Below are 72089 nucleotides of genomic sequence, written 5' to 3' on the forward strand. Positions count from 1 at the left end.
GCGATCCCCCTTACATTCCGGGTCACCGGGTCACTATAGACCCGTAATGACCCGGAATCACGCAAATCGCAAGTGTGAATTCACTTGCGATTTGTCGCGATCGCCGACATGGGGGGGTCTAATGACCCCCCTGGGCATTTGCACGGGATGCCTGCTGAATGATTTCAGCAGCCATCCCGCTCCGATCCCCGACCGGCGCACGGCGGGGACCGGAACTGCCCATGACGTAGCTGTACGTCATGGGTCCTTAAGACCCAGGGTGTCGGGACGTACCGTTACGTCATGGGTCCTGAAGGGGTTAAAAGTTCCCATCATATCCTATCTGTCTTGTCTTTCTTTCAAGCTATACATGCTAAAGTCCTAACCTTTTCTGTTAAGTTTTATCCTGTAATTCATGTACTGGTTTAGTAGCTCTTAACTTTCTCATATGTATCTATATCCTTCTGGAAATACTGCCTGCAGTACTGTGCACAATACTCCAAATGAGGTCTCACCGGTGCTCTGTACAGCGGTACCCAAGTGTTAGTTGCTAGTTCTGACCATTCCTCTATTTTACCTAAATCCTTTTCCATTTGGTGTATCCCTCCAGGAACATCTGGGGAAATTCATCATTGCAGGTAAAGTTTTTTTGTACACCTATTTTTGTGTGCTGCTAATGTGTAGATGCACTAAAGTTATTAAATGGTTGCAGGGCAATTGATACTTTTTGTGCAGGTACACATTTTCTGAAATTTTAATCTTCAGATACACCAAAAAGCTAAGCTAAGTATGGGCTTGTGTATTTTTGTGACTTTTTGGAGGTTCTTGCACAAAAATTAGCAACTTTTTCAAAAAGTTGTAGTTGATAAATTTATTACCACTGCATAATACTAACCTCAACAGCTGGCCTGCACATGCGTAAAAAAATAAGTGTAAACCAAAAAGTCCCAAAAAATGGTCAGAGGTGCAGTGCTATGTCAAATTTGTGACAAATATCGAGACAAAACCAGCTCTAAAGACAATGAAAAATGCCTCCATCAACCCTGTTATACATTTTTGTGTAATCAGCAAAAAGACCAATACCTTACCATCGAGACCTTCTGCAATATCAATTATAGAGATGTTAAACATAGAAACATCGTTCATAAGGTCGAAAAAAGACCAGTGTCCATCAAGTTCAACCTATAACCTTAATGAGTCCCTATTGAGTTGATCCAGAGGAAGGCAAAAAACCCTCATACTAGAGATAAAAATTCCTTCCTGACTCCAAATATGGCATCAGAATAAATCTCTGGATCAACCGTCTGTCCATATAGATCTAGAATCCATAATCTGTAATATTATTATTTTCCAAAAATGCATCCAGACCCCTTTTGAACTCTTTTACAGAGTTCACCATGACCACCTCCTCTGGCAGAGAATTCCACAGTCTCACTGCTCTTACAGTAAAGAACCCCCGTCTGTGCCGGTGTAGAAACCTACATAGAGGATGTCCCCTTGTTATAGACACAGTCCTGGGTATGAATAGATCATGGGAGAGATCACTGTACTGCCCCCTGATACATTTATCAGGGACTGATTACAAACGGGGTGCTGCGTGCAAGATCACGGGGGTCCCCAGCGGCGGGACTCCCACGGTCAGGCATCTTATCCCCTATCCTTTGGATAGGGGATAAGATGTCTAAGCACCGGAGTACCCCTTTAATAGAAGTAATTTACAAATCTGTTTAACTTTCTGGAGCCAGTTGATATATATATATATATATATATATATATACATATATATATAAAGTTTTTTTCCTGGATAACCCCTTTAAACAGAAAAGCTTTTTTACAGCAGCATTTCACCACCTTGTCATGTCAGCGTTCTGGTGGACAGAGAGCAGTGCTTTTTTTCACTGAAAATTATTTTTATTGCAGCCATTAACCTCCCAGTCACTTTCTAAAGCATTATATTACAGAGAGGGGCAGAGAGCTGTGTGTTGCCTTATACATTTGAACAAGCTGGCTCAGCTTGAGAAACCTTAGCAGAGGATGGAGAAATTATTTTTCAGTGCATCTGCTCTGCGCTGCGACAAGGAAGGCTGAGCCATGTGCCCTGCATGGAACACATGTTCAATCTGGTTGTCAAGCAGTTTCGGAAGTGTTTCCCCCTTTTGCAAGACATCCTAACAATGGGAAGGAAACTTTGCATGCACTTCAGTCACTCGTACACCGCAAAGCACACCCTCCTTGAGCTGCAGTGTCAGAACGGTATCCCCCAACATAGTCTGATTTGCGACGTTGCCACTCGTTGGAATTCCACCCTCTACATGTTGGTCTGACTATACGAACAGAGAAAAGCAATCACCGATTTCTTAATTATCCAAGCGGATAGGCGTACTCCCTTGTGTAACTTCAATGTTAACCAGTGGCATCTCATACGTGACACCTGCCGTTTGCTCAGGCCCTTTGAGGAAGTCACATTATTAGTCAGTTGTCAGGTTTACGGGATGAACAACATCATTCCACTGTTTCATTTCCTACAACACATGTTGGAAACGATGGCTGGTTAGGGCACTGGAGACCTACATGTCATGGCCCCATGAGCCCTGTGGGGGCTGAACTGGAGGAGGAGGAGAAGGAGAAGGAGGGGGAGGGGCACAGTGGAGCACAGTTTAGGTGTCATGAAATTGGTGTTTTTTCTAGTCATCTGACAGGAGAGGAGGAGCCAGAGCAGCCAGAGGAGCTAGAGGGTTATGAGGAAGGCGGAACAGAGGACCCAGACACCCCGTGGCAGTATGCAGTGGAGATGGAGGCAGGGAGTCCCTCCGAGTCACAAATGGCACGATGCATGCTCACTTGCTGTCACGAATTGTCACCATTCGGCAGCGGGATGACTTCTGGCTTTCCATCTATTGGACCCTTGCTACCGCCACAAATTGGGGGCCTTTTTTACACCCACTGACAGGGAGGACAAACTGACCTACTACAGAGACATCCTATGTAGTCAGTTGGCTGATGCCTATCGGCGCCATTGTCCATCCTCTCGCAGGTCTGACTCGGGGGGGCCCTCTGTGCTCACCTTCCACTGCCATGTCTGCTGGAGAGGGGTGGGGTGGCAGGAGCAGTACCAGCTCAATCAGCAGCAGCCTGAGTCTACAGTCGCTGATGAGTACCTTTCTTCACCCATATAGTGAAGCAACTCATCAGCAGCAGACAGACCTGGAGAAGGACCTGAACCAGCAGGTGTTGGCATACCTTGACATGCCCATGCCAACACACCTTGAAGATCCGCTGGACTTCTGGGCAGGAAAACTTGATTTGTGGCCACAATTAGCAGAATTTGCCCTTGAAACGCTGTCCTGCCTGGCCAGTAGTGTGCTATCAGAGCGGGTGCTTAGTGCGGAGGGGGCCATAGTCACCCCAAGGTGAACTTGTCTATCCACGAAAAATGTGGAGAGACTGACCTTTGTGAAGATGAATCAGGCATGAATCAGCCAGGATATCCACCCACCAATGCATTAAAGTAGATTGACCATGCTGCCACATTAACACTTCAAAAATAAGGATAGTGCCAAACAGATTTAGGGTGCTGCTCCCCAGTTACAAACATTCCTCCGCATCAGACCTTTTTTCACCCACCTTCGTCATCGGGTACTGGTATTGCCACCCACCGCACCACTCTGTCATTTGGTCACTTTCAGAACTCCTGATGCTGCTGCCACCTCTAGGCTATCTCATTCAGCCACCATATGGTCTCCTCATGCTTCCGCTACCTCCAGGCTGTGTCATTCATCCACTATATAGTCTCCTCATGCTGCCGCCACCTCCATACTGTGTCATTCAGCCACTATATGTTCTACTCATGCTGCTGTCAACTCCAGGCTTTGCCATTCAGCCACTATTTGGTCTCCTCATGTTGCCGCCACCTCCACGCTGTGTCATTCAGCCACTATATGTTCTACTCATGCTGCCACCAACTACAGGCTGTGTCATTCAGCAACTATATGGTCTCCTCATGCTGCCACCACCTCCACGTTGTGTCCTTCAGCCACTATATGTTCTACTGATGCTGCTGGGCCTGGGACATTACCTAAAAAAATTATGGTAGCACTAGCAACCATAAATCTTCAATTTACATTTTAAAATGTGTCTTTTAATCTTAGGGATTGTGACGCCCTATGGTCTCCTCATTCTTCCGCCAACTCCAGGCTGTGTCATTCAACCACTATATGCTGCCAACAAGTCTAGGCTGTGTCATCCAACCACTGTATGGTCTACTCATGCTGACAACACCTCCACGCTGTGTCATTAAACCACTATATGGTCTCCCCATGCTGACAACACCTCCACCCTGTGTCGTTCAGCCACTATATGGTCTCCCCATGTTACCAACACCTTCATGGTGTGTTATTCACCCACTATATGGTCTCCTCATGCTGCTGCCAACTCCACGCTGTGTCATTCAGCCACTGTATGGTTTCCTCATACTGAGGCGACCTCCAGGCTCTGTCATTGTGTCTCTCTGCTGCAGTGAGTCTAATAGCGATGCCTGTAATCTGCATGTCATACTGAATACCAGTATTATTTCACTAGCACAGCACACTCCCTATGAGTGTTAGGACATGGCAAAGTGTTCTACTCCCCTATTGAGCCTCTTTGTAGGCCAGAAATAGCCATTTTTAAAAGTGATTCGCTGCGAAATAATTCGGACCGAACCAAATTTTTTCAAGAGTACCTTCTTGGTTATCTTGAGGCGTTAGTTGCACTCATGTAACAGGAGGCGTGGCAACAGCCGAGTTTCTACTTTCCAAAGCTTCCACCCTGGTCTGCATGTCAGACATGTTAGAAGAAATATTGTTGATAAGGGCATGAAGTTGAGTAAGAGAGGTATGTAAAGTGTTTATGGACACTTCCTCACTAGAGTGACCAGTGGTATCTGCCATAAGTAACCTATAGAGTTCCTCCTTCCTCACTGTTTTCTTGGGAATGGTCAAGCTCCTTAAAGAAGGAACACTAGCTTGTTCCGATGACCTGGCCACATTCTCCATAATTGAGGCAGAATCCTCTATGTCTTATGCATGAGACATTCTGGAAAAAAAACAATAACCTCAAAACAAAACGAATGAGCCTGAGACCTGAACACTAACTATGAACATTGTGTCAAAACAAGGAAATACGTAACAGTCACAAAACTACAGCCTACCTGCACTTACGCACCTGACAAACACACCTGTAAAGAGGTTAAACAATCTGAAGAATTGTCGGATTTAGTAACAAGCAATCATGAAATGACCTGTAGACATAACAGGCCCTGTGTACTAACAAGTGAAACAAGAGCAAATAACTAAACATGATCACATACCGTAACCTCAACCTGTACCTCAGACAAGGTATGTGTTAATTTCCGTGAGTATTAGTGCACTGTAATCCATGAAGTAATCGCAACCCAAAGACGTGTTGGGTTCATGAGGCAATTACCAAGGACCAGAACAATAAGTATACCTTACCCGCAAGAAGAGAAGATGCTGCTCCATCTGAAACTACAACAGTAACATAACCAATATTAACATTACCGGATCCACTAATTTATCTAACTATTACTAAATTACTATGACTCCCCACCTACCCTTGATGTTTAGAATTTAATGTCATAAGCACAAAAGGATTCTTGAAGAGAAGAACAGATCCAGAGATCCTGCAACTGAAAAACAAGATTTTTTATTTTAATTTTTTTTACTAACTCAACAAGAAGATAAAGAAAAACACATACCAACCAGTGGCGTAGCGGGGGCCCCCGCAGCCCCCGCAGTGCGGGGGGGGGGGGCCGTCTAGGCTGGGGCCCATTAGCCCCGGCCCCATGAAAGAATTGTGTGCCCAGGCCCGTCTTTAATGCGGGGCAAAAGGGGCAGCTGCCCCGGCCCTGTAATTCCTGGGAGCCCAAAAGCAGCTTGCCCCTTTTGACCCTTTTGCTACCTTCTATGTTCGCTGCCACCGTCACTCATCCCCAGGCAGCCAGTACTGCAATGGCTGTCTGGGAGATGGTCACGTGACGTGACGTGCGACGTAACGTGCGGCATCATAGAGAGGAGCAGAGCAAAGAGAGTCTCCCGCTCCTCCTCTCAGTCCCCACACGGCCGCTTCCAGGATCCAGGCCGCCGGATATGTGAGTATGAATAATGTGTGTGTGTGTGTGTGTGGGGGGGGGTATTTATTATATAGTGTGTGTATGTGTGTGTGTGTGTGTGGTGGGGGGGATTTATTATATAGTGTGTGTGTGTGTGTGTGGTGGGAGGGATTTATTATATAGTGTGCGTGTGTGTGTTGGGGGGATTTATTATATAGTGTGTGTATCTGTGTGTGTGGTGGGGGGGATTTATTATATAGTGTGCGTGTGTGTGTTGGGGGGGATTTATTATATAGTGTGTGTATGTGTGTGTGTGTGGTGGGGATTTATTATATAGTGTGCGTGTGTGTGTTGGGGGGGGATTCATTATATAGTGTGTGTGTGTGTGGTGGTGGGGATTTATTATGTAGTGTGTGTGTGTGTGTGTGTGTGTGTGTGTTGGGGGGGATTTATTATATAGTGTGTGTGTGTGTATGTGTTGGGGGTATTTATTATATAGTGTGTGTGTGTGTTGGGGGGATTTATTATATAGTGTGTGTGTTGGGGGGGATTTATTATATAGTGTGTGTGTGTGTGTGTGTGTGTGTGTTGGGGGGATTTATTATATAGTGTGTGTGTGTGTGTGTTGGGGGGATTTATTTTATAGTGTGTGTGTTGGGGGGGGATTTATTATATAGTGTGTGTGTGTGTGTTGGGGGGATTTATTATATAGTGTGTGTGTGTGTGTGTGTGTGTGTGTTGGGGGGATTTATTATATAGTGTGTGTGTTGGGGGTATTTATTATATAGTGTGTGTGTGTGTGTGTGTTGGGGGTATTTATTATATAGTGTGTGTGTGTTTGTGTTGGGGGTATTTATTATATAGTGTGTGTGTTGGGGGGGGGTTTATTATATAGTGTGTGTGTGTGTGTGTGTGTGTTGGGGGGATTTATTATATAGTGTGTGTGTGTGTTGGGGGGATTTATTATATAGTGTGTGTGTTGGGGGTATTTATTATATAGTGTGTGTATGGGGGGTGGGTTTATTATATAGTGTGGGGGTGGGGGGATTTATTATATAATGTGAGGGGGAATTTATTATATAATGTGGGGGGGGGTTATTATATAATGTAAGAAGGGAGGAAATGATGCATGTGAGGGGAGGATAATAATGATTATTATAATCCTCCCCTCACATATATGTAACATCTCCCCCTCACATGTATAATTTGATAATCCCCTCCTCACATTGATTATCCCTTCACATATAATCTGATTATGATATTATATATGTGAGGGGATTATCAATGTGAGGAGGGGGTTATCAGATTATACATGTGAGGGGGAGATGTTACATATATGTGAGGGGAGGATTATAATAATCATTATTATCCTCCCCTCACATGTATAATCTGATAATCCCCTCCCCCCGTACGTATCCTGTACTGATGCTGAGTTATATCCTGTATTATACTCCAGAGCTGCACTCATTATTCTGCTGGTGAGGTCACTGTGTACATACATTACATTACTTATCCTGTACTGATCCTGAGTTATATCCTGTATTATACTACAGAGCTGTACTCACTGTTCTGCTGATGGGGTCACTGTGTACATACATTACATTACTTATCCTGTACTGATCCTGAGTTATATCCTGTATTATACTACAGAGCTGTACTCACTATTCTGCTGATGGGGTCACTGTGTACATAGATTACATTACTTATCCTGTACTGATCCTGAGTTATATCCTGTAGATCTTTTATTAAAATTTCAAACATAACAATAAAAAAAAAAAAATTACAAAACATAAACATATCATATCCGACAGAACATATCAATATAACGATCATAAAACCAACACCATAGCATAAAATACAACACCGGTCCACCCCACACTCATTCCTGCACACAAACAAATATATACAATATTTACAAAAGACAGATTCCTATAATACCCTTAATACCCATACCATACTAATAAACTATGTACACTAATACTAAATGTGAATTTCCTGGCCCAGTTGCAATACCAAAAACCCAATACCAGTAATATACCAAAAAGAATAACAACAACAACAATAATAATATATACAAAATAATAAAAACCAACACAAACAAAATAACACCACTTTTTTTTTTTTTTTTTTTTTTTTTTTTTTTTGGCCCTGAGCTGGTCCCGCATCCCATGCCCCCAGTACATGTTACCAGACGTCCATGAACCAGTCCAGGATTTTCTGTATATATAAAAGTCCCATACAAACCCCCTCCCCCCTTTTTAACCCACCACCCAACCTAAACTAAACCCAAACCCCAGGTGGCATCACACAATATATACAATATATACATTACATAAAATATACACAGACTAACAATATATACAATACATAAGTATACAAATAGACTACAACAATAAATACAATAACAAATACATATAACACTATAAGCCAAACAACAAACCCCTAAAGCTCAAGTTCAGTGCCTGCAAGCCCTATATTACCATAAACCAACTGCTCAAAACAAAAAGACTAATGTGCCAGCATCAGCCCACCACCAGGGGGGGACAACAGGCTAAGGCACTTTAAAGGCAGAGCCCCTCCATAGACGAGAGGCCCTGCCAGCACCCAGCCTCTCGTACTCCAGAGAACGCACCTTCACCAGGTCACCGAGAATGTTCCTAACCACCACATCCACAGGGAGGATTTTACGCTGCGTCGACACTAAACACCGTGCGTTCCACGTGTAGTACCTAACCACTGAGCTGACTAGGAATAAAGTGCACCGGTCCCAGCCTCCAAGGTTTCTGAATGCCCCATAGGCCCATTCCGCATAGGAGAGACTGGCCAGCCGAGGCCAACCAATGGAAGCGCCCACCCTGTTGTAAACCTCTGTGTTAAAGGGACAATGAAGCAGAAAATGCTCCATGCTTTCCAGCATGCCTCCACACTCTTCGCGGGGACATCCCCGGTCATCAGAGCTCCTGCACTTCAGATTGTCCCTCACACACAGTTTCCCATGGAAGCAGCGCCAAGTCAAGTCCCAAAACTTCAAGGGGATCCTGATAGAATTCAAAAGCTCTAAACCCACCTCCAGATCCCGACTTGGGCAGTCCTTGAGCGCCAATGGCCTCTGGAAATGAGAAGACAGGACCCTCTTGTCAAGGAATTTCCTCGACAGAGTCCTAATCTCCCACATCCCCAGACCCCACCGACGAATAACCTTCAGAACCGGGGTAGCATAAGCCGGGAGATGCCCGTGTGGTGTGCGAAGATCCTTCACTTGCCCTCCTGTCTCCCATTCCTGGAAGAAAGGCTGAAACCATCCCCTACAGGAGGATACCCACGGAGGAGCCCTCTCTGACCAGAGGTTTGCTATATTGGTCTTAAGAAAGGTATTCACTAGGAATACCACGGGGTTGACCATACACAACCCCCCTAGTCTCCTTGTACGGTAAGTAACCTCCCTCTTCACTAGGTTCAGTCTGTTCCCCCATAACATCTGGAAGAACACACTGTAGACCCGGGTCCAAAGAGGTTCTGGCAACATGCATACACTGCCCAGGTATATCAGTAAAGGGAGCAGGAATGTTTTGATCAGGTTAACCCTTTCCCGGAGGGTCAAAGACCAACCCTTCCACTGATCCACCTTCTGAGCGGCGATCTTAAGCCTGCTGTCCCAGTTTTGTTTGGGGTAATCCCCTTGGCCAAATTCGATGCCGAGAACTTTTGCAGATTCCTGGGGCCCTGGAAGGGCGTCCGGGAGATCAAAACTAGGATCTCCCCCTCCCAGCCAGAGACTCTCGCACTTATCCCGGTTGATCTTGGACCCGGATGCCTCCGAGTAGCGGTCCACCTCTGACATCACCCATTGGCCTTCCTCTTGTGAGGAGACAAACACGGTGACATCATCAGCATACGCTACCGCCCTCAGAGCCAAATCCGGCACCGCCAGGTCCATTCTCACCCCCGCCAACGGTCCACAATCAATCCTCCTAAGGAAAGGATCAATTGCAAACACGTACAGCAACGGGCTCAAAGGACAACCCTGACGGACGCCAGACCCAACCTCAAAAGAGCGGCCAATCCAACCATTCACAAGCGGGAAACTCTCTGCCCCTGCGTACAAGATCTTAAGCCAATCAACAAACCCCCCCGGCAGGCCATATCTCAGAAGAACAGACCAGAGGTACTCATGGTTAACCCGATCAAACGCTTTTGCCTGATCCAAGGACAGCAAGTACCCCTTCCAGTGGCCAGCCCTACCCTGCTCCACAGCCTCTCGGACACTGAGCACAGCACTAAATGTACTGCGGCCCGGAACAGAGCAATTCTGAGCCCCCGAAAGGAGCCGGGGTGCAAACTCCACCAGCCGGTTAAACAGCACTTTTGCCAGAATCTTTCGGTCCACATTGAGAAGCGCTATGGGACGCCAATTCTCAATGTGGAACGGGTCTTTACCCTTTGACAGGATGATCAGCGCTGACCTCCTCATTGACTTTGGCAGAGTGCCCGAGGATAGACACTCATTAAAAACCGCAGTCAAGAGGGGAACCAAAGTGTCCTTAAAGGTCTTATAGAACTCAGATGTTAAGCCATCTGGACCGGGTGACTTCTTGAGGGCAAGCCCATCAATAGCCATCCTGACTTCCTCTTCCCGGATCATCTCTGTCAAAACGTCAAGAGAGGGGTCTACTCCTGGTTCAGGGACGGTTTCAGCCAAGAAAGCTGATACCTTATCTCGATCTAGATCCTTCCTTCCCAAGAGGTGCGAGTAGAAGGATCTGACGACCTCCAAGATCCCTGATCTGGACCTTTTCAAGGATCCCGTACTATCAATCAGTCCTGAGACTATTTTACTATTCACTGACATCTTGCAGTTTCTGTAAGGGTCAGGCGAGCGGTACTTCCCGTAATCCCTCTCAAAAACCAAAGATGCGTGTCTGTCGTACTGGCACTTCATCAACAAGGACTTCACTCTGGAGATATCGTCACGACTACCTCCAGTCGAGACAAGGTGCTCAAGTTTCTTCCTCAGGCCCTGGTACAAACGGTACCTGTTTAGGCTTCTGAGGCCCGAGAGCTGGCGGAAGAATCTCGCAACCCTTTCCTTGAAGATCTCCCACCACTCTGACTTACTGCTACAAAGGCCCAGCAATGGTACCTGGCTCTGAAGAAAATCCTCAAAGGACTGTCTTATCTCCGCTTCTTCCAAGAGAGACGAATTCAGCTTCCAATAGCCTCTGCCCATCCGGGGGGTCTCTGCGACATTCAGAGAAAACAAAATTAAACAGTGATCGGAAAACTCCACCTCAACAACAGATACTGCTGAAGAGACGGCTTCCTCCTTCAAATAAAACCTGTCTATCCTAGACCTACAACTACCCCTATGATAGGTGAATCCCACGTGGCCTGGGGTGTGCCGGATGTGGACATCCACCAGGCGAGCCTCACTCGCTATGCTATTAAGGGCGGCGCTATCATAAGTCAGCTTGTCTCTGGCACCTCCCCTGTCTTGGGGCCTCGTGACAGCATTAAAGTCCCCTCCAAAGACCACCTGCCGACTTGTAAAAAGATAGGGCTTGATCCTCATAAAGAGACACTTCCGGTCCCACTTAGACTGTGGGCCGTAGATGTTAATAAGGCGAAGTTCTTGTCCCTTCATGAGGACATCTAAGATCAGGCACCTCCCCATTTCTAACTCGATAACCCGTCGGCATTCTACCGCTGCGGTAAAAAGGACCGCCACTCCGCTATACGGCTCGGCCCCAAGAGACCAGTAGGAGGGCCCATTCCTCCACTCTCTTTTAGCCTTGTAGATAGATGACATATCTGTTAGCCTGGTCTCCTGCAAAAATAAAATATCAGCATTAATATGGGCAAAAAAATCATAGGCCGCAAATCGAGCCGTATCTGACTTTATGCTGGCAACATTAATGGATGCCAGAGTCAACGGAGAGGGTGCCGCCATCAAGGGTGATTGAGTTAGACAGCTTTCTTTTTCCCACCATCCTTCCCATCCACCCCACCACCCTCCTCATCAGATGATGGTTTACCCCTTTTAAGTGAAATAGATGTGTCCATTTTCCCTTTATATACATTTTCCTCGTCCCCTGACTCTGGGCCTGTCTCCCCCCCTGAAGACATAGATTCCCCAGGGAGAGAGGACTCAGCGTCTCCTGTGAGCCCCACCGCAACATCCGGAACCTCACCCCCAGCCACCCCCTCCTCCGAAGAGGAAATGTCGCGGAGGGCTCGGAACCGGTTGGAGAGACCAATCAGAGGGAGATCAGTTGTACCTTCCTTTGGCATCTGGCAGGTGGGAGAAGATCTTACATCTCTCCTTTTCTTATTCTTCCGAGTACCCCGCTTTGTTTCTGCCCATCCCCCACTGTCCTCATCCGCGCTCCCACCATGGGAGGACAGTGAGGAGACGGCATCCCCCTCTTTGTGGATCCTTCCAGTCTCCTCATCCAGTTCACTATCCCCCAGGGCCTCAGCAGTAAGACTGGCCGCAGGGACAGGATCAGGAGTCACCCCAGTTGGTTGATGCTCCTGTGAGTCCTGAATCTCCCTGTCCCTTTGACGCTTCTCGAGACGCCTCAGTTGGGCAGGCGTCTTCTGCTTACTTTTCTTCCCTGGCCCCTGCACCCCTTCATCCCCGACAGCCATCCCCCCAGCAGAATCCACCTCACGGCTTACTCCCACCGGGGCAACAACCGCGTTGACAAAGGAACGAGGGCAGCGACTGAATGGGTGACCTAAGTCACCACACAGGTGACACCTAATCTCTGCACAAGATGTAGCGAGATGGCCTATTTCCCCACACAGAGTGCACTTCTGCACAGTGCAATTGGCACTAAAATGTGTGGGGTCACCACATCTGTGACAGAGCTTCGGCTGACCCTGGTAGAAGATCTGGATACGATCCCTTCCGAGGAAGGTCGCAGATGGTATATGGGTAACAGTGTTTCCTGAACGCCTAAGCTTGACCATAAACGTCCAGGCCCCTGACCAGATGCCATATTCATCCCTGTTCTTTTTTGGGACCTCCACCACCTCTCCATACCGACCTAGCCACGTCATGATGTCAATACAAGAAAGCGATTCATTACGGGTTAAAACGGTCACCTTCTTGACATTATTTTGGCGAGACACTGCCTGAATGGCAAAGTCTCGCCAGCCGGGTTCGTTCTTTACCAGCTCATAATTCGACCAGAAGAGCTCAAGCCCCTCCGGCCGAACAAAGCTGATATCGAACTCAGGGGTACCATAAGGATGTATCAAGGCATAGATGTCAGCTGCCTTAAAGCCCAACTTCAGCAGAAGCTCAACAACTTTAGATCTTGGAGGACATGTATCACTGCCTCTCCACCTCAGCCGGACCACATTCCTACGGAGACCACCTGGCCCGGCTGTAGGGAGGGACCACACATTATCCCCCCCTCTTTCCTCTCGGAAGGCTGAAAGACCATGTCTCTCTATCCAGAAGGATAGATCAACCTCCCTACCCTCTACATTGATCGATCTCTCCCCTCTCCTTAAGGCCCCCAGGAGACGCTGCTGCAAACTGTTCTCCCCAGAGCCAGAGGACGAGGAAGCTGCCCCCCTTCCCCCAGCGGTGACATTCGCGTAGCTGCGGATGGGTGCTGCCACCGCTGGGGGTGCAACTGGACCAGGCCCTACATTCCCACCACTAATCTGTGCCCCTTCACCACCCTCCTCCACATAATCCATACCCAAACCATTGACCCCTATTTTAGCTGATGTGCCCCCCATACCTCCACCCGTGCTACAGCCCAAACCACTATTCAAAGCCCCAGACAGATTTTTAGTAACAGATGAATTATTCCCCTCATTCACACCCTCAGTCACTCCAACATTAACCTCCACATTCATACTGGCTGGACCGGTGCGTTCTGGTGCAGATTTTGTACTGTCAGCATCACTGGGTACCAGGGCTGGAGCCATCACCACAGGACAGGTCACCGGTCCCTTACACAAGGACCGGGAAGCCTGCCTAGCCTGTTTATTAGCGGCCCCAGCCCTGTTTTTACCGGTACCCTCCGCCTCATCCGTACTAGAATGTCCAGCTCCTGGGCGCCGCTGATCTGGATCAGCGGCGCCAATGCAAAACAAAAGTTTTTTTCTACTTTTGGGAGAATCTATTTTTCCCTTAGCCACCACGACTACCTCCGGCACTGAGTCACCCCCCTCTCCCACAGGGGAGCGAACTACAGCACCGGAGTCTGCCTCTATGCCCACCGCTGGGCCGCCCTCACTGTACGGCCTTGTGGCCGATGCCTTCTCTGCTCCATCCCTGCTACTGCAAACAGGCATGGAGCTCTGCGCCCTTTTAGTATCTGTACTCTCCCCGCACCTTTGCACCGAGTCCACCACAGAACACGGGCTGGGCTGGGTAACGGGGCTTGCACAATGAGCTGACCCTGCGGCCGACTCAGGGTTTACAGGGAGGGGGGTGTAGATGTAACTCACCACTTCTTGCTGCTTTGGCTTGGTCTTCTTTTTCTTCTTACCCCCAGGTGCCTCATTTGGGAGCTCATCTCCAAACACCAGGTTCTGAGGACACACTGGGGATTCCAGCATACGAATCTGGGCCATTAGCGCCCCTCCCTGGTAGCTGCTGTCACTGTCCTCCCCTGAGTCGGCAGGTGATACTGCTGGCTGCTGTGCAGGGGGCCCACTGTACGGGGCCTGCTGCTGTTGCCGCAGGCCACCAGGTGGATCTGGCTGTTGTTCTTCCTCCATCTCCTCCACATCATCCACCTGGCTCTCAGGTTGCAGCCCCATCAACCTTTTATTTTTTTCTTCTTCTGTCACCCTGAAGCGCTCCTCATTTTCCAATTTTTCTTTAAATGGCCCACTCTTCTCCAGTAATGCTGCTCTCCTCTCCTCCAAAACTTGCATGTCAGCCATAAGTCTTTTTATCTCTGACTGGATCTCAGTTTTTTTCCGTTTAGGACTAACCTTGGCTCTGGCACGGGCACAGCGCAGTTCCTCTCGGAGCCTCCTGATGGCCTTACAGGCGTCTTCATACTCACGGAGGTGACTTTTTACCCGGGAGGTATAGGTGGAAATAGACTCCCGGGTCCTCAGCACTCCCCAGCCTTCCTCACTGAGGTCGGCTTCACCTCCGTGAGTACTCTGCCTTCTTCCGGACGAACTCAGCTTTCCACTGGCAGCACCCAGCTTTCCCAAGGAGGATCCCACCTTGGAGTTTTTCGCCTCTGTGGGGGGAGTTGGAGCAGCATTGCTGCGACTCCTGGTGGAACGCCTCACCCCCAAATCCTCCGATGTTCCGGCCGCTTGCTGGCTTCTACTGCTCCCCTGCGGCCTATTCCGAGGAGCAGAAGCCTGGGCCTCGCCTCCCTCACTCATGCCTGGAAACCCACTCCCTCCCTGGGGAGGAGGAAGCAGGCCCCAGGTGGAACAGGTGGAAATCCCTGGAGCTCAGGAGACACAGCAGACACACAGCACAGCTGAAGCACGACCACACTCGCAACTAATTGGTCAGCACTCCAGAGCTGTACTCACTATTCTGCTGGTGAGGTCACTGTGTACATACATTACTGATCCTGTACTGATCCCGAGTGTGTGTGAGTTGCGGGTGGGGGACCGGGGGGCCCCAAAAAAATTGCTTGCCCAGGGTCCAATCAAAATTAAAGACGTCCCTGTGTGTGCCGTTGGTGCTGCACTGCGCTGCCGCTCGTGGGCCCCTTACCGAGAATTGTGTGCCGCTTCGCTGCTGCTCGGGGGCAAAAACAAATGTAAGAATTACCTACAGATGCTCTTCATAAGTCCATAGAAAATGCCTATAGCAGTACATATTAGTATGGGCGAAGTAATATGTGATGGGTGGGGTATATTGGTGTGGGCGTGGCATACCTTGTGGTGGGAGGAGCTTATGGGCCTCCTCAAAAAAATTTATTGTTACCCCACTGATACCAACCACTAGCTACTAGTACCGAATGTACATGGATAAATAATCAATGATGTTTGAACCTGATGCCACAGACCACCACACTTCAACAAATCTGTAATTGAAAACGTTTATCAAAATGCATCCATCAAGCTATATAAACAAAACTTGATTTAACCTACCTACCAGAAAATGATTGACGACAATGACTAATGCAACTAGATGATAATAGAACGACACTTGATCCTGAAGCAACCAACAGAGCCAACTGCATGAATCTGTAAGGTGAAGACAAGATAAAGATAACCTGCTCCAGACGAAGGCATATATCTAGATTCGTACCAGAAAGAATGGAACACGCTGTGCTGTAGCAATACTAAACTTGTGGTAACCACGAACGTGCGTAGATAAATGATCAAATACCTGACTCATGCACTGCCTTAAATCTGTAACTGAAAAACGTGCATAAAAAAGTGCAACCGACAAGCAAGCAGAGGAACTCTAAATCAAAACTACGTACAAAGAAATTACTAGAAGTCACACATTATTGAGAATGAAAATTGTAGATGTAAACTTGATCCCAACAATCCCCAGGCTCGACTGTACGGAACTGAAAAGTAGTAATATCATAACAATAACCTGTGCAAAGTGGAGGCCTTAATGCAAATATGTACCAAGATGACAGGAACCAGCTACACTTCACCAGAAGATGTGGGAAATAAACATAAAATAAACATACTAATGAAGCCAACTAACTAATCAATGTACTATATATTACATAATATAACCTAATCATACCTTTATTTATCCGCTGCTGAACCGCAACAAGACTGTACAAACCTAAAATTGTAACCATATAACATATAATTATTGCTTAAAGACACTGCAAGCCCACCAAACCATATAATAACAGCAAATGCTAACTGTGGAATGACCAAGCACTATCACTACGTGAAAATAAGTATTGACAGGAAGACTATATACAGACCCAATACTCACTAACAGAAATACAATTTTATATATCAAAACAACCGAAAACAGATTAAGGGGTTAAAGGGGTATTCCAGGAAAAAAAACTTTTTTTTTATATATCAACTGGCTCCAGAAAGTTAAACAGATTTGTAGATTACTTCTATTAAAAAATCTTAATCCTTCCAATAATTATCAGCTGCTGAAGTTGACTTGTCCTTTTCTGTCTGGCCATAGTGCTCTCTGCTGACATCTCTGCTTGTCTCGGGAACTACACAGAGTAGAATAGGTTTGCTATGGGGATTTGCTTCTACTCTGGACAGTTCCCGAGACACGTGTCATTAGAGAACACTTAGACAGAAAAGAACAACTCAACTTCAGCAACTAAAAAGTACTGAAAGGATTAAGATTTTTTAATAGAAGTAATTTACAAATCTATGTAGAAGATGTTCGGCACTGCTAACTTCTGTACCTGGGAGCTGATGGACACTAAGTCGCTGTTGCGGGGGGAGGATTCGTTGGTGCTCAGACTCACGTAGAATATGACATCAGTGCATAAGAAGAAAAATGAAAGGTCGGCACTCACCGGATTTCCAATTCAGCAGGTTTTATTGCACAATACTCACAGCCATAGTACATTGCCTCTCTGTGGTACCCCCCTTTGTTACCATCCGTCGTCTCCCCTAGAACTGTACTATGGCTGTGAGTATTGTGCAATAAAACCTGCTGAATTGGAAATCCGGTGAGTGCCGACCTTTCATTTTTCTTCTTATGCACTAATTTACAAATCTGTTTAACTTTCTGGAGCCAGTTGATATATAAAAAAAGTTTTTTCCTGAATAACCCCTTTAATAACTAATCAGAAGACTCCATATTACAATACCCTCCATGCAATTACAAGTAATCGAAATGTGTGAATGTTTGAGCCGTCATGATAAAATCTAACCATGAAGTGTGATTGAACATATAGAATAAACGGAAATTGCCAAATATGAGATATAAGGCCAAGAATAATGTGGTGTCCCGGTACCGTATCTTATCCGGTACCTGCGTGTGTGGGTCCCCTTAGCCAGAGTCCCTAGGACGTTGGGGTCCCCATTGTCTAGTTCACCCCTGGTCACCTCTCATTCAGATAGTTATTGCGCTAATAGTTTATTTAGGAAACATGTAAATATGATATCAATGTATATAAATAGTTAATTACCTGTCTATAGCATTACAGGACCTGCGGGTCACGTGGACAGGTGAACTCTATGGTATTTCTGCTTAAGGACCTTTGTAGGTCCCTGTGACGTAGTCAATCCCATCACACTGTGTAACATGAGTGACAGATGTTCGGACCAATCAGATTCACCCCGCCCCTGCCCATATAAGGGAGCGGCGGCCATTGTTCTCTCTCTTGTTCCCGAGCTGTCAAACGAGCAGGATCTGCGCAGCTGTCTATCGCAGTGAGTTAGGCCTGAACCTTGCGGCAACGGCTGATATATTCAAGATCGCGAGTGCATCAATCCCTAAGCACTCTGCAATATTGATGCACTCGAATCTGCACGCGATATCTATCCCCTAAATCCGGACGGATCTGCAATAATTACCCTAAATTCAGAGACTTTAATTTCATTCAAGGTCCACAACAATTGTCAGTCATTGAGATATATAGAGACTGTTTGCCTGAGACTGTTATTGTTCATTGGATGTATCGCAAGCATCTAAGTAAAGTTCTTCAAGTTAAAGTTCAACTACTTTGTGGATCTTCAGTCATTTTCTTACATGCACCTATCGTTACTGGGAAGGGCGGCGATAGGCCGGAGAATTACCTCAGCATACTAGCCCTCAGCCTGGCGTCACGAATTATAGGGTTAACATTAACCCTTCATTTACCGAAACAATACCCCCACTACCAACACCCCCCAAGGGCTACCACAATAACGTGTAAGGTACACCGCGTATGTGACAGATAACGTAATGCTTAAAACTAAAGCAACCACCGTACTTAAAATATGGGCAGTACTGTTGAATATTATACTACCCTTGAGCCAAAAGAATATCTAGCTTAAAACCTGGCTCAAGGAACTCTTAACTCCGTCCACAATGAGACCTAGAAGCGCCAACTGGCCACAAATCTCCACTTATGTAATTGCCGAAAGAAACTGCGCTGACTTATGATACAGTAACACCATAATCACAATATGAAAACACCCCCAGGTTTTTGTCTGACCCGCATCGTGAACTGATCAGCCCGTATGTACCGATCAGCTGATTCGTGTAATCACGTATGTACCAATCAGATGATTTGTGTAATTAGCTGATCTGACGCAACACTGAGAATAATAACCAGGCCTGGGCTGAATAGAGGTTTCCCAAAGCTCAGGCTTACCTCCGGAGCTAGGGAGTGCCAAGTACATTATTCACATAATGCACTACAATATTTTATTACCTATACTATTGCCTCTCATTGATTGGCAAGCAACCTATAAGGCCCTGCCTAGTAGGTAAATACATATTGCAGATATATATTGTTTGTGCCCTGTCGGGTTGTACTTGGGGCCCTCAAGAGTGGCCCCTTCCAGTGCAACCACTCAGAGCTCGACGTTCACAAGCTAGCAGAGGAGCCAAAGTTGCAGATGTTTTCTTAAAAAGATGCTTGGTGTGCCAGTTCGGGCCTAGATGGCGAGTTCAGGCCTGGATATGATTGGCCTTTAAAGGGGTACTCTGCTCCTAGACATCTCATACCCTATCCAAAGGATAGGGGATAAGATGTCTGATCGCAGGGGGCCCACCACTGGGGACCCCTGTGATCCCCCATGCAGCAGCCTTGAGCTAAGTTTTCTCCGAGGCTGATGACGGGCGGTGCAGGAGACGGGGCATAGTGACGTCACGTCCCGCCCCCTCGTGACGTCACGCCCGGCATCACACCCCCTCCCATAGACTAGTATTGAGGGGGTGGGGGATGACGTCACTAGTGTATTTTTCACTATTACTATGAGTATTATTATTAGAAGGGTTACTATAGTATTTTCAAATTGTATAACGTTTTTACTGAAACGTAATCAATTTAGAAATTATTTGCATATTATTACAAGTACAATGAGACCAAAAGCAAACATAAACTGATTACAATGAAATACACCATTTTGCTAAATATTGACAGTATCTACATCCTCGTATTAAAATAATGGCATAAGACAATATTATACATTGTACCAATCAACAAATAAGGAAAAAGGACAACATTGCCCTCAAGCCTCGTCCTGGATGTATATAAGGAGAGCCCATTATACTTAAATTTCAAAACAGCTTTTGACTTTATATTTAAGCTACCAGCAGAACAGCTACAATTGCATCATGAAACTTGCCATCATCTTCCTTTGTCTGGGCATCGCCAGTTGTTTTGGTAAGTTTTTATACTTGTCACATTATTGCATTATATATTTAATTTATAATATATATATATATATATATATATATATATATATATATATATATATGATTTTTTTACTAATTAAAACTACATTTTTTTTCTAATTTGTTTTTATTTGCTGTTTGTAGAATTTTAGTTAAATTTTTAAACATGTAATGGTTGCCATGTAATTGTAATTGTTGCCATGATTTCTTAATGCTGACAAAAACATTCAGTGATATAATGGTCCTCTGAGACCAGAACAGGGCAGTCTGGAGATATCTTGGAGACTAGAGGGGACTCATTTACTTCTATAGGATAGTGTTCTAGGCATGCTTTGCGACCTGTATAGATGTAACTGTGCAGGAAGGGTGGGGATTTAAGCCGCCATCATACTACTGTGAATGGTGTGATTTTGTGTTATCTATATATAGGTGTTAGATTTTAGTGTAATCCTGTCCATGATGAGTAAATGTAAATGACTATTACAAAGTAATACCTTTAAGGCAGGAAGTGTCAGTCTATTAACAGGTACAGTGACCAGAGTGAAATACCAAATATTTCAGTATTTTTTTAAGTAGAAGGTGATGTGGAAAATCACTAACATTAAAAAAAAAAAAAAAAAAATTACATCTTAACCCCTATCCAAAGGATAGGGGATAAGATGTCTGATTGTGGGAGTCCAGCCGCTGGGGTGGGGCCGTGATGTCACGATACCCCTTCCCCTGTATCGCCAGTCATCAGCTGTGGAGCAAACATAGCTCAAGGCTGCTGATGTACGGGGGTTAGGGGGATAAGATGTCTAGGGGCGGAGTACCCCTTTAATGATTAGAAAAGTGACCGATCGGTTTGATAAAATTTTTATGCCATTTGTAAACAATTTTTGGTGTTTTTTATTTTTTTTCATTTTTTTTTTACAGTTTTTCATTTTACCATCTACAGAATATCTTCCAAAAATGTTGAAATCATGTCGTTTGTAATATGAATACTATGCCGACTAATAGTTGACACTCCTTATTTTGAGGTCACTTTTCAACCGTCTCTTCTTTATCATTGCAGACAAGATGGCAATAAAAGATAACAAATATCAAAATATTCCCAATAATTAAAAGTTGCATCTCACCTCTTCAGCACACTTACCACTGCACAGTTCACAGAGTATGCTTAGAAAACTCCCCCATAGAAGTCAGTTTGAGAATAAATAAAGGTTTTTTTCTGATGAAAACTAATGCACTTCACAATGAATTCAATTAATGTTTTACAGTTTTTAACATTTTAAACACCTTAAATTGTCTGTCACACAGCTTTGATTTTTTGGCGCAGATTTTGGAGCATGCCATGTAAAAAAAAATTCACCTGTACTGCTTTTTAAATCATGCAGATTTATTCTACAAAATATGCAAGTGCACCATTTATCACATAGTTGGGTTTCATATATAAAACTCTTCATATCAAAAAATGTGGTGTTTTGTACCAAAATTTTGGTGCAAAAAAGTTTTCATTAGATGTTCAAAGGGTTTTACATGTGAATGATCCAAGTTTTACACTAGTCACACCGATTTTGCAAAAAGTGGGTGTGGCTATGTAAATCACATGTTACATGATTTTCATTAAAAAGGTCACACCAGCTCTTTGCTAATGTAGAAATCACAGAAATACAGAGATCGTTGTAGTTTTTTTTTGTTTGTTTTTTTTTCATTATTATTATATTTTTTTTGTGGGGGGGGGAGGTGTTATTTAATCAATTATTGAAAAATAAATAATTGTTATTAGAAAATGTTAAGAAAAAAGATATATATATATATATATATATATATACACACACACATATATTTTCATTGTCACTGCCCCTGCACTCAGATTTAACCCCCAGACATGTTTTATTCTACAGTTACCGCTTGTATGGGCACTAGTAGTCATAGAATAATATGTGAGATGCATTCTCCAGAATTTTCCGTGATTTACAATTTGGCGCAAAAAAATTCAAAATGATGAAGAAAAAAAAGTTGCCACCAAACTCTTTTTCAATATCTCCCCCATTGAGTTTCAAGCAAACAAATTCCTTATTATGTACATGAGTGAATTCAGTTTACACAATACACTTTTCACGTTTTGTTTATTTATTAATTCCTACCAGTAAGTTAGCTCTAGACTTCCCTAGGTCTAGGTGGCTGCTTTAAAGGGGTACTCTGCTGGAAAACTTTTTTTTTTTTTTTTATCAACTGGTGCCAGAAAGTTAAACAGATTTGTTAATTACTTCTATTTAAAAATCTTAATCCTTCCAGTAGTTATCAGCTGCTGTATGCTCCACATGAAGTTCTTTTTTTCTGTCTGACCACAGTGCTCTCTGCTGACACCTCTGTTCATTTTAGGAACTGTCCAGAGTAGAAGCAAATCCCCATAGCAAACCTCTCCTGCTCTGGACAGTTCCTGACATGGACAGAGGTGTCAGCAAAGAGCACTGTGGTCAGACAGAAAGGAAATTAAAAAAGAAAAGAACTTCCTGTAGAGCATACAGCAGCTGATAAGTACTGGAAGGATTACGATTTTTAAATAGGAGTAATTTACAAATCTGTTTAACTTTCTGGCATCAGTTGATTTAAAAAAAATGTTTTCAAGCGGAGTACCCATTTAAAGCATCTCTCTAAATAATGTTAACGGCATTATTTAACATCAGAGCAGTTTAGGCAATATGTCTGCCCCATAATGATATATAAAAAAAAATGACACATTCTCTTTAACCCCTTAAAGACACAGCCCTTATTGGTCTTGAGAACACAATTAAAATTTTTGCTTTTTCATTTTTCCTACTGGCCTTTTAAGAGGTAAAACTCCTATTTTTACACCTACAAACACATATGTATTTTGTAATGATACCTTCCATTTTACCATAAAATATGCCGCACAACAATACATAATAATTTTTGGTGCGAAATTGAGCAGCAATTTTGAATTTGAAAATATTCTTTTACCTTTACACCATTCTGGATATGGGATCATTTACATACCGTATTTATCGGCATACAACACGCACTTTTTAGGCAAAAATTTTTAGCCTAAAGTCGACCTGCGTGTTATACGCCGATAATCCGCTGCAGTTCAATGATTTAAAGCGGGCGTTTTAAATCATTGAACTGCAGCGGCTTTGCAGGTGCAGAGACCGCCACCGCTGCCGGCTTCTCTGCCCCTGCCTGTCCTGGGGTCTAGAGCCCTGCTGCCGGCCCTTCTCCCCCCCTGGCTATCGGTGCCGCTGCCCGTTCTCTCCCCCTGACTATCGGTGCCGGCGCCCCATTGCCGGCGCCGATAGCCAGGGGGAGAGAAGGGGCAGCGGCACCCATTGCCGGCGCCGCTGCCCCGTTGCCTCCCCCATCCCCGGTTGTATAATTACCTGTTGCCGGGGTTGGGTCCGCGGTGCTTCAGGCCTCTGGTGTGCGTCCCCTGTGTCGTTGCTATGCGCTGCGAGACACAATGACGTCACTCGTCATTGCCCCGCACCGTGCAGTGCATAGCAACGACGCATGGGACGCACGTGTATTCTGATGACACATTACGCAGCGGAAATTCTACTATATGCACAGAGCAGCATAGTCTCATTAAAAACTATTTTTCACTCAGTAGCTTTTTGGAAAACTTCCACTGAAGCATAAATATGTCTTTCCTTTAAATTTCCCATTTCTTTTGAATATACATTTTGCTTTTGCTCAAAAACTAAAGTGGCAGTGGAAATCCAGCCTTAGAAAGGATCTTTAATGTATGTGTTGCCAGTTTAATTGTATTATTTTTAGGGCACATTTGTAAGAAGTTTCCAAATTATATTATACATTTTTATTACCATTTTACTTATTTAGTTTAAACCTCTGTATCCTAAAACGCGTAACATTATTTCAAACATTATGGCCTTTATTTAATATTTACTATTGAAGTTCTGTTTAAGGTAAGTTCTGTTTAAAGTAAGGTAAATAAAGTAAAGGGAAATGCAATTTACTAAATGTATGTCATTTACCATGCAATTCACTAATAATGCTATGTACTAAACATGTGCCAAAGTTTGTTTGTTTGTTTTTTTCCCCCGTTAAACTTTTAGCTAGGTATCTGAAATCTGGGCATGGCTTTCTACTTTTTCACCATCCAAGGATTTTATTAAATTTTTTGTCCTGATTTTGGTGACTTTTTTCCCCTATGATTTTAATTATAAAAGAGAGGTCAAAAAATGATATAACAGTTTGGTTACTTGGGGACACTTTGGCACATATTTAATGCACTAAAAAAGTTAACAATATGTGAAAATATCAACAGAAATATCAACAGAAATCCACAAGGTAAAAAGACAATAAATAATAAATGAAACATTGATGCAAAAGAGCCAATGTGGTTATATTAGTAAAGAAGTTGAAACACCACCAAAACAAATGTTAGAATAGGAAATTGTAAGGCTAAACCTTTAATGTTCCCCTGCTTATGTAAAGGACTGTAGGTATTCTGTGGTGTACTGCATGCACGGTGTGAACAAAGTGTGCGGATTAGCACTGTAGCATTTTCTGCTGTCACTAGATGTCTCTATTGTAGAAGATATATATATAGAGCTACCTTCAGAAAGTTATTTAGACAGTGGCAGAGGCCACATTGCATGCTGAGGTTCCCTATGCTGGGCTGAGAGACTAGAACACGTGGCCTGCAACCATCAAGCTTCACTTTACCACCAAGTGTAAACTAGGACCATGTGACAATAAATGCAGCTTGTACTTTTAAAATTCTGAACATTAAGGGATAATTCGAACATTTTTCTTGTAGTGTTAACATTTCTCTCTCCTCTTTTTTTTTTTTTTATCCAGATGTCAATAAAGGATATAATATCAAACTAAAGAAATTGGACGTAAGAGACAGTTTTTACATTTACTCCTAGAACCGTTTGCACAGTGTTGAAATAACACCCATATTTAGCATTGCAAGAAAGCAACAGATTTCCAAGGTCTCCAGTGATTGTGATCTTCTTGTACACTGTGACCCCCCCCTCCCCTCTCCACTGTCCACTGCAAAAAGGCAAATTAGGTTATCCCTGCTAGGGATCATGCACACAACAGAAGTTCAGCGAGAAATGTCCTTGCTAAATTTTGTCAGCAGATCCATGCTGCCTGGATCCAGTGCTTATTTTGCGCAGATTTTTTCCATGGTAACAGGCGTTGGAAAGAAAAATCCCATTGACTAATGGGCTTTTCTGAGCGGATTCTGCTGAAGGATTGAACATGAAACTGAACTGAAGATCTGTGTTGAAAGTTCTTCTGCGGAACCTTCATAGTGTGCACTGAGCAACAGAATTCTATTTGATCAATGGGATCCTGCTGCAAGCGTAATCTGCTCTGAATAAATTCAAAGCAGAAAATCTGTAGTGTGCATGGGCCCTAACACTGTCATCTAGATCCTCTTGGACTCACCTATAGTCATGCTGTAGTCTTGTTTTTATTATTGACCAGCTGAGTACCTGACGTTGCCTGGTTTTTCCTACCTAATCCTTGTGTGGGGAGGAAAAGCATCATAGGAGGAAGTACTTGTCCTCATATCTCGACCTCATATCCCGACCTCATATCCCATCCTTACATCCCTTCCTCATATCCTATCCTTATATCACAACCTCATATCCCATCCTTATATTCCGAACTCATATCCTGTCATCATATCCCATCCTCATATTCTATCCTCATATCTCGTCCTCATATCTCGACCTCATATTCCATCCTCATATCTCGTCCTCATATCCCGACCTCATATCCCATCCTCATATATCCCGACCTCATATATCGTCCTCATATCCTGTCCTCTTATTCTGTCCTTATATCCCTACCTCATATCCCATCTTTACATCCCGAACTCATATCCCAACCTCATATCCTGTCCTCATAGTTCTTCCTCATATCCCGACCTCATACTCCGTCTTTATAGCCGGACCTCATATTACATCCTTACATCCCAAACTCATATCCTGACCTCATATCCCACCTCATATCCTATCATCATATCCTGTCCTCATATCCCGTCCTCATATCCTGAACTCATATCTCATCCTCATATCCCGTCCTCAGGGGGGGCTGAGTTGAAATTACAGAATGTAGGCAGAAAATAGAAGGAGGCAAGTTTTTTTGGAAGTGGGCATGACTTGCAAGTCAGACCAATGCACAAAAAGGGTAGAAAATAAAAAGTGTATGGCTTAAATGGTGGGTTTGGCTTTGTGACATGGGGTGTGGCATGTGAGAATGGTGTGGCATGCGGGAGGGGTATGGCCGGACAGACGCACTCACCAGGAGATGCAGAGCAGAGCTTGGAGAAAGGTACTGGAAGTCCTATATACTTGTATGGGACTTAAGACAAAAACCCCATCCTTCATGTAAGGGGGTAGGTTTGGGTTAATTTAACTGTCATATATTTTATTTGGCATAAAAGTAAGTTTCATCAAGTTTTACTAAGTTTCATCAAAATATCTCCAGCCACTTGGAAGTTATGCTGGAACATACAGTTCCCATAGACTTGCATGGGACTTTGAACAAAAACCCCAACCCTCGCAAATGGGGGTGGGTTATCTATGTAGTTGACATATAAGTAACATGTGTACCAAGTTTTATCAAAATATCTTCAGCGATTTGGAAGTGATGCTGGAACATGCACACTCACACATGCACACATATATATAGATATGTGAGGAGTGGGTCATTCTATGGGCAGCTGTGCACCAAATATAATGGAAACATTAAGCCAGGAGAGCAGTGTGGACTGCACTGAGAATTGAACTTGGGTGGGGGGTTGGAGGGAATTGAATATGTATAGTATGTCCACCATCACATTTCCTTGAATTTAATCTCAGGATACTGATACTTACTGACCTTTTTACTACTTTCTAATTTTATTTCAGAAAAACAAAGTTGACTATGTTGCTCGTAGTGTTTATGGACTTGCTGTAAAATCTGAAAATTTAAAGGTAAAAAAAAAAAAAATAATATATATATATATATATATATATATATACATACATTTAAAGCTAAGAAAACATTCACTGATTCATGGGTCTGGCTGTTCTTATTTACAAGAATACTAATAAATACATTCTCAGTATAAATGAATAAAGATTTGTTTCTGAAAAAGTTATAACAAGTGTGAAACGATTACTTCTAGTGACATTGTACATATCTACTGCCATAACAATTACTTACGTGTTTTTCTAACCCTGTTTGCTTGCCGGTAAACATACAATGTGTGAACAGTATTGTTTATAGGTCAGACCACTTTCTCCACAGAGCAATATTTTTCTCAAACACACACTTTGAATATGAAAATGCATCAAAACTAAACACAATGTCAACTGGCCCCAACCAGCCTATAAGTCTTAGCAGGTCACTTGGCTTAACTCTAGAAGCCAAATTGCGTGAGCTAGAGGGATGAGAATCCACCTACTCTATCTGCAAAGCCAGAGGCTTCCTTAAAAATGTTGGCAGCATTAAAGGAAAACTGTCAGCTTTCTCCCACCGCACTAACCATTGGTACTGGCTGGTAGTGTGGGGGACGCTGATCAGTTTGATGCTTACCGTGCCCGGATCCGCCGCGCTGTTCGGCCCTAATCTTCTATTTTCGGTATATGCTAATGAGGTGCTACCTGGCACTGGCCGGGCTAACTGGCACTCTGAAATATGTGCCGCCTGCCGCAGCGACGCCCCCAGCTCATCAGCTGATTGTTTCGCATTGTGCTTCGTCAGGGGGTGTGTCACACGCCCCCCTGACGAAGCACAACGTGAAACATATGTTGGGGTTGGAGCTGGTAGGTTGGCAGCACACATGGCAGGATGTCTTATGGAGTTTTAGTCAGTTTATGTGTAGTTTATGCTTTTCTCACGTCATTTATCTTTTGTTCTACACCCTATGGCATATTTCTCCATGTTGGCTCTTACAATACAGTGATCCCTCAACTTACAATGGGCTCAACATACAATAGTTTCAACCTACAATGGTCTTTTCCGGACCATTGTAACTTGAAACCAGACTCAACATACAGTGCTACGGACAGTCCAGATCTTTGAAACATGTCAATGGCTGGAAGAACCGACCAATCAGAATTGACATTCACTGGTAAAACACCTGTATTACTGAAGTATATGCACTGAATTCCTGTCTGTAGTGCCCTGTCTGTAGCGCACTGAATTTCTGTGTTCTGTACCACTCTTTACCTGTGCCATAGTTAACTGTTCCTTTGGACAACAAGGGCAGCTCCATTTTACTTTTTTAGGATATTGCGTGTACTGTACAGGACCCTGAAGAAGCTCCTGCCCTCTACATAGACAGTGATTTACAGCTCCCAGTAGCTCTTCCATACTTTTATATATAAGGATTTGCTTTATCTATATCACTTTTTTTTTTTAATCCTCACTTTTTCCTATTTTTGGATGACAATTTGGTAGCTTCAGAACCAATTACCAGGTTTCCATAGAATTATGGTCTCAACATACAATGGTTTCAACATACATTGGTCATCCTGGAACCAATTAATATTGTAACTTGAGGGTCACTGTGTTTTCACCAGTGCCCTCCTTGAAATATGTGCCCGCTGGAACTTCTCCGGTATTTTTTCTGCCCCTGTATTCCATGTGCATGAGCCTATTCTACCATCTCCACTTTTCTGTATTGTCATACCAGTGCCTTTGTTTCAACATCTATTTTTAAATGTCTGTCTTGTATTTTTCTGATACATGTTTAATAAATTGAATGTTTTACACTATTGGTTCTTTTTGTTGGTGTATATCGTTCTGAGTTATGTAGTTACTATGTAAATACGAGACACAGAGGATTAAAGGTTATTTTACTTTTCATTACAGAATTGTCCAGAAAGTGAAAAAAAGGCAGTGCTGCGATGTCTAATTAAGGACCTCCACCAGTACTTGGTAATTTAATCTTATATGTTAAATATATTATATTAATCTGGTTCCGGGCCGTTTGAAGGAATTTGATGGCCCCAAGCAAAATGGACATGGAGGCCCCCCCCCCCCCCTTGATGTTCACGCACGTCACGCTCTAGGGCAGGCGTGAGGACGTATTAACGTCAGCCCTTGAATGCTGGGAGCGCGACGTGAGCGAACGTCGATACGAGGCCCCCACATTAGGTGCAGCACAGCTCCCCCCCATGTTAGGTGCGGCACAGTTCCCCCCACGTTAGGTGCGGCACAGTCCCCCCCACGTTAGGTGTGGCACAGTTCCCCCCACGTTAGGTGTGGCACAGTTCCCCCCACATTAGGTGCAGCAGAGTTCCCCCCACATTAGGTGCAGCAGAGTTCTCCTCACATTAGGCTAGCAGTGTTCCCCCACATTAGGTGCAGTATAGTTCCCCACATTAGGTGCAGTATAGTTCCCCACATTAGGTGCAGTATAGTTCCACCACATTAGGCAGTACAGTTCCCCACATTAGGTGCAGTATAGTTCCCCACATTAGGTGCAGTATAGTTCCCCACATTAGATGCAGTATAGTTCCCCCACATTAGGCTGTAGTTCCCCCACATTAGGTGCAGTATAGTTCTCCACATTAGGTGCAGTATAGTTCCCCACATTAGGTGCAGTATAGTTCTCCCCACATTAGGTGCAGTATAGTCCCCCACATTAGGTGCAGTATAGTTCTCCCCACATTAGGTGCAGTACAGTTCCCCCACATTAGGTGCAGTATAATTCACCCCACATCAGGTGCAGTATAGCTCTCCCACATTAGGTGCAGTACAGTTCCCCCACATTAGGTGCAGTATAGTTCACCCCACATCAGGTGCAGTATAGCTCTCCCACATTAGGTGCAGTATAGTCCCCCACATTAGGTGCAGTATAGTTCCCCCACATTAGGTTCAGTATAGTTCCCCCACATTAGGTGCAGTATAGTTCCCCCACATTAGGTGCAGTATAGTTCTCCACACATTAGGTGCAGTATAGTCCCCCACATTAGGTGCAGTGTTGTTCTCCCCACATTAGGTGCAGTACAGTTCCCCCACATTAGGTGCAGTATAGCTCTCCCCACATTAGGTGCAGTATAGTTCTCCCCACCTTAGGTGCAGTATAGTTCTCCCCACATAAGATGCAGTATAGTTCTCCACATTAGGTGCAGTATAGTTCCCCACATTAGGTGCAGTATAGTTCTCCACATTAGTATAGTCCCCCACATTAGGAGCAGTATAGTTCTCCACATTAGGTGCAGTATAGTTCAACACATTAGGTTGGCAGTATAGTTTACCCCACATTAGGTGCAGTATAGTTCTCCACATTAGGTTGGCAGTATAGTTTACCCCACATTAGGTGCAATATAGTCCCCCCCACATTGGGTGCAGTATTGTTCCCCCACATAAGATGCAGTATAGTTCTCCCCACATAAGATGCAGTATAGTTCTCCACATTAGGTGGAGTATAGTTCCCCACATTAGGTGCAGTATAGTTCTCCACATTAGGTGCAGTATAGTTCAACACATTAGGTTGGCAGTATAGTTTACCCAACATTAGGTGCAGTATAGTTCTCCACATTAGGTTGGCAGTATAGTTTACCCCACATTAGGTTCAGTATAGTCCCCCCACATTAGGTGCAGTATTGTTCCCCCACATTAGATGCAGTATAGTTCTCCACATTAGGTGTAGTATAGTTCCCCACATTAGGTGCAGTATAGTTTTTCACATTAGTATAGTCCCCCACATTAGGTGCAGTATAGTTCTCCACATTAAGTGCAGTATAGTTCAACACATTAGGTTGGCAGTATAGTGTTCTCCACATTAGGTTGGCAGTATAGTGTACCCCACATTAGGTGCAGTATTGTCCCCCCGCATTAGGTGTAGTATGTTCCCCCACAGACATACAGCTTACACTGTATGGCTGGAGGCTGTATGCCTGTTTACTGCCCTACTTCAGTGCTCCGACCACCGCTCATCTGGTCCGGCCACCATAGCAGTAGGTCCCGGGACTGGAGGAGCGGTGGTGTGGTGTGAAGCTGATGTGCCGTTGGTCACTTACCATGCTGGCCAGCGCATGTCCTGTTCGCTGCTCCGCTCCTCCGTGTTGCTTTCCAATGGGCGCACGCACGGGACGGGGCAATTGCACCGTTTCTCCCCCCCCCCAGATCTGCCACTGCATGCATTATATACACACACAACACACTGTACACATTACATACTGTACATGCATGCTTCATACACACACACACACACACCATACTGTATACATTACATACTGTACATGCATGCTTCATACACACACACACCATACTGTATACATTACATACTGTACATGCATGCTTCATACACACACAGATACTGTACACATTACATACTGTACTTGCATGCTTCATACACACACAACACACTGTACACATTACATACTGTACATGCATGCTTCATACACACACAACACACTATACACATTACATACTGTACATGCATCATACACACAGTACACATGACATACTGTACATGCATCATACACACACACTGTACACATTACATACTGTACATGCATCATACACATACACTGTACACATTACATACTCTACATGCATCATACAAACACATACTGTGTACATTACACACTGTACATGCATCATACACACACACTGTACACATTACATACTGTACATTCATCATACACACACACTGTACACATTACATACTGTACATGCATCATACACACATACTGTACACATTACATACTATACATGCATCATACACACACACAACACACTGTATACATTACATACTGTACATGCATCATACACACACACTGTACACATTACATACTGTACATGCATCATACACACATACTGTACACATTACATACTATACATGCATCATACACACACATACTTTACACATTACATACTATACATGCATCATACACACATACTGTACACATTACATACTATACATGCATCATACACACATACTGTACACATTACATACTGTACATGCATTATACACACACAACACACTGTACACATTACATACTATACATGCTTCATACCCACACACATAGAATAGATCAGTGTTTCCCAACCAAGATGCCTACAGAGGTTGCAAAACTACAACTCGCAGCATGCCCAGACAGCCTTTGGCTGTCTGGGCATGCTGGGAGTTGTAGTTTTGCAACAACTGGAGGCACCCTGGTTGGGAAACACTGGAGATACACACATGCACTTTACATGTAGTCATCCACAGTAGTAACACACACACAGGCACAGTACATAGACATGCACATATGTACACACACACACACACACATATATATATATATATATATATATATATATCCACACACGCATGCTTACACACACATATATATATATATATATATATATATATATATATGCAGGGACACCTACTGTAGTCATGCCCCATGTTTTACAGCCTCTGCGGTCTCCTTTCCTCACAGCTCTCTCCTCCCCCCTCCCCCTCCTCCTGCTCAGACGGCTGAAGGCTGAGAGAAGAGTCTGGGCTGAGGGAAGATGCCACGTGCAGCGGGGGTGGGGGGAGCGTGATTGTGGTGAGGTGAGAAGAACTCCAAAGTTGCAAATTAGTTTGTTTAAAAAAAATGTCAGACATTCAGGGGCCCTCTTGTTTGACTGGGTGCCTGGGGCCCGAAGCACAAACTCCAAGAGCAGGACTGTTAATCGCTACAGGACGGGCAAGCACTGGCTGTGCTCGGGGGCCCCAAACAATTGCTTGGTTTGCCTGTCCTGTAACGTCGGGCTTGGTTATAAGTAGCACAAAGGAATTTGTAACATCTTAATGTGACATGCAAAAATACAAAAAAAGGAAGGTGCCATGTGAGCAATTGGGTTGTATTAAGCCAATGGGAAAATGATGCCTGGGACAACAAAACTCTAAAATCAGTGGTACATCAGGACCATCACCGTTCAAATAAAATAATAAATAGTTATAACAAATATTAAAAAATAAAATCATAAATGAAATGAAAAATAATTAGATAAATAAATTAGATGATGACTGCATAGAAGGCAGGTATGAAAAATGTTAGGCAACTTTCTGATAACACTTATTTCAGAATAGTCAATAATGGAGTTTTGATAAGTAGTTCATATACTATTGTACAGGTAAAATTTTTTAAAATAATACGTTTTTCTTTTCAGAGCTTACTCTCAGTTGATATTAACTGTACATTGGAGGAGATTTATGAACTCCTGGTAAGGTCCATCTTTCTATATTATTAATATTTTTTTTTATAAACTTGAGTTATAAAAGAATAATTATTATCTGATTTCATCAGGCTCTATTGATTTAATCTATACTGTGGTAGCATATATCATGTGGTGTTAAAGGGAAACTTACAGGCTGTTTACCAGCACTAAATCCAATATACTGGGTTATTGCACATGTGAGCAGCATTAAAATGAGGGACCACTTACATGAATTGATGAAGTATCACCGGTGTTATAGATCTTTATCTTTAGTCTTCTAGTTCTAATGTGCAGCTCTGCGCAATGGAGACAGGAAGTCGGCTGGCCGTGCACCCCTGCCTTCTCAATATTCCCTACATTAAACAAACTGACCACAGTTGTCCCTTTTTTTTATTTGGAGAAAAGCTTTTATACAGCTATTATTAAAAGAAAACTGTCACTAACCCCCCCCCCCCCCACACACACACACAGACCAGAGGTACTGGCTGGTAATGCGGGGGATCCTGATCAGTATGATGCCTACCATGCCCGGATCCGTATAGCCGTTCACCCATTATCTTCATTTGCAAATCATCTTCTAACTGGCATGTGCGGGGTTACTGCCTTAAGCTGGCACTGTGACGTCAGCGCTGCATGTCCACAGCACTGCCCGGTTTATGCATATTCATGCCCTCCCTCCCCATCTCCCTCTCCTTCCTGCTCTGTATGTGACTCCACTAAACATGTGCCGGCTTACTGCACCTTTACTTACTACACTCTTACTGCAGTCCCGCTGGAATGAAGCTGCGCTGAAGCCGCTTCCGGGTGTACACAGGAAGCCGGAACATGCGCAGTGGAGTCACACACAAGGCGAGCAACACAATTGTAGCCCCCTGTAGGCCGTAGCAGCCCCCTTTAGGTAATAGTAGCAGCCTCCTTTAGATAATAGTAGAAGCTTGCTTTTGATAGAAGTAGCAGTCGCTATTTAGATAATGGTAGCAGTTCCCTTTAGATAATAGTAACAGCCTTCTCTAGATAATGGTAGCAGCTTTCTTTAGGTAATAGTAGCAGCCTCCTTCAGATATTAGTAACTGCTTCCTTTTGGTCACTGAAGCAGCCCCTTTAGGACTCTGTAGTAGTCCCCTTTATATAATAATAGTAGCAGCCTCCTTTATAGTTAAATGTTTCCAAGAATGGCTGGCCATGTGGACAGTCTGGCCCACCAGACAAACGCCAAGTTTTCCCGATGGCCAGTCCGGCCTTGCCTGTATCTGACTATATCTTAATAACCTATAGAAGTAAGCTAAAATCTTAGTGACATCCATTAGAGAATAGTGGTGTTTTTTCCTATTCTGGGAGGTATTTAGGTACCGTATTTTTCGCCATATAAGACGCTCCGGCATATAAGACGCACCCAATTTTAAAGGAGGAAAATCTAGAAAAAAAAGATTCTGAACCAAATACTGTAGTAAAATATTTTATATCAGTATAGTTCCCCCACAATAGTTGGCAGTATAGTTCCCCCACAATAGTTGGCAGTATAGTTCCCCCACAATAGTTGGCAGTATAGTTCCCCCACAATGGTAGGCAGCTCCCCCCCCCCTCCAAAATGGTAGGCAGCTCCCCACCCTCCACAATGGTTGGCAGTATAGTTCCCCCATAATGGTTGGCAGTATAGTTCCCCCCACAATGGTTGGCAGTATAGTTCCCCCACAATGGTTGGCAGTATAGTTCCCCCACAATGGTTGGCAGTATAGTTCCCCCACAATGGTTGGCAGTATAGTTCCCCCACAATGGTTGGCAGTATAGTTCCCCCACAATGGTTGGCAGTATAGTTCCCCCACAATGGCTGGCAGTATAGTTCCCCCGCAATAGTAGGCAGCTCCCCCCCACAGACATACAGCTTCCAGCCATATACAGTGTATGGCTGGAGGCTGTATCTCTGTGTGCTGCCCCCACAGTGTTCCGGTCACCGCTCCTCTGGCCCAGTGTCACATCTACTGCTATGGCCTATGGACCATAGCAGTAGGTGCCGGGACCGGAGGAGCGGTGACCGGAACGCTGAAGATTACACACCGCCGGTCACTCACCAGGCCCCGGTCGGCGTGCGTCTTCCTCCGGTCCTCCGGCGCCTCTATGGTTGTACGCACGGGACGTCACTGAGGTCCCGTGCGTACAACCATAGAGAGGCAGAGGATCGCAGGAAGACCGGAGGAGGACGCGCATCGGCCGGGGAATGGTGAGTGACCCGCGGACATCCTTATGTCCCGAAAAGATTTTTCGGGACATAGGGATGTCCGGCATAGGAAAACCTATGATTTTATCTGCCCGGGCCGGCTCCTGTGTGCGGCTGCAGGCAGGGGCCGGCCAGAGCAGGTAAAAACTAATACTGTATATTAAAAACCAGGGGGCCTCCAGCTGTTGTAAAACTACAACAACCAGCATGCCCAGACAGCCTTTGCCGGTCCGGGCATGCTGGTAGTTGTAGTTTCAGAACAGCTGGAGGCCCCCTGGTTTTTAGTATACAGTTATTAGTAATTCACTTGCCCGGCACCCGGAACTGTATGTTCCAGGCATAGGGCAATAAACATAGCCGGTGAGAGGTGAAAAATTCACCGGGGGTCATGAGGCTGCTGCAGGTGGGGAGCGGGTAGTCAGCGCTGTACCGCACCGCCGCAGCCTCTGTACTTACAGCTGACTTCCCGCTCTCACCCGCAGCAGCCTCGGGCGTATATTCGCCGTATAAGACGCACCAACTTTTCCCCCCACGTTTTGGGGAAGAAAAAGTGCGTCTTATACGGCGAAAAATACGGTAAGTAAAAAAGCATAAATCTTAGACAGACATTTTACGATGGGTTGTCTCAGTGTCATAAGGACTTCAAATGGAGAGAGGCCTCTTTGGTGGTGTTTTGTCATATACAGTGGTGCTTTAAAGTTTGTTTCTGCATAAATCTTACCTAAAACTACATCAGATCACACAAATTCTAAAAGTAGATAAAGAGAACCAAATCAACCAAACTGAGTCAAAAGTATTACACTTAGTCATTTTTTTTATTATTATTAAGGAATATTCTCATAGTTTGATACATTGGATGGAAAGAGTGAGTTCAACTTGACTGAAAAAGTATTTTCATAACTAGGGCAATAATGATATGACATAAAAGGGAAATAAAAGGGAAGAATAAGCTGCTTGTTAATTAGGCTGTAATAAAGAGGTCAGATATATTAAATCTTTGCATGGTCATTTTTATAGATGTCCAGTTGAGGTCCAGCCATAGTTTTATGTAATAGCCAGGGCAAGCCCTACAATAGGTCCCGCTTGGTCTATTGGACTCAGGTGCCACCTTTACAGGGGACACTGGGGGCCGCTGTTAACCGTGGCCAGCTATTAATGCTTTAGATTGCCACTGACAGTGTCATCTTAAGGGACCTTAAATCTGTCCCTGGTGGTCTACTATAGTGGATCGTCCATGGCCCATGGCTCTGCATTTGATAGAGCCTGGCTGGACAAGGCTCTACCAAATGATTGCAGATCACAAAGATCAATTAAGTTCTACGAAGCTTCATTGATCTGTATGAGTAAGCTACTGATTCCTCCTAATAGTCCCATAAGGGATCAATAAAAAGAAAAAAAAAAGTATAGTACTTTTTTTTTTTGGGGGGGGGGGGGGGGGGGGTGGGGGGGCAGCATTTCACTCCTCGACCCCCCCAGGCAGCACAATGTCTTGGGCTGGCCCTGATAATAGCGCTGTCAAATCATGGCTGGTTCCTGAGACATCCTAAAGCCACATTTATAAATATATTGAGGTGACTTCATTGCCATCACTTAAGCTAAATCCAAGGACATCAATTCAAAAGTCAAGCACTGCAAAACAAAAATGAAAGAATCTCCTTAAAGATCCACAAAATAGCACTTTATTATGCAGAAAAAGTGGGTGGGACAATGGAAGCAAATACCACAAGGAACAAGCAACACTCTAACCCTGCCTATCAATTGCAGGACACCTGCCCTTATAAGCTTGATGCCACACTGAATCCTAACCTAAATTGCCCAATGTAACTTATTGTTCTGTTGTAGAACAAAATATAGAACAAATATAGATAAACAGTAGGTTTACTCAGATAACACAAAATACCATGAAGCATAAGAATTATGACAGCTAACTGTATCCAGAATCAGTTTTAAAGGTGAAAGCCTCCAACTCTTTTATTTATGGCATAAACCCAAAGGTGCCATTGTTCATCTGGGAAGTAATAGTCAGCAGCAATGCCCACCTATTTGGCCTATGCCAAGATATAACACCAGAATTATACAACAATTCTCAGTATATGCATGCACATGGCACATGTGAAATGCTCTAAAAAAAAAAATCAATTGAGTATGGCACTTGATGTACATATCTTCTAAGGGCACCATCATATATATCTAAAAAATGTCTCTGTATTGTTTCAGTGCAGTAAAAAGCACTAGAGGGAAATTGATGATCTAAATGATCCCATTCATTTGAATGGGTTTGTTCAGATTTATCCAGCACCTAAATTGGGACACCGGATTGCTGTGTTCTTGCAGGCAGAAATAACTGGGCGTAATTTTCAAAGCTCCACTCATCATGCATCATAACGCATATGTCTGCGGCTATTGTGCACGAGAAGGAGAGAAGTCTAGATGCAGAGTTTAGCTCCATTCTGCTTTGGTGGAGGGTCATGCATGGGGTGGGGGTATGGGGGAGGGGGAAGCATTACTATGAACTGCTGGATGGCACTGTGCACTGAAGCTTGGGAACGACCCAGGTGCACAGTCTCCTTCATAAGCATAAACTAAATTACGGTGATTACAGACAAACGGAGGCACAATGGAAGAAGATAAGTATAATTTTCATCAGTGTTACCCGCACAACAAACCTGTACCAATAGGTTAGTGCAGGTGATACTGATGACAGATTTCCTTCAACCTTTTAGTGGTTATGTATATGTAAGAAAACATTATCTGTCTGATCTATTAATCAAATTTTTTTTCCCCCTTTTCTCTGTATAGGAAATTCCTCTTAGTCTCCTTAACATACTGACAGTAAGTAATACAACAATACAATAACTTATCCATTGTTCTGTTTTATTGTAGTGGCCATTTTTGCAAAAGTGGCAACTGGATCCAGCCATATTTGGAATATTTACATGTATTTCTGAGTAAAGGAGTAAAGGAAGTTTCAAGAAATAAAATATACTTTACTCATACGTCTTACTTTACTTACGCCACTGTGAGGCAGTTACTTTTTTTAAGTGGATACATTTTTACAGGTATTCATTATGTGGAAAGTGTTAGAAGCGTTAAAAGCATTAGAAATATTTTCATTATTTTGTAATAAAGGGGTATTATGACCTATACTAAATGTGAGATTGGGGGATCCAACCACTGGGCATCTCCAGAAGGGTACCTCAACTCTCTTTTTTTGAATGGATCGGTGGGTCAGCTCCATTCATTGTCTATAGTGTCACCAGAGATAGCTGACCTACAACATTACCTTTCCTAGAGCTGATAGTGGTTGCCAAACTTATAAAATTGCCTTTTTAATTCTCAGCCAAGTGTCAAGGAGGTGGAGCCAATTTCCTAAGGTGCTACAGCTAGGCACATTTCCTTGCTTGCAGTTCCCTCCCAGCCCCTCCTTAGTTGATGCAAATAGCCCAGATTGGCTAGGAAAGTAGGTGAACAAGAAGGTTTGCAACTTGACACTTGGCTGACTAGTAAATAGGTAATTTTTGGCAACCCCATAGGCTCCAGGTAAGGTACAGTTTGCTTTTTTATAAGTGCATTAAGCTCAAGGCAGAAAATAGAATTGACAGATTCCTGTTAAATGCATGTATATACATACAAAAGTTTGCTGGACACCTTTGGGAAGCTTAGATATTGTTTACGTAAAAAAAAAAAATTTGACAATACTAATAGTGAATAAATTAGGCTAATTGCTAAAAATAGTATCTCATTACAGGTTCTGACTATTGCGAAATTGGATGAGAATGCAAGCTAAATTCCTTTTTATAAACCAGTAAACGCCTTTAATTGCTAAATGTTTTCAACATTTTAAAAAAGCATATAAAAAAACTCAAAGTAAATCTTGTACTCATCAAAACATAAACCGCTGGGAGTAAATCCAGTCTGAATCCTTATTCATTTTTTTAAATATACCCCTTCTTCTTTTGAAAAAGAAAAAAAAATAATTGTATCAAAACTCCTCTGTGTGAACAAGGCCTTTTTGTAAAATACAGTTTACATCACTACAAAAAAGGGAATTGTCCTAAATAGTCAAATCTATGGCCTTTATTATATATATATGTATGGATGACCTAAACAGAGTCTTTTGTTCCAGACCTCCTTTATTTTCCATAATAGAATGATGCTGGAAAGAGTTACTCCCATTATCAAGAAGTTCCACTTCCCCGATGCTTAAGTGCTTTGCTGAGTACCATAACAGCAGACCTGTCATATATAACTGTAGGGTAGTGTCTACAATAAGGAAGTGTAAAATGCAGCTCCATCCATTGGTTCATGTTTGGGCCCTTTCCATCCACACTACAGCTCTGCTTGTTCAGAGGTCATCATATTCTACCCTGTAGGTCTGGAGAGTTATTTTAGCAGTTTAAGGCATTTTACATGTGTGTTACATTGAAAACAGCTTGATAAAGTTATTACGCAATAAATTAACCTTTCCATTTCAGTCAAAGACATTTGAAGTCATTTCAGTCGAACAAGTGGACGTTCTTGTGAAATCTGTTTGCACTCTATCGGTAAGATCCAGTTATGTACAATTTATCTTGAGACATGTAGGGGATCAGAGGAAAAGATAAAAATCATCAAAAGACAGGCAAACTATGCAGAGACACAAGAGGTACATTATTGCATGTGTGATTCACGCATGTCACACATGATGTTGTAGGAGTGAGCCGTACCAGAGATTTATGAATGCCTATTTTTTTTTGTTTATACAATGGCAAGAAATCTACGACTAGAAACAGATTTGCTTGTAAATTACTCTTTCCTACATTTATACATTATTTATACATTATATATCATTATAGTAAACTTGAATACATACATTAAATACAAGGTTTTACAGTTGTTTATAATTTACAGGAAGGACTCCTGGCAAGTGTTGGAGTTCTTCTGAAATCAAGTTTACAGACAATAGAAAATACTTTGGTAAGTGCTACCAACATTTACATACATATATATGTACGTGTGTATTATATACAATAAGTATCTTTTCACACCTTTTATAAAGAGTCATTTATTACTTTGATTTACAATAATCTTATATCAAAATGATCTTTAATAAAACCACATTCTGAACTATTCTATTTCTGTTGCATTATATCATTTATTTAGTTACTAGCTGAGTTTTTCATTACTAGCTGACTTTTTCCTTCCTAATCCTTATTGGGGAGGAAGGACAAACAAATTTTATAGCAAAGATTAAGGGTATCCTAACAAAGTACAAATGTTTACACAAAAAATAAGCCCTCATATTGCTCTGTAGATGGATAAATTAAAGGAGTTATGGCTCTTAGAATTAAAGGCGAAAAAATAAAAATGCAAAGATTTAAATTTCCTGGGTCATTAAGGAGTTAACTGGGTTCTTCAGCACTTTTTCGTTGATTGCCTAGCCTAAGGATCTGATGGGTGGAAGAGCTGATGTAACCCAGAGGGCCTCTATACACTGTACAGAGCTGTCTGCCTCTGGTTCCATACCCTCTGTATGTGTACACCAGGGCTCTAGCAAACAGCTGATTGGGGTAGTGTTGAGTATTGGACCCCCACTCATCAGATGACCAATCCTGAGTATAGGCTATCAATTATAATGTATATATATTTAGAAGCTGTCCAGTTCTGTCAAAAGCAATAATGCCATGTTTACACTATTTATGAGCCTTATTTTCAGCTGTTTTTCTGTTCTTTTTTTTAGCAGTTTTTTGCTTTTGGGATATTTTTTTACAGCTCAAAACAAGGCTGAATATTATTTTAGTTTTGTAATAGAACTGTGAATATTAGGTCTTAGGGTCTTAGTGTAAGAGTATCTCTCATGATCTTGTTAAATTTTATAATCCTCCCATTTCACTGCAGGGGTGGTTTATCATGATGAACCACCCTCTGCCTTTGTTTTTATTATTTTTTAGTTTTATACCTTGATATTGCTCTGTATTTTCTGCTCAGTCTCAGTCAGATTCGCAGACTGGGAAGGGGCGTTACCCAGCAGGCTGTGCCATCATCTGAAGCCATACAGAGGAGAACTTCCTCCCTCACTCTGCTACACACAGCCCAGAGCAGTTCAGTGGAAGATTAGCTATAATTGGCTAAGGCTGCACACACACCCCTCAGCACTCCAGACTACATTTCCTGATTTTGGACTTCTGCTAGGCCAGCAGGAGTCCAAAGTCTGTGCAAGAGATGAGGAGAAATGTGCTCTGGACAAATAGGGAGACACCTAGTGGCAGCTTTTTTTAAACACAAATAAAACATAGAAAACTTCATTTTTTTTAAACAAAGTACATTAGAAAGATTTTTCATTTACCATAAGGAATGCAATAGCAAAAAAATTATTTTAATGATAGTGCCCATTTAAATGGAACAACGCTGCAGTACCTTACACTACCACTACAAATAGTATGTAGTGATGCAACTGCAAGTGCTGGCAAACACTGAAGAGGCTGCGGTACTTTCATGATTCATAATAAATGCTGCGACCCCTTCAAATAGCTAATCTGGATAGTCCATCAAAATTATATCAGTGGGATTCCACTTTCAGCACCCCTACCAATCTTATATTGATGGCTCATCCTATTGATAGGCCATCAATTTTGGAAGGCCAGAGAATCTTTTAAAGGGAAACTCAGTGTCATCAGTGTCACCCACACTAACTTGTTGGTACAGATGTGTAGTGTGGGTGACACTGATAATAATGATACCTACCCCTGATGGTCTCTTTTGTTTGTTAACGTCTTTAATATATCGGCAGGCTTGGTGCACAGCAAGAGCACACTGACATCACCACTGCTGCTTCTCCGCTGGGCAATGCTGCAAGCAAGCTTGGGAAGACAGCAGTGCTGACCTCAGTGTGCTCCTGCTGGGCACCTAGACTGCTGCCAGATTAAAGTAGATAGTGGACAAACAGGACCACTGATTGGGGGTAAGATATATTGTTATAATTAGGTAAGTGATGGTGATACTGATGACTGTTTCCCTTTAAAGGGGTTGTCCTGCCAAAATAACTTATCCCCTATACACAGGACAGGTGGATAAGAAACTGATCAGGATGGACCCCCTGGGATTGGCCACTTATCTTCTATCCTGTGGATAGGGGATAAGTTAATTTAGGCTGGACACCCCCTTTAAAAGGCATTTGCATATACAGATACAGTGTATTTGGAAAGTCTTCAGACCCTTTCACTTTTTTTTCACATTTTGTCATGTTATAGCCTTATGCTCAAATCAACAACATTTGTGTTTTGCACTGTCATAAGTATTCAGACCATTTACTCTGCAATTGAAGAACATTTGGCAGCGATTACAGCATCCAGTCTCCTTGGGCATGATGCCACAAGGTTTGCACACCTGGATTTGGGGATTTTCTGACAATATTCTCTGCACATCCTCTCAAGCTCTGTCAGGTTGGATGGGGACCATCGGTGGAGGCCATTTTCAGATGCTTAATTTGGTTCAAGTCAGAGCTCTGGCTAGGCCATGTGTATTTTCTTGGTGGTGTGCTTAGGATCAGGGGAGATTTATCAAAACCTGTCCAGAGGAAAAGTAGCTGAGTTGCTCATAGCAACCAATCAGTTTGTTTCTTTCATTTTTCAGAGGCCTTTTTTTTTAAAGGACAACAGGATAGGGGATAAGTGTTTGATTGCGGTGGGTCCGACAGCTGGGACCCCCCGCGATCTCCCTAACGGGGCGCTGCCATTAGTGTTCATGGTGAGCGCTATGGCGTGTAGCGTCGACCTAGAGGTCGACGTTGATGCCCCGTCTCCTCCCCGTCTCCTCCCTGTCCCCATACAGTTCTATGGGGGAGGAACGAACGCTGCCTCCCCGCCTCTCCCATAGAGATGTATGGAGGAGGCATGCCGGCTACAACATCATGCTACAGCCGGCACGTCCCCTGCACGGGACAGCCGCGGCCCCGTACAGGAGATCACAGGGGGTCCCAGCGGTCGGACCCTCCGCGATAAAACACTTATCCCCTATCCTGTGGATAGGAGATAAGTGTTAATCACGCTGCAGATGTCCTTTAATGAAAAAAGCAATCTGGTTGGTATAGGCAACTCAGCAACTTTTTCTCTGGATTGGTTTCGATAAATCTCCTCCATGACCATTGCCCAGTCTAAAGTCCTGCAAATTTGTCTGAGGTTTTCATTAAGAGTATCTCTGTAATTTTCCCCATTCAGCTTTCCTCAACATTGACCAATCTCCCTGTCCCAGCCAGTGAAAGACACCCCTTCAGCATGATGCTGCCACCACCATACTTCACTGTAGGAATGGTATTGGGCAGGTGATGAGCAGCGCATGGTTTCCACCAGATATAATGCTTAGAATTGAGGCTAGAATGTTCAATTTTGCATCCATCAGACCAGAGAATCTTTGGTCTCACAATCTTAGTATAATTTGGGTGTATTTTTGCAATAACTTTATGGTTATTTTACTAAATTGAGGTTTCTTTCTGGTCACACTGCCATAAAGTCCACATTGGTGGAGTGCTGCACTGATTAATGACCTTCTTAAAGGGGTACTCTGGTGGAAAACATTTTTTTATTTAACTGGTGCTAGAAAGTTAAACAGTAATTTGTAAATTACTTCTATATAAAAAAAATTATCCTTCCAGTACTTATCAGCTGCTGTATGCACCAGAGGAAGTTCTTTTCTTTTTTAATTTCTTTTCAGTCTGACTACAGTGTTCTCTGCTGACACTTCTGTGTGTATCATGAACTGTCCAGAGCAGGCACAAATTCCCATAGCAAACCTATGCTACTCTGGACAGTTCCTGACATGGACAGAGGTGTCAGCAGAGAGCACTGTGGTCAGACAGAAATGAAATTGAAAAATGTAAGTGTCTGAAAACTTTCAGAATGCATTGTACATCTAAATGCTCCAAGACAGCTGGGGCACATGCACGGTTACTTGCATGAAAGGGGGCCCTCTTTGTACTCTTTATTTCAGTCCTGTCAACATGACAGTTCTACAAGACAGCCTGGTGCCTAAAAAAAGGTCCAAAAGCTGCCTGAAAATTATGGGGGTTGTAGTTTAGCAACTACTAGAGGTACCCTGTCTGGAAACCCTGCTTTATGGGCATTCTCCACAGGGGAGACCACCATAAATGTACTTACCCTAGTAACGTCATGCTGTTGCTATTTGGTTGGTATCTGGCTGAGAATAAAAATAGGGGGAACCAATTTTTTTACAATTATTTATGCAAAACATTGTGTGAGGTTCCCTGTATTTTCAATTACAAAAACAAACAAAAAAAAACATAGAAGAGTTCCAAAAAATCCTCCAGTATCATATGTCTATAATATGACTATTATAGACATATGATACTGGAGGATTTTTTTGAACTCTTCTAGGGGTTCATTGTTGTAATTGTATTAGCCTCCACATGTGTCTTAGGGGCGAAAATTTGTCAACCAGATATCAACCAAGCAGCAACAGCCTAACGTTACCAGTATGAGCAAAGACTTTTGTTATTGGTCCTCTCCAGCCTAAATAATGCCAGCCAGTTACCACCTTGGCCGAGGAGCACCATTTTTGACACTCCAGACTTGTTGGTACTGGCTCTTCTTGGCACTCCTGTGGCGGAGGGTACTATGGTAATAATTGGGGTTTAGCGCTAGCGGTTTTTGAGGCTAACGCTAATCCCCGGCTTAGTAATAAACTCCATCTAAAAGACGACTTCCACTGCTAAGCCTTTAAATAAAATAAAAAAAAGCATGTTAACAAAACCTATAAAAAAAAAAAAAAAAAGGAATGCCCCACAAGCCTTCATTAACCATTTTATTAATATTTAAAAAAAGAATGCTGGGCATCCAAGTAGTCCACTAAATCCAGTAAAGTAGTCCTCTACATACACAGATCTGAAATGAGAAGAAAAATCAAACTAACAAAAAAAGGGTTAGTACATTTGGAGTAAGAAGCTGTGATAAAAAATTGTATAAACATATGTATATTTTGCAAATTTTTTCACAGCTGTGACTTTAGAAGAGAGGAGGTGGTGTTCTGAAGTCATTTATAGGTTTTTGCTTGTATGTGCTAAAAAAAAATTGTATTTTAAAGTTATTTATTGTTTCTTTGCTTATGTGAGCCAAATTTATCAACTCCCTGTGATAGTATGATAAATATGTCACACACACAAAAAAAGCAAAACTAAAGAAAAAACTAGAGATGAGCGAAGTTAAAGTATTTTGATTCTGCACGAACCTCGCGGCTCGGCAGTTGCTGACTTTAGCCTGCATAAATTATTAGTTCAGCTTTCAGGTACTCCGGTGGGCTGGAAAAGGTGGATACAGCTCCAGACACCAGAGCACCTGAAAGCTGAACTAGTTATGCAGGCTAAAGTCAGCAACTGCCGAGCCTTGAGGTTCGTGCAGAATAGAAGTACTGTAACTTCGATCATCTCTAGCAAAAACAAAATGACTACAGAACTCGCTTACCAAAGCAAACAATGATAAGTGTCCCCCTACGTGTTTACATTGTTACAGGGATTGTCACATGAGAGGGCAACTACTGTCCATATGCCATATTAGTGATATTCCAGAGGAGGTCCCCTGCTTAGGAAATGTCTCTTGAGCTATTGAGGAGATTCCATAGCAAGCCACAGTTCTTTCTGGAAGGTTGTCTCTGTATTACACAGCTGCCATGACTCCAGTGCAACACTATTTTTCTTCTGCAACAGCCATTGTAGGGAAGAAGATCAACTGGTTGTATGTGCAGCCATGCTGTACTATTTACATACATTGTCATATTAAAGAGAGTGTAATGAGACAACTCCCTTACTGTAGCGCACAAGGGAGGTGTAGTGCAGGCTAGCTGGGAGTAATAGTTCTTCAGTAATGTCACATGGCAGGATAGTGTAGCTAACCAGTTTCCTTGTGAACTCAACCGATCTTTTGTCAAGTAAGTGTCCCCATAGTGTGGAGTGCAGGAAAGATAACTCCAGACATTTGGATAACATGGAGAGAACTTAAAGAAAAAAATAAAATAAAACAGTTTTTTTTCAACACAGAGCGGAATGTTTCAAGCTTTGAGTAGAATTGTGAATGGTTGGTCACTGTGTGTAAGAATCACCTACCCAGCAGATATATTGAATGAAAAGTCAGTCGCAGTGTCAGTTTAGTAAAGGCTAAACTTTTTTTTAGGCCAAGTCCTCTGGGTACAGAGGGTTGGACTAGGGACTATCCCCACAGCTGTTCTAGAAACTTCTGCATAGAAAGCCTAGATGGGAAATGTCATGTGACCTATGCATCACTCATCTTTTACACGGAATTATGCAAGTGTTTAACCTTTACACTCTTGTAATGCCCAAGTTTAATCTATTAAAGGGGTTATCCAGGAACAGAAAACAGAGCAAATTTATTAAAAAAAAACCACTCCCTCTCTGTATCCAGGTTGGGTTCGGCAGCTCAGTTGCATTAAAGTGAATTAAGCCAATTTTTAATACCCCCTCCAATCTGGAAACAGACAGGGAGCGTTTTTTCAAAGCAATTAGTTCTGTTTTTCTATCTCTGGATAACCCCATTCCAATGCAATGAAATGCACAAAAACAGCTATGCAAGTCCATGTCAGCAAACCTCTCCTGCTCTGGACAGTTCCTGACAGAGACAGAGGTGGCAGCAGAGAGCACTGTGGTCAGACTGAAAAGAAATCTCAACTTCCTCTGTAGTATACAGCAGCTGATAAGTACTTGAAGGCTTAAAGGGGAATTCCAGGCAAAAACTTTTTTATATATATAAACTGGCTCTAGAAAGTTAAACAGATTTGTAAATTACTTCTATTAAAAAATCTTAATCCTTTCTGTACTTATGAGCTTCTGAAGTTAAAGGGGTTGTGCGTTGCCCTGCCTTTCGGAGCTCCGCACGCAGCGTCTGGAAGTTCATTACTCCGAACGCTGTGTGCAGGCTTCCGTGTTTGCGGCCGCCGGGCATGATGTCACGCCCGGCCCCTTCGTGACGTCACGCCCGCCCCCTCTACCAAAGTCTATGGGAAGGGGGCGTGACAGCGGTCGCACCACCTTCCCTTAGACTTTCGTTGAGGGGGCAGGCGTGACGCTCGGCGGCCGCGAACAAGGAAGCCCGCACACAACGTTCGGAGAGATGAACTTCCGGATGCTGCGTGCGGAGCTCCGAAAGGCAAGGCAGCGCACAATCCCTTTTACGGTTGTTCTTTTCTGTTTAAGTCCTCTCTGATGACACCTGTCTCGGGAAATGCCCAGTTTATAAGAGGTTTGCTATGGGGATTTGCTTCTAATCTGGGCATTTCCCGAGACACGTGTCATCAGAGAGGACTTAGACAGAAAAGAACAATCTTAACTTCAGAAGCTCATAAGTACTGAAAGAATTAAGATTTTTTTTATAGAAGTAATTTACAAATCTGTTTAACTTTCTGGAGCCAGTTGTTTATATATATAAAAGTTTTTGCCTGGAATACCCCTTTAAGATTTTTAAATAGAAGTAATTTACAAATCTGTACAAATTTCTGGCACTAGTCAATATGAATTATTTTTTTAACTCACAGTACCACATACACTCATTTATGCAGGTTGAGAAGGGTTTTTCAACCATGACAACTTTTTAATACATAGAAGCTGGAACCCGGATACTGGGATGCTACATTTTGAATTTTTATAGCGAATATCGCAAATTCACGAATATTGCGAATATATTCGCTATATATTCAAAATTACGAATATTCACTTTTTTCCACATATGCACATATTTGCATATGCGCATATTCCCACATGCGCATATTCGCATATGTGAATGTTTGCATATGTGAATATTCGCATATTCCTTCTTTTCACCTGTGGGCCAATTAGAATGATGCAAATACACTTGTCAGAGGTTATCAACAACATCCCTAGCAGCCACCCCCTCACTGTTTTCTTCCTCTAATACGCGAATATGCAAATATTCTCATATGCGAATATAACAAATAGGCAAAATTCGCGAATATAGGAGGAATATTCGAATATGGCCAATGCCGCTCATGACTAATTACCATTACAAAAAATTTTACATTTTGTCTTGTCTAGATCTTGGAACTAGAGGGTTAATTTGTATTGCATATTTCCTTGCAACATCTCTGTTTTTCTTTTCCAGGGTTTGTTAGCTGTTCCAGCCTCCATTATATCTTCTCTTCACGATAATATTGCAGATGTCCTTAGCGGTCTTACTACTACAGTTCTTGGAAATGCTCTTGGTTTAGTTGGTGGTTTGACCAATTTAGGCGCTCTTAGTAGTTTGACCAATGTAGGTGGAGGTCTTTTGGGAGGTGGTCTTTTGAATGTTTTCGGAGGTTAACCAAAAGGTAATAAAATGTATTTTTATTTCTACTTATTTTCGATATTTACATTAATATTTTCATATATCCTAACACATAAAGATTAATATATATTGTCCTATATAATGTACTACGTAAACAGTGCCACAGATTTGCTACACAGATGAACACTAACTTGTAATGACTTTCATTACCCTATTCTTTATAATAGTAAAAATGAAACAGATACCAGCTTGGATTTCCATTAAAGGGGTACTCCCCTGAAAAACATTTTTTTGTAAATCAACTGATGCCAGAAAGTGAAACCTCTGTCCATTTTAGGAACTCTCCGGAGCAGGAAAGGTTTGCTATGGGGAATTGCTCCTACTCTGGACAGTTTCTAAAATGGACAAAGGTGTCAGCAGAGAGCACTGTGGTCAGACAGAAAGGAAATTCAAAAAGAAAAGAACTTTCTCTGGAACATACAGCAGCTGATAAGTACTGGAAAGATTATGATTTTTAAATAGAAGTAATTTACAAATCTGTTTAACTTTCTGGCACCAGTTGATAAAAAAAAGTTTACCAATCGATTAACCCTTTAAATAGCATACACTTCATTCTTATTAAAATAGGTTAAAGAATACACAGACCCATTAAGTTTAACCTTTCTCAGATTAATTATACAATACATCCTTGAATGCTAAATTGTTTTGCAATGCTATTGGTCATTTAATCATTAGTGCTCGACATTACTACATCTTAGGGTAAGGAATTTATATGTATAAATGTCAATGTGTCATTAAGGGTGTATGGCGCAGGCTATGGACTCGAGTTAGCGCCATACCAGGCCGCCCCCAACTGATTCCTGTAGCTGGAAGCCTCCACTAATAGCCGGCATGCAGTATTAACCCTTTAGATTGCTGCTGTCAATGCTGATGTAGCTGGAGGGCTTATCTCTTGTTCCCCACTATCCATGGCTTTGTGATTGATAGAGCCTGGCTTCATCATTTGAGCTCAGAGAACACAGATCAATGTAGTTCTATGGAACTATATTGATCTGTATGAGGAATCCAATAATTCCTCTGAGAAGTCCCCTAAGGGGACCAACAAAATGTAAAATAAAAAGTGAAATAAAAGTTTAAAAAACACCCATTAACCCATTCCATATTAAAAGTTTCAATCCCCTCAGTTTTACCATTTTCCATATAAAAAACATGTAAACATAATAAAATTGAACATATAAAGGTAATTATTAACAAACATTTTAACTAAAAGTGGGTATAGTTTGCAGGTGACCTGAGGATGTGATGGGATCAGGCGGCACAGGGAGGTGAGAGGATGAAGGGGCCTGGGGAGAGGATACGGAATAAAGAAAAACATATAAAGGTTAATTAACAGCAACTACCGTATTTATCGGGGTATACCACACACCGGCCTACAACACGCACCCTCATTTTTTCAAGGATATTTTACCAATATCCTTGGTAAAATGAGGGTGCGTGTGTGTGCATGTGTATACCCTGATTTCTGAGACTGTTTCTGACCCCGCAGAAGCCCCCAGGAAAGGCAGGGGGAGAGAGGCCGTCACTGCCCGCTTCTCTCCCCTGCCTTTCCTGAGGTCTAGAGTCCTGCTGCCGCTGCTTCTCTCCCCCTGGCTATCCAAATACTGCCACCATACTGCCACCGCCACTGCCCCATTGCCTCCCCCATCCCCGGTTTTATAATTATCTGTTCCCGGGGTCCACGCTGCTTCTGGCTCCGGAGGCTTCCTTAGCTGTCACTGTGCGCCGGGCCACTGACGGTGACGTCGCGTTTAAGATGTCACTCGTCATTGCGCAGTGCATAGCAATGACGCAGGAGACGCTGGAGTCAGAAGCAGCGCGGACCCCGGAAACAGGTAATTATAAAACCGGGGATGGGGGAGGCAATGGGGCAGTGCCGGTGGCGGTCTCTGGACCCCAGAACAGGCAGAGGCAGAGAAGCGACCAGCGACGGCAGGTCTCTGGACCTGCAAAAGCTGCTGCAGTTCATTGATTTAAAGCTCCCGCTTTAAATCATTGAACTGCAGCGGCTTATTGGCGTGTAACACGCAGATAGACTTTAGGCTAAAAATTTTAGCCTAAAAAATGTGTGTTATACGTCGATAAATACAGTATATTATATTCATTTAAAGCATGTCACTAATGTCTTAGGGAGGGGGACAATTTTTGAAAATGGAATGCCAAGGGGTACTAGACCTAGGGAATGTTCCATTACAGGTTTAGTTGTAAAGAGATCAGTAGAGAGATCTCTGCATTGTCCATTCATATATTTTGACATAGTAATCAGAATAAGAAGAAAGGGTTCCAGATGGCCAGATTTCATAAAAATGATTCCCCACATTATCGTTTCCTTCCCAAATATCCTTCTGCAGTGTGGCCTTCAGACTGGACTTTACATATAAACTCCTCCCCCTTTCTGTTTTGTCTGATCCTTGCTGAATAGATTATAACCCTGTATGTTGACTGCCCAGTCACAGCTATCGTCCAACCAAGTCTCTGTAATACCCACTATGTCATAATCCTCCTCAGACATCAACCACTCCAGTTCGTCAGTTTTATTGGTCAGACATCTGGCATTAGACAACATGCAATTCAAAGCAGTCTGATTGCTATGGGCAACTCCGCAACTTTTCCTCTGGACAAGTTTTAAAAATATCCCCCATAGTGTGAATAACTACAACATTTCAAGAAACAACTTTCCTTTATAATACAATTATGATAATATATATGGTAAAGATATATACATACACATTTACAAATAGGGGTATAAAGTGCCAGGTTCAAAACTGGATGCATAGTACATAGTAACTGTTAATCATATACATACCATGTTACTTTACATAATGAAGGTAAAGTTAGCATAGTTAACATATATTCTTAGCATAAATAAGAGAGTATAAAAATGTGAGTTAATAATCAACTACAAGTATAAAAATAAATAAGCTGCTCATAACTAATATGCAAGGATAATATCATGTTTAGAATTTAGACCAGCTTGCTTACATGTTCCAAAGACATAAATCCAGTAAGTTTCCCAATTGGTAGGTTTTTGTCTCATATTGCCACCTTAGATAAGATTACCCCTAAACTTGTGTTTTCACTTGTATTTGTATTAAAACAAAACTTTGTTTTTGTTATAAGTATCTATGCCTGTTTTGATACTTCCTAATTTTTTTTTTGCCCCGGCAGCAGCTGCTTGGCACTGGTTACTAAATTTAGTTTACTGTTCATTACCCCTTAACAACATTGGATGTAAATGTACATCCTGGTGCCCTGGAACTCTGATGCTGGGCATTCGGAAAAAATTGTTCTGAACCCTTAGAGCCGGTGTCGGGGCTCGTGACGTCACAGGCCGCCCCCTCAATGCAAGTCTATGGGAGGGGGCATGACTGAACAATTTGTTCCGAACACTTAGCACCGGAGTACCCCTTTAAAGCATCAGGATGTTCATTTGTGTCCTGTACATGAAACAATCACAGGAACCTGGATTTTCTGTGGGCGAATTTGCCAAAATGGGCTGTGTTCTTAAGGGGTTAATATCCCCAAGTTGTTTTCACTGGCAGTTTTTACAGTGTTTATTATTTAGCTCATAGCTGTATATTTAATAACCTCTGCCTAAGTGCTGATGGTATGTCATGTGGGTTTTCATTACTGCTGGGCCTCTATTTTTCATGGATTTACACCCAATCACCCCAAATGTGTCTGTCCCCCAAATCTCTGTGCAACCAGAGGTATAACAGTTTATTATTCAGTGATCCCACAGTCCAAACTCTTTATTAACAATGGGGGCAAAGTCTTAAAGGAACACTTACTTTTCACCTATAACTTGAAATAGCAGCAATACAATCGTATACTTACTATGTAACAGTATCCCACTCAATGTAACTTTATTTTTACATGGACTAATGTTATCTTCACATCTACTGATTTAACTTCTACCAATCTCACTCCCTTGGCTAATCTCCAAGAGTCCTTTGGACCACCTTTTACATCCAGCTTCCATCAATCTCACACCAAGGGGAAAAATATTACACAGTCCATGACACTGTAGCTTCTCATAGGGCTAAAGTCCCAAATAACTTAGTCTACAAGACATTTTGCTAAACATCTCACCAACATTACCTCCGTGATAACACTCTTGCCTTACTGTGGTAATGCTCTGGCTAATCTGCATCTCTTGGTCTTTGTCCCAGCTAGGACACCCACAACACAGCTTTCTTTTGGACAAAAAGTCACTTTTTTAAGCTTTATACCCATCAGCACACTCCTTAGTAGGCAGGCTCAGGTCTACTGTTCTCTTATGCCAACAATAGATTTTCTTAGCATCTCATGCACTGTTCCCTCCTATCAGCATTGCATTACAGTTCTTCAGTGTCACAACATACAATCCTATGTCAGCATTGGGCTTTTCTGGACCTGAGCTAATGGTGCACCTCCTCTACAACCTGGCACAATGTAATGTAATTTAATGCAATCTAGTCTTTTTTTTATGAAGGGGGCATGGGAATAAGTGAAAATGTGATGTTAGCCCCACCTTACAAATCAATTAAATCTTAAATAAAACCTGTTAGAAATAATTAAAACTGTACCTCTAATGATGGTCCCGATGGAAGGATTTCCTTTTAAAATTCCCAGCAAGTTCCAATCCAGAGACTTGCCTGAGACTATCGTGATCTGGAGTCGCTTCTGCCAGAAGTCCCATACAAGTCTCTGTCTCCAGATCGCAGTAGTCTTAGGGCAAGACTGAAAACATGTCAAGAAACGAATTCACATTTGCCACAATATTTCTATATGGTTTATCCTAGTAGTACTTGTTTACCGTTTTTTTTTTTTTTTATGCGTAATCCCTGTAAAGCTCATAACATTAGTAAATTATAGATCCTGGAATAATAGTTCATTTAACTTTTACATACCAGAATACCCCTTTAGAGAGGTTATCCGCCATAAAGCTGCCTACCTGCCAGACAGTAATGGACATGATAAGGAAGGATCCATGCTTGTTGTGGGGTTAAATGGCTATGTTGTGAGATTACCATAACACTATGGCTATCTTTTTGTGAACTGGCTAGTTCCTGTTGAAGTTCGTTCTCTCAATCTACAAATCCTATGATCCCTTGTTAGTAAGTGTGAGGTCATTTTTCTTCCTCCCATACATCACCCACAACACCCATTGAAACACACTTTTGCTTCCTTCAGTGCAATAGACCAGTGTTTCCTGACCAGGGTCCTCCAGCTGTTGCAAATGATTGCAGAATTATCTCCCATTCAGCGGTCACTTGACCCATTTAAGCAGCAAAGACAGACTCCCACTGAACGCCTGACTAGCTATGTAATGTCTCGGCCGCACTGCAACTTGGGAAAACCTGAGACAACACTCATTTTGTATCCTGTTAAAAATAAATGTAGGGGCACAAATCACAGAAGAAATTCAAGACCACAGGTACAGACACTATATTATGAACCACACTAACTTTTACAGCCCCTGTAGCATAGTCAAATAAAATAAAAATCCCTGAATACCCCTTTAAATCATGCAACTGGGATTTTCAACTGAAAGGACAATATTAGATCCTAGAGACCCCAAGATGGCTTATCTTCAATAAGGTCCAAAGTAACACACTTTTTTGAACACATTAACTAGCATCATTCATTTACTAACCTTGGCTTCTTATCTTTGACAGGTACTTCAAATTACCCCAAAGGCATGCAATCATAAGATTTCATTTCTCTCCAATGAGCTTCTCTATCAATCATTAAAAATATTTGCATACTTTTCTTTTGGGATGAAAAAATCTTATCTGAAGAAAAGAGATTGTACTTGTGGCTGGTTCTTTTTCAATTAAAATCCTTTCTGAACATTACATCAATTGTGTTTGTTAAGTTATTGGAAACACCTGGATGACGTGAGGCTTCTTAATAAATTTGCCGCATCTTTCTCACTCCTGGTGCATTAGACTGTACTCCAGTCATGAGCTGGAGTAGATCTCTGACATTACCTAATGTAGTTACTGGTGTCAGTTTTGTTATATTTGCCAAGCTGCAGGACGCCACACTCCTTCTACTAACCAGCACCCACTTTTTTGAAATGTGATGGTGGTGTAAAACAGAGGAAAGTCACAAATGTTTCTGCCGCCAATGTGCGTGAGAGAAGTGTGTGAGACCTTACATATTATAATCATACTGTGGCTTACCAAACCTGGTATACCGAGACTAAAAGGAACAATGTTAGCAGTAACCCAGGGATAAAGAATATTACAACACCATGACCACTACCATTACCTCCACACAGTGACTGAATAATACTGCTATACTTTTCCTAAAGAGAACACACTATAGAAGTCCAAAAGTACATTCATACCATGACTATGTGGTGGTAGAGAAGATGCTCTTTTCTTTTTCTTTTCCATCTGGGCCTGACCACCATAATGACTTCTCCCGTCCATTGACAGAATCTTTTGGACAAACATCTTAGTCTCCACAGTTTTTCAGTATCACCCTTGCCGTATCCCTTACCATAGTCCCTCAAATGGTAATAAAGCCCCTCTTGGTGATGCTTACTTTAGGGAGGTAGGTGCCCCCAGTAGGTAGATAGCTGTCACTCAGCTGGCAGATACCCCCAGTAGGTAAGTTCCTCCAGGAGATAGTTGTCTTACAGTAAGCAGATAGGTACTACACAATAGATACATAGTTTCCTCCACTGAACAGAAGATGTACCCCCCTAGGCCTTCCCTATGTACCACATCTGCTCATTCCCATAGAGACACCAGCTGCATGTAGAAATCCTGTGAAGAAAATTTTTGCAATTAATGCATAGCAGTATGGTAATTATGCCATTTTGACCTTATGACCCATAAGGTCACCAAAATTCAATATGTGACCTGATAAATTGCCAAAAATATAAACCATGCAATTCATGTCTCTGGGCACAGCTATTTACCCAGTCCTTTTTGCAACATCATACAATGATACACAGGAAATTTAAAATATGCAGATTTATTAGTAATGATTAATAAATATACAGGAATATATAAACACAATGATTATATGTATACATGAATCACCAATCAAGTATGATCATTAATTATTAAAGAGATAGGAATATCTGTAGAACATTAATAAAATATTTTAATCTTATCTTAGTAGTTACTAGAGATGAGCAAACTTTTTAAAAATTCGATTCAGGCCGAATTTTCCGAAAAAGTTTGTTTCGATCCGAATTTTTTCGCAGCGAATCTATATTAAAAAAGGCTATTTCTAGCCTACATACAGCCTCTATAGGGGTATAGAACACTTTGCTGTGTTCTAAAACGCATATGGAGTGTGCTGGGCTAGTGAAATAATACTGTTATTCAGAATAACATGCAGATTATCGGCATCGCACAGCAGCACATTGACAGAGCCTGGTGGTGGCATCAGTGTGAGGAGAACATATAGTGACTGAATGACATAGCGTGGAGGTGTTGGCAGCATGAGGACACCATATAGTGGCTGAATGGCACAGCGTGGAGGTGTTGGCAGCATGAGGACACCATATAGTGGCTGAATGACACAGCTTGGATGAGGCTGAAGTATGAGGACAACATATAGTGGATGAATGACACAGTGTGGAGGTGTTTTGTGCAGCATGAGGAGACCATAAAGTGGCTGAATGAAACAGCGTGAAAGTGTTGGCAGCATGAGGAGACCATATAGTGGCTGAATGACACAGCGTGGAGGTGTTGGCAGCATGAGGAGACCATAGAGTGGCTGAATAACATAGCATGAAGGCATTGGCAGCATGAGTAGGCACTAGGCCTTCACAATCCCTAAGATTAAAAGATGAATTTAGAAATTTAAACCGAAGATTTTGGATAGCAGGTGCTACCTATGATAAAATTTGAATTTCAAAGACCAAGACCCAGCAGCGGTAAACCATATATTGCCTGAGTGACACAGCCTGGAGTTGGCTGAGTACACAGCAGGGCTTCACAGTCCCCCCAAAAACATAACAATTTTTGAAATTTTTGAAGAAGATTTTGGATAGTGGGTGCTACCTATGAGAAAATTTGAAATTCCCAGCAGTGCCATCAGTAAACCATATATTGCCTGAATGACACAGCCTGGAGTTGACTGATGCATGAGGAGACCATTGAAATGTCTGATTTTTTTATTTGAAATTTAAATCAAACTTTGAGTGTCCCGGACCCCAGCGTGTGGGTACGAAGGACCAAATCTAACAAGCCCCCACAATTTTTGAAAAAGATTGAAATTTTTGAAGATTTAGGACAGCGGGTGCTACCTATATATTGACTGAATGACACAGCCTGGAGTTGGCTGATGCATGAGTACACACCAGGGCTTCACAATCACCCAAAACAAACACAAACATTTTTGAAAATTTGAAGAAGATTTTGGATAGCGAGTGCTACCTGTGATAACATTTGACTTTCCCAGAATCAGGCACAGCAACGGCATCAGTAAACCATATATTGCCTGAATGACGCAGCCTGGAGTTGGCTTGCATGACGAGACCATTGAAATCTCATTGAAGTTTGAGTGTCCCGGACCCCAGCGTGTGGGTACAAAGGACCAAATTTAACAAGCCCCCACAGGGCTCATGTGGTCGTGAGATGTAGGCGCAACGTCTCCATTGCCCTGACCGACCATTGTTTCCAAGATTTTCGCCACGTCAAACCATGTGAAGAACAGCGTGACACCGCTGTGCCCTGCACACATGGTATGCTGAAGGGCCACTGAGACTTTTCCGGGCAGTGGAGGCTTAAGACACAGTGGAGGATGTGGAGGCGGAGTAGCACACTGTCAGAGGACCAACGGGCTGACAGAGTGTAGTAGGAAGCAGCATGAGTACACACCAGGGCTTCACAATCCCTAAGAAAAAACAACCATTTTTGACATTTTTGAAGAAGATTTAGGACAGCGGGTGCACCTATATATTGCCTGAATGACACAGCTTGGAGTTGGCTGATGCCTGAGTACAAACCATGACTACACAATCCCTAGGAAAAAACACAAAAATTTCTGACATTTCTGAAGAAGATTTAGGACAGTGGGTGCTACCTATATATTACCTGGATGACGCAGCCTGGAGTTGGCTGCAGCATGAGGAGACCATTGAAATCTCTTATTTTTTTATTTGAAATTTAAATCAAACTTTTAGTGTCAAGGACCCCGGCGTGTGGGTACAAAGGACCTAATCTAACAAGCCCCCACAGGGCTCATGTGGCCGTGAGATGTAGGCGCAACATCTCCATTGCCCTGACCGGCCATTGTTTTTTTTGTACCTTTGTTTAAGAACAAGCGCATATCCAAGAGTCCAGAAGACTCTATAATGCAGGACGGTGGACCACAAAAAGACATTCTTCTCTAAAGTAATGTATTTCACAGTATGTAGGCCCTTGACAGATTAACAGGTACAAGATGTTACACTACTTGGATGGCGGTATGCACTGATGAGGGCAGAAAAATGTGCAGCAATACGCAGAATATTTTTTTTTTTTTTTGTAAAACACGGTGAGTACAATTGTTTGGACTTTCACAGTATGTAGGCCCTTGACAGATTAACAGGTACAAAATGGTACACTACTTGGATGTACGTATGCGGTATGCCCTGATGAGGGCAGAAAAATGTGCAACAAGACACAGAAAAAAATCTGTATTTTTGTAAAACACCAGCCAATGAGTACTATTATTTGGACTTTCACAGTATGTAGGCCTTTGACAGATTAACAGGTACAAAATGGTACACTACTTGGATGTACGTATGCGGTATGCCCTGATGAGGGCAGAAAAATGTGCAACAAGACACAGAAAAAAATCTGTATTTTTGTAAAACACCAGCCAATGAGTACTATTATTTGGACTTTCACAGTATGTAGGCCTTTGACAGATTAACAGGTACAAAATGGTACATTACTTGGATGTGCGTATGCGGTATGCACTGATGAGGGCAGAAAAATGTGCAACAATACGCAGAAAAACTCAGTATTTTTTGTAAAATGCCAGCCAGTGAGTACTATTGTTTGGACTTTCACAGTATGTAGGCCCTTGACAGATTAACAGGTACAAAATGATACACTACTTGGATGTACGTATGCGGTATACACTGATGAGGGCAGAAAAATGCGTAACAATACGCAGAAAAAATCTGTATTTTTGAAAAACACCAGCAGGTGATTACTTTTGCCAGGACTTTCCCTGTATCTAGACTTGTTACAGATACAAAATAGTAGACTGCTTTGATGTAGGCATGTGGTATGCACGTATGAGGGCAGACAAATGCCCTACAGTCCGCTGAAAAAACTTATTTGTAAACAGCAGCAGGACCCAACAGTGCAGCACCACAAAAAAATAAAATAAAACAGGGATTAAACCCTAAATTGCACTCTGTTACAGAGTGTTAGGAATGGTGTGCACTGGTTTTTATACCGTCTACACACAATTATAAGCAGCAGATGATTTGTGGAGCAAAAAAAGCACAGAATTGTGCTGAAAAATTAGGAGATAAGATGGTTCATAAAGTTCAGGCAGCTTGTTGATCTGTATGAGGCAACGAAAAGCTATCTGCCCCTCTCTGCTGCAATGCTCAATAACGTGAATAGGAGGTTTATATATCGTAAGATCCTTCTCAGTGAGAACAGCACAGCACTCTGCACTCCTGTCTGTCCGCAAATGTGCTGATGTGATTAGCAGTTGCAGTGGTACGCTGTGGTATAAGCTATTCACACACACGCAGTCCCGTCCTCTCTCTCTCTGAGTGCATTGATGAAATGAGCAGCAGCAAGATGGCTGCCGATTATATAGGGCTGTGACATCGCAGGGGTCAATGAAGGCTGATAGGCTGCATCTCGCATGTGATTCAGGGTCATCCCGCCCATCTACCTTCATTCTCCCGTAGTTTCCCACCCTCCAATAATCCCCTGCCCCATGTACTGAACGCTGTAAAATAGAATTTAATTAAGCGATTCATACGATAGAATCGCGGCGATATTCGCATTCGTTGCAAATCGAATATTTCATGAAATTCGTAATGAATTCGGGTTCGTCAGCTTCGATTCGCTCATTTCTAGTAGTTACCTTAAAACTAACATTACAGAAAATTGTATCAGTTTACAACAATGGTTAGTCAATATATCATATCATGGTATTATATAAGAAATGAGCAGATATCTAATCTCTGGATAAATTGAATGGAGGTGACTTGAATGAACCCTCCAGCCCCTTCTAACGAACCACACAAAACAAGTAGTACATATTTAAAGGGGTACTCCGGTGCAAAATATCTTATCCCCTATCAAAAGGATAGGGGATAAGATGTTAGTTTGCGGGGATCCCGCTGCTGGGGACCCCCGCGGTCACCTGCGCAGCACCCCAGTCATCCGTGCACAGAGCGAACTTCACTACATGCCGAATGACTGGCGACTACAGCCGCTGCGCCCCCTCCATTCAGGTCTATGGGAGGAGGCTAATATGCAGCCGTCGCTCCCCCTCCCGTAGGCATGAATGGAGGGGATGTGACATCACGAACACGGGAGCTCCACGCTCCCGTGTTCCAGATGCCGCTGCTGCCGGCCCGGAGATTGCGGGCATCCCCAGCAGCGGGACCCCCGCAATCTAAAATCTTATCCCGTATCCTTTTGATAGGGGATAAGATGACTTGCATCGGAGTACCCCTATAAGTACAGGTATAGAATCTGTGGTACTAAATGCATAAGAATGAAAGCAGAAGTTGTTGTCCAAAATTTCAGTAAAGAATCAAACTAGCGTTTATTCACACATCTGTGGTATAAGCGATGCTTCAGCTCTCCAATAGAGCCTTTATCAGGCATAAAACAATGTGCAACACAGTACATTCTTAAAGGCCCCCAATTACATATTCAAATGGGGGGGGGTCCACTCAAAAATCTAAACTTTACAAAAAGAAACTCAAATGAGAGTGACTAGTATTACAAAGCATGTGTTTTTAAAAAGGTGTACATCTATATATATAAAACTCAGCGTGTATGTATGTCTGTGTGTATGTTCGAGCATCACTTCCAAACCGCTAAAGATATTGACATGAAACTTGGTACAAATGTTACTTATATGTCAACAACAAACATAGGAGAGGTAATTTAACCCTTACCCATCCCCATTTGTGAGAGTCATGGTTTTTGTTTAAAGTTTTATACAAGTACATGGGAAATATATGTTATAAGTTATGTTATAACTTCCAAACAACTGGAGATATTTTGATAATACTTGGTCACATGTATTAGTTATAATAGTTAAATTAACCACTAGCCTTCCCCCATATGTGAAGGATGGGGTTTTTGCAAGGACTTCTGGTCAGTCCGGCTGGCAAGCCACACTCTCCCTGCATGCCATGTCCCATCTCACAAAGACACGCCCACATTTAAACCACACCCCTTTTGTTTTCAGATTACAATATCTTTACCACAACACAGCCACAGCTGAGGACAGGATATGAGGATTAGAAATGAGGATTAGCTATGGGGATGGGATATGAGGTCGGGATATGAGGACTGGATATGAGGAAGAGATATAAGGACGGGATTTGTAGAGGGGATATGAGGTCGGGATATAAAGATAGGATATAAGGACGGGATATGAGGTAGGGATATGGGGACGGGATATGGGGATGGCATATGGAGACAGGATATGAGATTGGGATATGAGAACGGGATATGAGGAGGGAATATGAGGTTGGGATATAGGGACAGGATATAAGGAAGTGATATGAGGTCAGGATATGAGGACAGAATATAGGGACGGGATATGGAAATGGGATATGGGGTTGAGATATGAGAACAAAATATGAGGACAGAATATGAGAAGGGGATTTGGGGTCGGGATATGAGGAAGACATATGAGGTCAAGAGTTAGGGACGAGATATGAGGACAAAAGCTTCCTCCTTTGTTGCTTTTTCTCCCCCACAAGGATAAGGTAGGACAAACCGGACAGTGCTGGGTACTCAAGTAGTAAGTAATAAACCTCATAGTATGTCCATAGAAGTCTGGGTGATCGGCACTCACCTAGTGGTCAGGGTGCTCAGCACTCACCGAATGTCAACAATACAAGCAGCCATTAGCCCATTATATTTCTTCAATGTGTTTGTAAACACTATTACTGTGCAGGTCCTATAATATTATCATTAGAACAGACCGGAAAAGATCACTGGACAGCAAGCTGTGCCCTGCCTGCGTCACCATCAACGTCATTCAGTTCCATCGAGTCCCACACTAGTAAGAGAAACTGACGCTAGCGCATGCACATTATTCAATCCGTCTCCCAAATCTTCATATCCAGCAAGGGGTGGAACCACCTGTTGTATTAACATATGCCCCTTTAGTGTTGCTCACATATGAGGATTCAGAAGTTCCATTTGTCCTTTTTGCTGCCCTCACTGGATAAGAAGATTTGGGAGATGGGGCAAAGAAGACAACACAGAAGAGAACTTATTGGTAACTATTTCTTCCTATTCACTTTTGGAGATATAGACTTAGGAGCTCAATAGAGGGTTACCTTTTGTCCAACTATGGGGGTAGATTGGTTGAAACTCCAGGTGGATTTATCTTCTTTGCATAGGAATGTGAAACTGAAGGTGTGGTTTGCATCTAAAACAATGGTTACATAACAGAGAGCCACAAGTGAGTTATCTTTAAAACATTGGAGTGTAATAGGAGTGTTTTTATTCCCCTGATCACATCCCAAGCGTTTGATACCTTCTCTGATCTTGTTAACAGGGACATAGAAATCTAGAAAGATAGACATAAGGGTATAGCATGTTGCGGGTCGTCCAAATATGTCGAAGGCTGAGAGGGATACATCGGAAGCATTGGTCCATAATGACAAATTGGTTATTAAACCTATTGATAAGAAGGGCGCCATCGTCATTATGGACAGATCTTTTTACAAATGTACTGCTACTGACCCCAAATTATGATTGCTAAATGTTCTAAAACCTTGACTGACCATGCACTTGCCATCAACATGATTGATGGAGAGTTACATACATTTTTGGTACCTCGACATCCTGTGACCCCCATCATATACACCCTCCCCAAAATCCACAAGTGCCTGGAACGATCCTCGGGACGCCCTATAGTGTCGGATCAGGATCAATCCTTAGCCCTGCGGTCATATATACTGATTTGGTTTTGGGCGGATTCATGAAAAAGTCGTATATGCAGGATACCTCATTGAAATTATTTTGACTCGTAACTATTTCGTGTTTGAATGAATTCTATGTCCAATTGAAAAGGACAGCCATGGGATCTAATAGGGCACCAACTTATGCAAATATTGTGATGGTCGACCTAAAAGAGACATTGGTCTATGTGTCCCACAACTTCAGCCATGTGCTGAAGTGGTGGAGATATATAGATGACATCTTTGTGATATGGAGTGGTGACGACACACAGCTCGTAAAATTCTTTGACTTTTTGGATCAGATTGATAGTGACTAGAGATGAGCAAATTTTTGAAAAATTTGATTCGGCCGATTTGCCAAATTTTCCGAAAAAATGTGGTTCCCTCCCAATTTATTTGCGGTGATTCGCTATTAAAAATGACTATTTCTGGCCTACAGAGAGACTCAATAGGGGTGTAGAACACTGCTTTGTCCTAACAAGCATAGGGAGTGTGTTAGTGAAATAATGGTGTTATTCAGTATGAAATGCAGATTACAGGCATCACTTTTAGAATCACTGCCGCAGAGCATCTGGATGTGGCAGATTTTATATGGAATTTTAATTAAATTAAATTTAAATTGAATTTATTTTCATTTTTTTGATTACCCATTCTGGTGAGCATCGAGCTGGTGGTCCACCACGAGGTGATCTACCACCCGTTCCAGCCCCTGCCTCCCAGCGCACTCCCATACTCTGAGTGTCCACTTGAAAAGGGGGGGGGGGACTGCAGTACCAGCAACTTGGACAGGAGCACATTAAGCTTCTGTGCCATTGGAAAAGTGGGCGCATAAAGCTAGAAGTGGCTGCAGTGAAAAAGCTTGTACTTGTATCTTAAAATCAAGCTGGCGGTCCTCCACCAGGTGAGATTCCACCTGTTCCAGCCCCTGCCTCTCAGCACCCCCCTGAATGTGAAAGTGCGAATGTTTCATTTAATCAGTTATGGTTCATTGTTATCGCTCCAAGCTGTTTCATTGGATTCTTATGATAATTCCACAGGTAATATGACCTCGACGACGTGAGTCTTGAAAAGATGACATAGATTTTTTTAAATTTAAGATTTATATTAGATTCCCAAGTTTAATGCCCCGGTGTTTACTTTGAACTAGTACTGTATGACCACACAACCCAATCTAATAAGGAGTTACCAGGCAGCACAATGACAGAGCCTAGAGGTGGCAGCAGCATGAGGAGACCATAATCTGGCAGAATGACACAGCCTGGGATTGGCAGCGGCAAGAGGAGACCATATAGTGGCTGAATGACCCAGCTTGGAGTTGGCGGCAGCATGAGGAGACCATAGGGCCTCACAATCCCTAAGATTAAAAGATGAATTTTCACATTTAAATTGAAGATTTATGGTAGCTAGTGCTACCATAAAAATGCTTACATAATGTCCCAGGCCAAGCAGCATCAGTAAACCACATAGTGGCTAAATGGCAGAGCCTGGAGTTGGTAGCAGCATGATTAGAACATATAGTGGTTGAATGGCACAGCCTGGAGTTGGTAGCAGATGAGGAGATCATATAGTGGCTGAATGGCACAGCCTGGAGTTGGCGGCAGATGAGGAGACAATATAGTGGCTTTATGGCACAGCCTGGAGTTGGCGGCAGATGAGGAGACCATATAGTGGCTGAATGGCACAGCCTGGAGTTGACGGCAGTATGAGTAGAATATATAGTGGCTGAATGGCCCAGCCTGGAGTTGGTGGCGGATAAGGAGACCATATAGTGGCTGAATGGCACAGCCTGGAGTTGGCTGCAGATGAGGAGACCATATAGTGGCTGAATGGCACAGCCTGGAGTTTGCAGCAGCAGGAGTAGAACATATAGTGGCTGAATGGCACAGCATGGAGTTGGCGGCAGCATGAGTAGAACATATTGTGGCTTAATGGCACAGCCTGGAGTTGGCAGCAGATAAAAACACCATATAGTGGCTGAATGGCTCAACCTGGAGTTGGCGGCAGATGAGGAGACCATATAGTGGCTGAATGGCACAGCCTTGAGTTGGCTGCAGATGAGGAGACCATACAGTGGCTGAATGACACAGCCTGGAGTTGGCGGCAGATGAGGAGACCATTAGTAATGAGCAGCATATGTCATATTTGAATTTGCTATATTTAGCGAATATATGAACGAATATTCATCCAATATTCACGAAATTCGGATATTCGAATTTGCGGTTGTTTTAGCTTTGCGTTAATACGCATGTGCTAATGCGGATAACTATCTACCTATGTATCTATATTATCTTTCTATCTATCTATATTATCTATCCATCTATCCATCACTATCTATCTACCTATGTAATCATAGTGACAATTTTCGCGAATATGAGGATATTCACGAATATTCGCATATTCTCATATTCATGAATATTCACTCTCCAGTCTAATACAAATAGTATAGGAGCCTTCTTTAGGCCACAAGATGGAAGCAGGGTGGGATGTGATCACTGTGATGTGTTCTGTGGGGAAAAAAATTACGTATATTCGTAATTGCAAATTTATAGTGCTATATATTCGCCATATTTGCAAATATGCGAAATTGGCAATAAATATTCATATTGCGAATATTCGTGCTCAACACTAGAGAGCATATAGTGGCTGAATAGCACAGCTTGGAGTTGGCGGCAGATGAGGAGACCATATAGAGACTGAATGGCACAGGCTGGAGTTGGCGGCAGATGAGGAGATCTTATAGTGACTGAATGGCGCAGCCTGGAGTTGGCAGCAGAACGAGTAGAACATACAGTGGCTGAATGACACAGCCTGGATTTGGCGGAAGCATGAGGAGACCATATGGTGTCAGAATAAGACAGCCTGGAGGTGGCAGCAGCATCAGGAGTCCTGAAAGTGACCTGGTGACAGAGTAGTGCAGTGGGTGGCAATACCAGTACCCGGTGATGAATGATGGGTGAAAAAATGTCTGATGTGGAAGAATGTTTGTAACTGGGGAGCAGCACCTTAAATCTGTTTCGCACTATACACATTTGTGAAGTGTTTGTGTAGCACCATGGTCAAGCATACCTGATTCATCTTCAGAAAGGTCAGTCTCCCCACATTTTTCGTGGAGAGACGAGTTCTCCTTGGGGTGACTATGGCCCCCGCTGCACTAAGCACCCGCTCTGAAGGCACATTACTGGCCGAGCAGAACAGCTTTTCCAAACTCTGCTAGTTTCAGCCACAAATCAAGTTTGGCTGCCCAGAAGTCCAGCGGATCTTCAAGGTGTGTTGGCATGGGCATGTCAAGTTATGCCACCACCTGCTGGTTCAGGTCCTGCTCTTGGTCTACCTGCTGCTGATGAGTTGCTTCACTATGCTGGTGAAGAAAGGTACTCATCAGCATCTGTAGACTCCTGCTCCTGCCACCCCACCCCTCCTCAGCAGCCATGGCAGTGGAAGGCGAGCGCAGAGGGCCCCACCGAGTCAGACCTGTAAGAGGATGGACGATGATGTCTTTAAGCATCGGCCAACTGACTACATACGATGTCTTTGTAGTCAGTCAGTTTGTCCTTCCACTAAGTTGGTGTAAAAAAGGCCCCCATTTTGGGGCAGTAGTGAGGATCCAATATGGTGGGGAGCCAGAAGTCATCCTGCTGCCAAATGGTGATAATTCGTCAGTCACTACACAAGCAGGTGAGCATTCATCGTGCAATTTGTGCAAGTGATTCGGAGGGATTCCCTATCTCCATCTCCACTGCATACTGCCATGGTATGTCTGGTTCCTCTGTCTCGCCTTCCTCATAACCCTCTAGCTCCTGTAGCTGCTCCTGTTCCTCCTCTCCTGTCAGATCACTAGAAAAACCACTCATTTTGCAAAACCTAAACTGTGCTCCACTGTGCCCCTCCCCCTCCTCCAGTTCAGCCCCCACAGGGCTCATGTGACCGTGAGAGGTAGGCGCCACGTCTCCAGTACCAGCCATTGTTTCCAACATGTGTTGTAGTAGATAAAGCAGTGGAATAACGTCGTTCATCCAATAATCCTGGTGACTGACTAACAATGTGGCTTTCTCAAAGGGCCTGAGCAAACGGCAGGTGTCACATATGAGCTGCCACTGGTTGACATTGAAGTTACACCGGGGTGCACGTGTATCCAAATTTAAAATCCAAAAAGCTTCTGTCAGGATTCGGCAGGCTGGAGGTGGATCCTCTGTGTCCGAGAGGGATTGGCGTGGACCGTGCCGGCGGACCGGTTCTAAGTTGCTACTGGTATTCACCAGATGCAGTAGCAACCAGGTCGTATCCACCGGCAACGGCTCAACCTCTCTGACTGCTGAGATGGGCGCGGTACAAGGGATTAGGCAAGAGCAAGGTCGGACGTAGCAGAAGTTCAGGGCAGGCAGCAAGGATCGTAGTCAGGGGCAACGGCAAGAGGTCTGGAACACTGGCTTGGGACATGCAAAGAACGCTTTCACTGGCACAATGGCAACAAGATCCGGCAAGGAAGGGAAGGGGAAGTGAGGTAATATAGGGAGGTGCACAGGTGAACACACTAATTAGAACCAGGCGCCAATCAGTGGCGCACCGGCCCTTTAAATCGCAGAGAGCCGGCGCGCGCGCCCTAGGGAGCGGGGCAATAATCACTGATAGATCGCCAAAGGCAATCCAATAAAGGCCCTGAGGGTCCCAACCAAATATTTACTAAATACAGGACTTTAATTTGCGGGTCCAAAAATATAATAATGAAAAAAGAAGGAAAAATCACGCATTTAAAAACACTATGTGCTCCTAACTAATAGCTGAATTAAGGCTTATTGGGCTCGACTAGCTCCACTATTTTCTTTAATTCGTAGGAGATACATTGTGTTTTTTGTATCCCAGAACTACTGATTGTTAGGGTACATAGCAGTTAAAACCATAACACTGCCCCCCTCAACGTTTCGCCACCAAGTGGCTTTGTCAAGAGGCAAATGGGCAATGGCGAGCAGAAAACGCCGACCGGACCTTTTAACACCTCCTGTTGTGATGTCACCAATGTTATTGCCAATCAAAAATGGCTCCCATCAGCCATTGCAACAAAACCCTCCAATCGATCTGTATCAAGTATTGAGTGACAAGTTGATGGCCAACCAGATAGCTCAAGAAGCTCACCACTATATGTCTGCCACGTCTCTCTTCTTGATAGGAGTTCGTCCGGACTTCCGGCACCGACGTCATGTGTAAACAATTCGCAGAACAAACTGCGCGCGGACTTCGTATCTGTAAGTACCTGAAAAGCCTGCCGCGCATGTGCCAGAGTTTAAGCTGCGCGTTCTCAACTGCGCGAGAACTTAACTGTTATTCCGCTTACTCATTGTATATGCTGATAGTGCCTGCGCACTAGAAGGTGCGCAAACACTTTACCATCACCCAGGAAGAACAATGGATACACAGATACTTTGGTCCAGAGCCAAAAAAGGAGTGGATATATAGAAGAAGTAAATTACAATAAATAAGTTACTATTTAGTGTTGCCAGTTGTTTAGTTTTGTTAAAAGGGGGTTACCACCTAGGTAAGTATACAGTGAGATAATTAGGGTGTGTACAAATCAATAGATTGATTCAGAGGGCAAATATTAGGCATGGTGATAACTAGACCCCTTCTCTGACCGCAGGGGAGGGGAAAGGAGAAAAGGAGGAAAAGAGTGAGAAGAAAAGATCTCTATGAGGAATAGGGTTTGAATAAGGCTGAAATGGGAGAATGGTCATATTAATAGACTTCATGATATTAATGGAGGTGATTGGTTCCGGTCGACTTAAGTGATAATAACCTTCAAATAATAGCTCACAATTGATTAATTATTGGTAGAACGTAAAACAGGTCACAAAAAGGCAGAAAAGGTAAAACCTTCATTTAATCCTTTCGGACTCAAACTTTGTAATTTGTAGATCCACTTTGCCTCAATACGCAAGAGGATCTTATCTAGATCACCCCTTCTGGGACCTAACTTGCACTTAATAAAGCCCCAAAATTGTAATTGGGACACGTCACCATTGTGGACTTCCCAGAGGTGTCTAGATAAAGGTGTATCCCCTTTATTTTTAATCATGCTGAGATGTTTTGATATTCTCCTCCGAAACTGCTGAACTGTTTTACCAACATAGAATTTAGGACATCCGCATTCCACTATATATACAACGCCCATGGTTTGGCAATTGATAAAATCTCTAATCTCATATTGGTGATTGTCAACTGGGTTGACAATCACCAATATGAGATTAGAGATTTTATCAATGGGTTGACAATCACCAATATGAGATTAGAGATTTTATCAATTGCCAAACCATGGGCATTGTATATATAGTGGAATGCGGATGTCCTAAATTCTATGTTGGTAAAACAGTTCAGCAGTTTCGGAGGAGAATATCAAAACATCTCAGCATGATTAAAAATAAAGGGGATACACCTTTATCTAGACACCTCTGGGACGTCCACAATGGTGACGTGTCCCAATTACAATTTTGGGGCTTTATTATGTGCAAGTTAGGTCCCAGAAGGGGTGATCTAGATAAGATCCTCTTGCGTATTGAGGCGAAGTGGATCTACAAATTACAAAGTTTGAGTCCGAAAGGATTAAATGAAGGTTTTATCTTTTCTGCCTTTTTGTGACCTGTTTTACGTTCTACCAATAATTAATCAATTGTGAGCTATTATTTGAAGGTTATTATCACTTAAGTCGACCGGAACCAATCACCTCCATTAATATCATGAAGTCTATTAATATGACCATTCTCCCATTTCAGCCTTATTCAAACCCTATTCCTTATAGAGATCTTTTCTTCTCACTCTTTTCCTCCTTTTCTCCTTTCCCCTCCCCTGCGGTCAGAGAAGGGGTCTAGTTATCACCATGCCTAATATTTGCCCTCTGAATCAATCTATTGATTTGTACACACCCTAATTATCTCACTGTATACTTACCTAGGTGGTAACCCCCTTTTAACAAAACTAAACAACTGGCAACACTAAATAGTAACTTATTTATTGTAATTTACTTCTTCTATATATCCACTCCTTTTTTGGCTCTGGACCAAAGTGTCTGTGTATCCATTGTTCTTCCTGGGTGATGGTAAAGTGTTCGCACACCTTCTAGTGCGCAGGCACTATCAGCATATACAATGAGTAAGCGGAATAACAGTTAAGTTCTCGCGCAGTTGAGAACGCGCAGCTTAAACTCTGGCACATGCGCGGCAGGCTTTTCAGGTACTTACAGATACGAAGTCCGCGCGCAGTTTGTTCTGCGCATTGTTTACACATGACGTCGGTGCCGGAAGTCCGGACGAACTCCTATCAAGAAGAGAGACGTGGCAGACATATAGTGGTGAGCTTCTTGAGCTATCTGGTTGGCCATCAACTTGTCACTCAATACTTGATACAGATCGATTGGAGGGTTTTGTTGCAATGGCTGATGGGAGCCATTTTTGATTGGCAATAACATTGGTGACATCACAACAGGAGGTGTTAAAAGGTCCGGTCGGCGTTTTCTGCTCGCCATTGCCCATTTGCCTCTTGACAAAGCCACTTGGTGGCGAAACGTTGAGGGGGGCAGTGTTATGGTTTTAACTGCTATGTACCCTAACAATCAGTAGTTCTGGGATACAAAAAACACAATGTATCTCCTACGAATTAAAGAAAATAGTGGAGCTAGTCGAGCCCAATAAGCCTTAATTCAGCTATTAGTTAGGAGCACATAGTGTTTTTAAATGTGTGATTTTTCCTTCTTTTTTCATTATTATATTTTTGGACCCACAAATTAAAGTCCTGTATTTAGTAAATATTTGGTTGGGACCCTCAGGGCCTTTATTGGATTGCCTTTGGCGATCTATCAGTGATTATTGTATATTTTGCCCTCCAGCCATTAGTCTCGCTCTTTTGTATTACTAGGGAGCGGGGCCGCGCGCGCCGGGACAGAACAGACGGGGAACGAGTCTGGTAAGCGGGCCGGGATGCGAATCTCGAGCAGGCGCGTCCCGCATCCCGGCTAGGGACATTATCGCAGCGCTCCCGGTCAGTGGGTCTGACCGGGGCACTGCGAACAGGAAAATGCTGCGAGCGCTCAGTACCCCCTCCCCTTGGGTCTCCCCCTCTTTTTGGAACCTGAAAATTTGTGAATGAGGTCCTTGTCGAAAATGTTATCCTCGGGTTCCCGTGACCTCTCCTCAGGGCCGCAATTCTCCCAATCTACAAGAATTTTTTTTTTTTACCTCTGACCGTCTTAGATGCGAGAATTTCTTTAACCGAGAAGACATTTGAGGACCCGGAGACAGGAGTAGGAGCGACAACCTTGGGAGAGAAGCGGTTAAGGATAAGCGGTTTAAGGAGAGAAACATGAAAAGCGTTAGGAATACGGAGAGAAGGGGGAAGAAGGAGTTTGTAGGAGACAGGATTGATTTGGCACTTGATTTTAAAGGGTCCAAGATAACGTGGTCCCAGTTTATAACTGGGGACACGAAAGCGGATATACTTGGCGGAGAGCCACACTTTGTCTCCAGGAACAAAGACAGGAGGAGTTCTTCTTTTTTTGTCAGCATGCTTCTTCATCCGGGATGAGGCCTGTAAGAGGGATTTTTGTGTCTCTTTCCAGATGGTGGAGAAGTCCCGGGTAACCTCATCAACAGCGGGCAAACCAGAAGGCGTGGGAGTGGGGAGGGGGGGAAGAGGGTGACGGCCGTACACCACAAAGAACAGGGATTTAGCAGAGGATTCAAAGATTTTGAAATTGTACGATAATTCAGTCCAGGGTAGAAGATTGGCCCAATCATCCTGGCGGGAGGAAACAAAATGTCGCAAATAGTCACCAAGAACCTGGTTAACTCTCTCTACTTGCCCATTGGATTGGG

The 72089-nt window shown here is 43.0% G+C and overlaps 1 protein-coding gene across 1 annotated transcript; it reads left to right on the forward strand.

The window, feature by feature from the left end:
* Positions 1–17964: 17964 nt before the first annotated feature.
* On the forward strand, positions 17965–54888 carry LOC130367473 (uncharacterized). The gene is made up of 11 exons (XM_056569894.1): positions 17965–17999; positions 20288–20364; positions 21291–21346; positions 27272–27337; positions 29223–29288; positions 33507–33560; positions 38569–38601; positions 40245–40313; positions 40660–40725; positions 48885–49092; positions 54767–54888. The coding sequence occupies exons 1-10, from the start codon at positions 17965–17967 to the stop codon at positions 49083–49085; spliced, it is 723 nt and encodes a 240-aa protein (XP_056425869.1). The 3' UTR covers positions 49086–49092; positions 54767–54888.
* Positions 54889–72089: the final 17201 nt, after the last annotated feature.

This window comes from Hyla sarda, chromosome 4 (assembly GCF_029499605.1).
Source record: "Hyla sarda isolate aHylSar1 chromosome 4, aHylSar1.hap1, whole genome shotgun sequence".
In the NCBI taxonomy this organism is placed as follows: domain Eukaryota; kingdom Metazoa; phylum Chordata; class Amphibia; order Anura; family Hylidae; genus Hyla; species Hyla sarda.

What these genes read in the sequence shown, in the direction of transcription:
- LOC130367473 (XM_056569894.1), top strand. Translation starts at nt 17,965, where the DNA reads ATGAGATATAAGGCCAAGAATAATGTGGTGTCCCG. An exon ending in AAGAATAATGTGGTGTCCCG is followed by an intron (nt 18,000 to 20,287) that starts GTACCGTATCTT and finishes TTTATATTTAAG; the next exon opens with CTACCAGCAGAACAGCTACA. An exon ending in AGACAATAGAAAATACTTTG is followed by an intron (nt 40,726 to 48,884) that starts GTAAGTGCTACC and finishes TTTCTTTTCCAG; the next exon opens with GGTTTGTTAGCTGTTCCAGC.